The sequence below is a fragment of the Nicotiana tabacum genome, chromosome 16, assembly GCF_000715075.1.
Source record: "Nicotiana tabacum cultivar K326 chromosome 16, ASM71507v2, whole genome shotgun sequence".
NCBI lineage: Eukaryota > Viridiplantae > Streptophyta > Magnoliopsida > Solanales > Solanaceae > Nicotiana > Nicotiana tabacum.
The window spans coordinates 78,473,482-78,545,570 of NC_134095.1; the positions used below are offsets into that span (position 1 = coordinate 78,473,482).

The 72,089-nt window shown below is 39.7% G+C and overlaps 1 protein-coding gene across 6 annotated transcripts; it reads right to left on the minus strand.

Moving 5' to 3' along the window:
* Window positions 1-16,877: 16,877 nt before the first annotated feature.
* LOC107825051 (bidirectional sugar transporter SWEET1) lies at window positions 16,878-20,377 on the minus strand. 6 transcript variants are annotated; one of them, XM_075232972.1, is made up of 8 exons: window positions 20,321-20,377; window positions 20,026-20,219; window positions 19,460-19,496; window positions 19,189-19,284; window positions 18,843-18,896; window positions 18,004-18,283; window positions 17,385-17,504; window positions 16,878-17,267 (listed from the first exon to the last, which is right to left on the minus strand). In XM_075232972.1, coding segments are annotated over exons 3-8 (735 nt in total). In that variant the 5' UTR covers window positions 19,462-19,496; window positions 20,026-20,219; window positions 20,321-20,377; the 3' UTR covers window positions 16,878-17,084. The 6 variants fall into 6 exon arrangements, with proteins under 6 accessions (XP_075089073.1, XP_016507392.1, XP_075089074.1 ...); XM_016651906.2 differs by lacking the exon at window positions 20,321-20,377 and adding an exon at window positions 19,036-19,099 and having other exon boundaries at window positions 20,026-20,139; XM_075232973.1 differs by lacking the exon at window positions 20,321-20,377 and having other exon boundaries at window positions 20,069-20,180.
* Between the last annotated feature and the right edge of the window lie 51,712 nt (window positions 20,378-72,089).

Sequence of the window (72,089 nt, forward strand, 5' to 3'; positions counted from 1 at the left end):
AATTGGGTGTTATTGGGTAGAAGATTGGATTTTCAAATTTTGGGGATTTGGACCTCAATTTGAGGTCCGATTTCAAAACTAGGGTGATCGAGTTTTGGTTCGAACTTCGGGTTTTGACCAAGCAGACCCAAGATCGATTTTTGACTTTTTGGGGAAAATAATGGGAAACCTATTTTCATGCATTAGAATTGGTTTATTTAGCATATATTAATGTTATTAAGTACATTGTGACTAGATACAAGCGAATTGGAAGTGGAACCAAGGGGTAAAACAGTAGTTAAGACTTAATTTGTCCGTGGAATCGAGGTAAGTGTTTGGCCTAACCTTAGCTTGAGGGAATAGGAGTTGTGGTCTATTTGCTATGTGTTTGTATTGAGTACGACATATAGGTGTGGTGACGAATATCTATACGTTTGTGTCAAACATGCCCGTGAGTCTTATATCATGATCGTTGTGACTCTATTATGTATCGATCATGTTCAAGTTGATGATTATTAATGTCGAATAAAGCTTATGAAAGTTTCTTGGTAATTTATTATTATTGAGAATTGGCACAAGTTGAGTTTCATTTTTATAAACTAATTGTTGAAAACGAGATTGGTTATAGCTGAATCCCTTGCCGGGACGTTATTGTTGATATTGTTGATTCCCTTGCGGGGATGTTATCGTTGATATTGTTGATTCCCTTGTCGGGGCTTATTGTTTCTATTGTTTGGGTGAGGAAGAGTGTAAAGCATGAAGGGTGATGTCGTGCATGATATTGTGAGCGAGTGTAAAGTATGAAAGGTGATGTCGTGTCGATATTATGAGTGATAATGCACGAAAAGTGATGATGCGCCATGATTTGAGAGTTAATGCACGAATGTTGATGCCGTGCCGATATTGTGAGGAATAATGCATGAAGGGTGATGTCATTCCATGATTATGTGAGGTAATGCACGAAGGGTGATGCCGTGCCATTTATGATGTTTCATATGGTGAGGACGAGAGTAAAATCATGAAGGGTGATGCCGTGCACGTGTTACCGCTTCATTATTTTGTTGATTTAAATATTTTGTTCATTATGCTCCTTTATTGATGCTTCTTTATTGGCTTATTGTTAGAACCTGATATTCCCCGCAGCATGTCCCCCTCCCGCCTTATTCTGATGATATCTGTTATTATGATTCTGTACACACACACACACACACACACACACACACACACACACACACATATATATATATATATATATATATATATATATATATATATATATATATATATATATATATATATATATATATATATATATATATGATTGTCGTGTCCTAGCCTCATCACTACTTCGCCGAGGTTAGGCCCGACACTTACTCAGTACATGGGGTCGGTTGTACTGATACTATATTCTGCATTTTTTTGTGCAGATTTCGGTACTGGACCCGATGAGTAGCCGAGGCAGCTGCCTTCAGTCCAGGGAGACCAAGGTAGATCTGCTGGCGTCCCCAGAGCCTGAAGTCCCCCTTCCATGTTTTAGCTTTCTGTTATCTCTTTTCTTTCCGAGAACAATTGTACTTTCTTTTCAGACCAGTATTTGTAGTAACTCGTAGATGTTCGTGAAATTGTGACACCAGATTTGAGGGTAGACTTGTATTAGATCATTTGATCATGTTATAACTCTTCCACTTTTATAATCCGTTTAACTTTAGTTTTTGGCGTATATCTATTTGGGTTGAATGTTAATTATGTAGAACCCTAATAATTGGCTTACCTAGATTTCACGAGTAGGCACCATCACGACTCTCAAGGGTGGGTAATCTGGGGCGTGACAAGTTGGTATCAGAGCTCTAGTTTGCTTAGATCTCATAATTCACGAACAAGCTAGGTAAAGTTTGAGGGATCGGTACGGAGACGTATGTGCTTATCCCCTAGAGGCTACGGAGTTTAGGTATAACTTCACATCTATTCTTCTCTATCATTCAATTTGACTTCTCAATGCTAATTGAACTTCTAATCTGTTCTTTCGTAGATGGCGAGAACACATGCTTGTTCATCCACCGATCAGCTGCCCGAGTCCCTAGTGGCAACACCTATGAGGGATAGAGGCCAAGGCCGAGGCCGTGCTATAGGCTGACGTAGGGGCAGGGCTCAGCCCAGAGCAGCAGCACCGACAATAGAGCCTCAGGTAGAGTTTGAGGAGGAGGCTCCAGCCCATACCGTTCCAGTAGGGCCTGCCCAGGTCCCAGAGGGGTTAATCTCCACCCCGGTACTCCAGGATGTTCTGGTCCGTCTAGTGGGTCTTATGGAGAGTTTCGCCCAAGAAGGCTTCCTTCCTGTAGCACCGGCCATCTCTCAGGCTGGGGGAGGAGCACAGACTCCCGCTACTCGCATTCTGGAGCAGATAGCTCCCCAGTTTCAGACTCTAGCAGCTCAGCCAGTTGGGGTAGTTCAATCGGGTGTTGTGGCTCAGACCGGTGATGGAGCAGCTGTGTCTGCTATGCTTTGTGGAGGTTGGATAGATTCACCAAGCTCTTCACTACTACTTATGGTGGTACATCTTCAGAGGATCCCCAGGACTATTTGGACAACTGCCATGAGGTTCTTCGGAACATGGGGATAGTGGAGACCAATGGGGTTGACTTTGCTGCTTTTCGTCTGTCAGGTTCCGCCAAGACTTGTGGAGAGACTTTTGTTTGGCTAGACCAGCTAGGTCACTGGCTTTGACTTGGGATCAGTTCTCTCAGTTGTTTCTGGAGAAGTTTCTTCCTATCACTCATAGGGAGGACTATTGGAGGCAGTTTGAGCACCTCCAGTAGGGTTCTATGACCGTCACTCAGTACGAGACCACATTCATTGCCTTGGCCCGTCATACTCTTATCATACTTCCCACCAAGAGAGAGAGGGTGAGGATGTTCATTGAGGGACTCACTCAGCCGATTCGATTGCAGATGGATAAGGAGACAAGGAGCGAGATTTCTTTTCAGGATGCGGTCAATCTAGCCAGGAGAGTTGAGATGGTTCTATCATAGGGGAGTGATCAAGGGTCTGACAAGATGCCTCGTCATTTGGGCAGGTTCAGTGGTGCCTCATTTGGAGGCAGAGATTCTTTTGGTAGGGGCCATCCTCCCAGGCCATTTCATTTAGCACTTCAGGCTTCTCATGGTGCTCTAGGTGGTCGTGGTTCTCATATGTAGTATTCTGATTCAGCAGCCCTATAATGCACCACCAGCTCCTATCAGTGCACCGTCGCTCCAGAGATTTTAGGGTGGTTACTCAGGCCGCCAGATTCAGCAGTCTCATCATCTAAGGGCTTATTATACTTGTGGCGATACGAGGCATACTGCTAGATTTTTCTCTCGAGCATTGAGCAGTTCTCAGCATCAGGGTTCCCGTGCCATGGTTCAGGCACCAAGCGTTCCACCACCTGATCAACCAGCTAGAGGTAGGGGTCGAGGTGTTAAAGGTGGAGGTCAAGTAGTTAGAGGTGAAGGCCAGGCCGTTAGAGGCGGGGGTCAGGCAGCTATAGGTGGAGGCCAGCCAGCATGAGGCCGTCCTTGGGATGTAGTTCAGAGTGGTGGGGCCCAACCCCGATGTTATGTTATTCCAGCCAGACATGAGGCTAAGGCCACCGATACAGTTATCACAGGTACTATTTCAGTATGCAGCAGAGATGCTTCAGTTTTATTTGATCCAGGATCTACATATTCCTATGTATCATCTTATTTTGCCCCTTATCTAGTTGTGCCTCGTAATTCTTTGAATGCACCTATATATGTGTCTAAACCAGTGGGTGATTCTATTATTATAGGTCGAGTCTATCGCTCGTGTGTGGTTATTATTGGGGGTCTTGAGACCCGTGTAGATCTCTTACTTTTCGATATCGTAGATTTTGATGTCATTTTGGGGATGGATTGGTTATCCCCTTATCATGTTGTATTGGACTGTCACACCAAGACCGCGACCTTAGCCTTGCCGAGTTTTCCTCGATCGGAGTGGAGAGGGACTCCCAATCATTCTATTAGTAGGGTTTTTTCTTATATAAAGGCTCGGCGTGTGGTTGAAAATGGGTGTTTGGCTTAATTGGCGTATGTTCGTGATTCTAGTGTTGAGGTTCCTTCTATGGATTTGTGCCCGTTGTTCGTGAGTTTCCAAAGGTATTTCCTTCAGAACTGCCAAGGATGCCACCCGACAGGGATATTGACTTTTGCATTGATTTGGCTCCGGGCACTTAGCCCATTTCTGTCCCGCCATATCGTATGGCCCGCCAGAGTTGAAAGAACAGTTGCAAGACCTACTTGATAAAAGGCTTTATTAGACCTAGTGTCTCACCTTGGGGTGCGTCGGTGTTGTTTGTTAAGAAGAAGGACAGATCAATGCGGATGTTGTTCACAATCAAGAATAAGTATCCATTGCTGAGGATCGATGATTTGTTTGATTAGCTTTAGGGTGCCAAAGTGTTTTTGAAGATTGATTTGAGATCTAGCTACCATCAGTTGAGAATTAGGGCATCCGATGTCCCTAAAACAACTTTTCGCACTCGGTACAAGCATTATGATTTCTTAGTGATGTCATTTGGGTTGACAAATGCTCCAACAGCTTTCATGGATTTGATGAACCGAGTGTTCAAGCCTTATTTGGATTCCCTCATGATTTTCTTTATTGATGACATTTTGATCTATTCCCACAGCCGGGAGGAGCATGAGTAGCATCTTTGAGTAGTTCTCCAGACTCTAAGAGACGATTAGTTATATGCTAAGTTTTCGAAATGTGAGTTTTGGTTGAGTTCAGTTGCATTCCTGGTTCATGTTGTATCAACAGACGGTATTCAAGTGGATCCTAAGAAGATTGCGGCAGTCAAGGACTATCCTAGACCTACATCAGCTATAAAGATCCTAAATTTCATGGGTTTGGTGGGCTATTACCGTCGGTTTGTGGAGGGGTTTTCATCTATTACAGCCCCGATGACCAGGTTGACCCAGAAGGGTGCCTAGTTCAGGTGGTCGGACGAGTGTGAGGCGAGCTTTCAGAAGATCAAGACAGCTTTGACTACGGCGCCGGTGTTGGTATTGCCTACAGGTTATTGGCCATATACAGTATATTGTGATGCATCTTGTATTAGACTTGGTATGGTGTTGATACAGAATGGCAAGGTTATTGCATATGCTTCGTGGCAGTTGAAGATCCACGAGAAAAATTATCCAATTCATGATTTGGAGCTAGCAGCTATTGTTCACGTGCTAAAGATTTGGAGGCATTATTTATATGGCGTGTCGTGTGAGGTGTTCACGGATCACAAGAGTTTATAATAATTGTTCAAGCAGAAGGAGCTAAATTTGAGGCAGAGGAGGTGGTTGGAGCTATTGAAGGACTATGATATCACCATCTTGTATCATCCGGGGAAGGCCAATGTAGTGGCCGATGCTTTGAGTAGGAAGTCAGCCAGTATGGCAGTCTTGCGTATATTCCGATTAGTGAGAGACCGCTTGCTTTGGATGTTCAGGCTTTAGCCAATTAGTTCGTGAGGTTGGATGTTTCTGAGCCCAGTCGTGTGCTAGTTGCACAGTCGCTCGTTCTTAATTATTTGAGCGTATCCGAGATCGGCAGTATAATGATCCTTATTTGCTTGTCCTTAGAGACATGGTGCGGCACGGGGGTGCCAAGCAGGTTACATTTGGAGATGATGGAGTTTTGAGGATGCATGGTCGTATTTGTGTGCCTAATGTGGATGGACTTCGTGAGTTGATTCTAGAGGAGGCACATAGTTCCCGGTTTTACATTCATCCGGGCACCGCTAAGATGTATCAGGACTTGCGGTATCATTATTGGTGGATTAGGATGAAGAAGGACATTGTTGCATATGTGGCTCGGTGTTTGAATTGTCAGCAGGTAAAATACGAGCATCAGAGACCTGGTGGTTTGTTCCAAAAGATTGAGATTCTTGAGTGGAAGTGGGAGCGTATCACTATGGACTTCGTTGTTGGACTCCTACGGCTCAGAGAAAGTTTGATGTAGTGTGGGTTATTGTGGATAGGCTAACTAAGTCAACACATTTCATTCCTGTGGTAGTCTCTTATTCTTCTGAGTAGTTGACAGAGATTTATATCTGGGATATCTTTCGTATTCATGGTGTGCCCGTGTCTATCATTTCTGATCGAGGTACGCAGTTTACCTCGCATTTCTGGAGAGCAGTTCAGCGTGAGTTGGGCACACGGGTCGAGTTGAGCACAACATTTCATCCTCAGACGGACGGACAGTCCGAGCATACTATTCAGATTTTGGAGGATATGCTCCGAGCATGTGTTATTGACTTTGGAGGTTTGTGGGATCAGTTCTTTCCATTAGCATAGTTTTCCTACAACAACAGTTACCTATCGAGCATCCAGATGTCTCCCTATGGGGCTTTATATGGTAGGTAGTGTCGGTCGCCGGTTGGATGGTTTGAGCCGGGAGAGACTCGGTTGTTGGGTACAAATCTAGTACAGGATGTCTTGGATAAGGTTAAGATCATTCAGGATAGGCTTCGTACAGCTCAGTCAAGGCAAAAGAGTTATGCCGACCGTAAGGTTCGCGATGTGGTATTCATGGTCGGAGAGCGAGTGTTGCTTCGGATGTCGCCCATGAAGGGCGTGATGAGATTTATGAAGAAGGGCAATGTCACGACCCAAACTGAAGGGCCATGACTAGCACCCGACCACACTTGCCGAGCACCAACGTACATTTCATCTAACCTTCATTATTATCTTTTAAGGCTGACGAGATCAATATAAATGGTATACCTAGATCATGGACAACCAGCAATAAAATATGACGGTATGAACATACATAGCAGGGGATGACCAGACAATCAAGAAACTACGTATAAGGTATGAGCTACCACGCTACTATGAAAGACTATACAACAAAAACTAGCCGACAAGGCATACCAAACTATACATGAGCCGACACCTGTCTATGAGCCTCTAAAAGAACATAAGTGTTGCAACATAGCCGGAATATGGCCCCGACATACCCATAATGTCTATAACAAAAATTGCATACCAAGACCAAGGCAAGTCCGGAGAAGGGATCTCGCCAATCACCGCTGAACTAGACAGTCTACTGTGGTGGGGGAGCTGCACCTGCCTGTCTATCAGGACCTGCAGCACGACATGCAGCGTCCACAAATAAAAGGACGTCAGTACGAATAAAGTACTGAGTATGTAAGGCAAGGAACCATAAATACGATCAGTAATGTAAGCAAGGATAGAGAATATACAACCTGTAACATCTTAGTACCTCTGAGGGCTACTTACATGAAATGCATGATACATATGTATAAATACATAAACCTTTAAAGCATTCGCCTCTGTGGGCATCATCATCATCATATCGTACCCGGCCATAATAGGCTCGATAGAATCGTACCCGGCCACGTGGAGCTCGGTAAAACCCAACTGATCAGTGGTTGCATAATAGGTGCCGTACCCGGCCAACTATAGCGTGGCTCGGTAGAGTAAAATAGATACATATATATAATGCATGCTCGACTCATGGAATCACATTCTAAACCTTTCGGAGTGACGTAAGGTCGGTATCCTCTGTACACGTTATTAGGACTAAGTCTTCACTATGAACCTTATAAGATTCAGGAAGTATGAACAACATTGATAACATAAGAATAAGAGAAGCAACATTAACATCAATCGTTCCATAAGAGGGAAAACAATGTAAGTACTGCTAGCTTCTAAGAGTAGAGTATCTTTGGAAGCTCGTTCATTACATTATGTACAATCGGAGTCGTGCAAAAGAAGGAAAGGGATAGCCTCACATACCTTGTATATACTGCCCCAATCTCAAGCTATGCAATTGTCAAAACTCCTTAGTCTACAATAAGAGAAACGATACTATCGTTATCATTTAAGCGTCATAACTATTATGTATCGACCACAACCTATTTTACGATGAAACGGACAGCACCTCCCCTATATATATGACCTCACACCATTCAAAACAATCACCAAACAGCCCAAACATCATCAATAATAAACATATTGAGCCTCCCAAAATAGTCCACACACAGCCTAATCACTCCATACATACGACGACCACCGTAGTCGTGTCAAACAACCTGGAAATGTTACGAATAACTATCAGCCCATAAACCTACATATATATGGTGTTTCTCCACACCCTTCCTCCTCCAAAACTCCACAAGATAGTAGTAAAATACGCAGCCCAACAACAACGCAAAACAGTCCACAAAACAATAACACTACTACCAAACCTTTCGATATATATCTCACAAGTTCTAGCTTCAATGGCTTAGCCGCAACTTGGATAATCTTAAATACATATAGAGTAAGAGGTTCCTTACCTTTATACAGAAATAACAACTCCAATTTGACCTTAAATTTCCAAGAAATATCCCTCCAATGCTGCCACAACAACAAAAAAATGAAACTAGCGATCAATTAGTGTTTTTCGGCACTAGAATCACTTTAGAAGGCTTGAAATCACCTAGGATTGATATTAAGAACATTAGGGAGTATTTACAGAACATATACCCTTTAAAACAACCTCCCACACGAGCTGTAACGACACAAAAACGAGCAACAACAAGAAGAACAAGAGACTTACTAGCGCCACGGAATTCCCGACACTTGATTTGTGTTGTTTGCCCTTTTTTTGGGTCTTGAATCTTGAGAGAACCTTGAGAGGATGTTCCTAGGGTTTTAAGATCTGAAAATAGTGAAAAGAAATGACTAAAAACGGGTTGTAGTCATCCTATATAGGTCCAAATATCTTAAACCGACTTAGTGGGCCCCATAGAGAGGTGCTTGGCGCAGTCTCGCGAAAACGCGAATATCTCTCTACTCCGAGATCGTATCGATGAACGGTTTAATGCGTTGGAAACTAGACTCATAGATCTTTAATTTTGTGGGTAGATCACCCCGTAATTCCTTGTAAATTATGAGAAAAGATTAGAAACATTTGACCTAATGTTTAAGTAAAATTATGAACCTAAGTTGCGACAACTTTTGTCGACTTTTGTTTCATAACTCGTTTGACTTCAAGAATTATGATACGGATATTATATGATTAAAATACACCTTAATAAATGACCTCTTGAGTGTATTAAGCACCGCTAGATTACCTGAAAATACGAGTTACAACATCCTTGATTCGTTTAACTTCTAATATTGGTTAATCACCCTTATACACTCTTGTATCACTTAAGACCAATATGATTGACTTCTTATCATCTCAAAGATAATTCCTTCTTGGATTTATGTTAACTAATATATGGCATGAACTAACACATGTGAATATGGGTTGTAACAGGCAAGCTAAGCCCTAGATTCATTGGTCCTTTCGAGATTCTTGATTGAGTGGGAGAGGTGGCTTACAGACTTGCGTTGCCGCCGAGATTATCAGTTGTGCACCCAGTGTTTTCATGTATCCATGCTTTAGAAGTATCACGGTGATCCATCCCACGTGTTAGACTTCAGCACTGTCTAGTTGGACAAGGACTTGACCTATGAGGAGGAGCCGATAGTTATTCTAGACCGGTAGGTTCGTCAGTTGAGATCGAAGAATTTCCCTTCAGTTTGTGTGCAGTGGAGAGGTCAGCCTGTTGAGGCAGCGACCTGGGAGTCCGAGATTTATATGCGGAGCCGTTATCCTCATCTCTTCACCAACTCAAGTACTTTTCTATGTCCATTCGAGGACGAATGGTTGTTTTAGAGGTGGAGAATGTGATGACCCTAAAGGTCATCTCTTATTTTAGAAGTCAAAACTATGTCCCGAGGCCTTGAAAACCTCTTTTTGTCTCATCTCGATTTGTGTGTGCAGTCCAGGCGTGTTTCCGAAAAGCTTTTATGTGAAATTTTAGAATATGAATTTGGTCATAAAAATTGGTTAAAGTTGACTTTGGTCAACATTCCTTGTAAACGGACCCGGACCCGTGATCGGACGGTCCCATAGGGTCCGTAGTAAAATATGAGACTTGGGCGTATGCCCGGAATCAAATTCCGAGGTTCCAAGCCCGAGAAAAGAATTTTTAAAGAAAATTATTTAATAAAAATATAAAGGCTTTTAGAAGTGAAATGATGCCTTTTCTTGATGGTATCGGGCCCGTATCTTGGTTCTGGAGCATGGTACAAGTTTAAAATAATAATTAAGTTGGATCTGTGAAATTTGGTAAGAATCGGAATTGGTTTGGTATAAATCGGACCTATGGTTGAGAAAATAGAAATTTCAATGTTCTTGAGTGATTTCATGAATTTGAGGTTTAATTCGTAGTTGTTGATGTTATTTTGATGATTTGATCGCACGAGTAAGTCCATATAATATTTTAGACTTGCGTGCATGATTGGTTTGGAGCCCCGAGGGCTCGGGTGAGTTTTGAATAGGCTACGGAGTGAATTTGGACTTAGGAAAATTGCTGGTATGTTTCAGCTGTGTAACAGGCCTCTGCAAGATCAGGCTTCGCAAATACGAAGTTCTCAGGTTTGGGAAATGCGACCACAATGTCGCAAATGCGAACCAAGCCTGGGCAGGCCCTCTTCGCAAATGCAAACACTGGGTAAGAATTGCGATGCCTGCCCATTGCAAATGCGATGTTTTCCTTCGCAATTGCGAGGATGACAAGATTCCAAAGGGTTTGCAATTACAAACCCCTGGTCGCAATTGCGACATCTGAGGCCTGCTAAATGAGATTTCAGACGGGGTTTTCTTCATTTTTCCAACTCTCTTAAACCCTAAACCTCCTTAGGCGATTTTTCAAAGGCACAAACTTCTCCAAATCATTAGTAAGTAATTTCTAACTTATTTTCTTCAATCTATAACATCTTTTTACATGATTTCATTTCAAAATCAAGGATTTTTCATGGAAAATTATTTTTTTTGGGTAGAAGTTAGGATTTTCAAATTTTGGGGATTTGGACCTCAATTTGAGGTCCGATTTCAAAACTAATTACATATTTGAGTTCGTGAGTGAATGAGTGATCGGGTTTTGGTTCGAACTTCGGGTTTTGACCAAGCGGGCCCGGAGTCGATTTTTGATTTTTTGGGGAAAACAATGAGAAACCTATTTTCATGCATTAGAATTGGTTTATTTAGCATATATTAATGTTATTAAGAAGATTGTGACTAGATACAAGTGAATTGGAAGTGGAACCGAGGGGTAAAGCGGTAGTTGAAGCTTAATTTGTTCGTGGAATCGATGTAAGTGTTTGGCCTAACCTTAGCTTGAGGGAATAAGAGTTGTGGTCTATTTGCTATGTGTTTGTATCGAGTACGACGTTTAGGTGTGGTGAAAAGTATCTATACGTTGGTGTCAAACATGCCCGTGAGTCTTATATCATGATTGTTGTGACTCTATTATGTATCGATCATGCTCAAATTGATGATTATTAATGTTGAACAAAGCTTATGAAAGTTTCTTGGTAATTGATTATTGTTGAGAATTGACACAAGTTGAGTTTCATTTTGTAAAGTAATTGTTGAAAACGAGATTGGTTATAGATGAATCCCATGTCGGGACGTTATTGTTGATTTCCTTGCCGGGATGTTATTATTAATATTATTGATTCCCTTGCCGGGACTTATTGTTTCTATTGTTTGGGTGAGGAAGAGTGTAAAGAACGAAGGGTGATGCCGTGCATGATATTGTGAGTGAGTGTAAAGCACGAAGGGTGTCGCCGTGCATGATATTATGAGTGATAATGCACGAAGGGTGATGTCGTGCCATGATTTGAGGAGTTAATGCACGAAGGGTGATGCCGTGCCGATATTGTGAGGAATAATGCACGACGGGTGATGTTGTTCCATGATTATGTGAGGTAATGCACGAAGGGTGATGCCGTGCCGTTTATGATATTTCATATGATGAGGACGAGAGTAACATCACGAAGGGTGATGCCGTGCACGTGTTACCGTTTCATTATTGTGTGGATTTAAATATGATGCTCATTATGCTCCTTTATTGATGCTTCTTTATTGACTTATTGTTAGAACCTGTTATTACCCGCAGCATGTCCCCTTCCCACTTTATTCTATTGATTTCTGTTATTATATTTCTGTCAGTATACGATTTATCTGCACAGGTATATATGATTGTCGTGTCCTAACCTCGTCACTACTTCATCGAGGTTAGGCTCAACACTTACTCAGTACATGAGGTCGGTTGTACTGATACTACACTCTGCACTCTTTTGTGCAGATTTCGGTACCAGACCCGGTGAGTAGTTGAGGTAGTTGCCTTCAGTCCAGGGAGATCAAGGTAGATTTATTGGCGTCTGTAGAGCCTGAAGCCCCCCTTCCCTGTTTTAGCTTTCTGTTGTCTCCTTTTCTTTCCGAGAACAGTTGTACTTTCTTTTCAGATCAGTATTTGTAGTAACTCGTAGATGTTCGTGAAGTTGTGACACCAGATCTGATGGTAGACTTGTATTGGATTATTTGATCATGTTATAACTCTTCTGCTTTTATAATCTGTTTAACTTTAGTTTTTGGCTTATATCTGTTTGGGTTGAGTGTTAAATGTGTAGAACCCTAATAATTGGCTTGCCTAGCTTTCACGAATAGGTGCCATCACAACTTCAGAAGGTGGGTAATCCGGGTCGTGACAATTTTTGATCGCTTTTTTTGATCGACCAACGTTGGTCGGAAAATTTTAATCGATTTTTAGCGGATTTCTAGTAGCGGATTTCGTACATTTATCCCAATCCCACTACAATTTAAGGATTTATTTTCTCTCTCATTATAGGGAAAATGCTAACGATCACAAATTAATTATTGCAAACTAGTGTAACCTTCATAATTTACCTTGGGAATAAGGAAGCATAGTTTTGTTACGTTTGTGATTTGAAGATGCTACTAACTTTGTTCTTGAGTTGCATGATTGCTAGTTGTTATGATAATAATATTGTCGAGTTGCATTCTATAGCATAGCTAGGTGTCAGAAACAGGCTTAAAAACATGTCTAATTTGTCATGTTAGTTAAGCTTTTTAGTTGTGCACTTGCAATCCTCAATGATTCGAAACTTTTTTAGGTAAAGTTAGTGAATCAAAATGTGTTTTTGCGGAAATTAATCAATTCCAAAATAGTGCCCTACCTTTTATCTCTACGATGGTGATCTCTCTTTGTGTTTTTAGGGAAAGACGTGTATAAATCTAGACCTTTCATTCCTTGATGAGTATAAGCAACGAGATGACTACGTATGCCAAGAAATTCTTTTGTTTTTCTTTTTCTCAAGCCTAAATTATAGACTTTCCCGTTTCATTCTATAGACCGGTATAGAGTTAAACTAGGGGTACAAAGGAAACCGATAAACTGACCCAACCCAATAATTTGAGTTAAATCGAGAAAAAAAAATTCGACTATGATTTGGTTTGATTTAATTTAGTGTTGGAAAAAAGAACTCGATCATAATTGGTTTGGTTTGATTTTAACTAAAGAAAGTCAAACTGGAACCAAACCAACTCGACATTACATATATAAATTTTTTAGATATATTTAATATATAAATATAATTATTGTGATGTAATATATATATTAAACCTTTTCATTATTTTATCTTTTAAAATATTATTTCAACGTTGGACTGAGAACTATTGAATGTATATATATATATATTAAACCTTTTCATTATTTTATCTTTTAAAATATTATTTCAACGTTGGATTTAGAACTATTGAATGTTCTAATAAATTTTTAAACCATTAATATTAGAAACTTAATAGTGCTAACAAAAGTTCAAATCAAAATCAAATCAATACTAACGCTAACAAAAGACATTCAATTCAATACTAGGAACGACAATGCATTCATTATCTATTTTTTGTTTTGAAATGATTTAGATAAAAATGCATAATCTATTTTTATTTTTTCTTTAGCTTGAATATTTTAGGATAATGCCATGACACATCTCATATTTTTGCATTTTTTTCTTGGAAAATACCTTATACAGTTGTATCTTACTAGGATTAAAGAAATATTTTGAGCACAACTTATATGTTTTGTGCTACGAAGATTTTACCGGAAAAAAACCCCGAAAAAATTCGAATAACCCGAAAATTCGAGATAAACCGAGATTGAAAAATCCGAGTTTTATTGATTTAGTTTGGTCTTTAAATTTAATAACCCGACACAATTAATTCGGTTTCATAATTATAAAACTCGGACCAATCCGACCTATGTATACCCCTAAGTTAAACAAACAAAAAAAATCAGTAACACATAACACATCTAAGGTATTTTTAAAATCCTGGTGCAATCGATATGTCATATCATTTTTATAGTAGTACATTATTAAGGATAAATTTATAATTTTTAAATGAAAGAGTTTCTAAGTTTAAAACGTGTGACATCTTGCATTTTAAATGTACTACTACAAACTCAGATTCCAATGCTTCTGGTATGGCACAATATTTTGAATCAGTTCCAGTACGTCAGATAATCACGGCATTACTTGTTTCATTCTGGAGGTAGGAATCTGACAACGTTTCCTTCGTCACAAAATCATGTGATCTTTTTCACCATTTATAGGAAAATCGGAGAGAGCAATTGTTTTTTTTTTAAAGTTCCGAGAAAATATCAACTTGTACAAATTATTTGGCATCTTGTGCGTAACACAATCACGATACTTGGATATATACATCATTCAAACTTATTTTGATTTTAGTTTTTTTTTTTTTTTGGAAAGGAACAAAGGGAAAAATTAACACATATGTGGACTCGATTTAATTAACTAGAAGATCTTTTTAATTTGCTAGAGTTCATTATTTTGATGTTGTAAAATTATATCAGATATTTACCGATATATTTTGTACCTTGTAAAAAAATCGAACACTATATTTACCCATAACACATATCTAAACAAATTCAATTCCTACTCGATATGTTCTCAAAAAATTTGACTCGCATAGATTCGTTTTCCAACTAACGAAGAAATACTTTTAGAATTACCACAGATAAAGCACAACTTTACAAGGATATATATAACCCGCTTGTTTCTCAGTATCATTTAATTAACGGAAAAGGATCAAATATGTACTTGTACTATCAAAAATAATTTAAATATATCTTTCGTTATACTATTTGGTTATATAAGACCCTACCGTTATACTATAAAACAAATATGCCCTTATTTTTAAGGGTGTGCCACATGGCTGCAATAGATTAAATTGACCCATTCCTTTTGTTTTTTACCCGGTTCACTTATAAAAAATACTACCCGACCCAAAGTTCAGTGACAAAAACAAGAAATAAATGATTGTGCATAAATTATCGGAGGTTCGCTGGACCTGTAAAAAATGGATACAGAAGCATCAAAATAAAACATACAAAGTAAGTGAAGCAATAAAAAAATTGTGATGAGACCATGGCAATAACAAAAGATTTCAATTTCTCCGGCAATTTAATAAGTTTGGATATCAAGATGCTGGCAGATTTCCAAAAATCTAATCCCAAAACCAATTAGATTAATTTTGACACTACAGCCCAAACTTTTGGTTTTATAAAATGACGTAACCAACAAAGGCTGAGATGCTGCTACAAAGGCGTTAGAAATGGAGCACGGTCAGAGGGAACATGTGCACAAACGTCGCCGGAAAATTCTTCGGCAAGATTCTGATCAAACACCAAGGTCGGAGTTTCAGCTATCTATTTCATCTCCCTTCCGGATCCGTAAAATAAAAGGAAAATATGAAAAAGGAGAGCAAATGACTCGCCGGAAAAATGTATTTCCGGTCAGATCCAGTAAAATCTAGACCCAAAACTCAGATCTCTGGCCTCTTTTATGTATTTCTCCAGATCCGTATATAAATGTGTATATAGGTATAGAGAAAGGTAGAGAGACGGTGTGAGGTGACAAATCTGAAGGTTTCCCATGGTTTACGGCGAGTTCGCCGGTGGAGATTCCGGCCAATGTCATAACAGTAAGGTGAGGAGAAGAGATGAGGAAAAGAGGAGAGAGAGAAGCAATGGGGTTGGACTTTGGGTCGGGTAGTATTTTTGTAAGTGAACCGGGTTAAAAACAAAAGGAATGGGTCAATTTAATCTATTGCAGCCACGTCAATTTAATCTATTGCAGCCACGTGACACACCCTTAAAAATAAGGGTATATTTGTTTTATGGTATAATGGTAGGGTCTTATATAACAAAATAGTATAACGAAGAATATATTTAAACAATTTTAGATAGTACAGGGACATATTTGACTCTTTTTCCGTTTAATTAAATTATTGATACAGCAGCGATGTCACGAGTTGAATGTTCACTAGTAATTTTTGCTATTTTGGATAGATACGATTTTTTTTTCTATAAATGTACGTATATAATTATAGAACATATTTCATGCATATATATACGTCAGAAGTACATGTACAAAGACGATTCGTTTAATAAACGGTGACTGTTTGCTGTTACAATCCGGTCTGCAACTAGAAGGCAGTTGTAATTTTTTTTCTCTCGTCATTTTGTATTTTTAAAATTTAAAAGTTTCCATTTGAAAAGACCGCCGTTTTCAAACTTTTCCATAACGTTGTGGATAGAATATATTACTCGAGTGCAAATAGTGTTACAATTTCTGATCATTAAAGTTACTCCTAACAACTTATGATCATTAAAGTTTTCGTTTTCTTCAAAAATACAAAATCATCATTTTTCTTTTACATGGTTAAAGACTTAAAGTGGAAAGAACCAAAAAAAAATAAAAAAAATTAGAAGGCTATTCCCTTCAAGCTTAAATAATTGTGATACAAATGTGGCATCTTAACTACTCAACTATTTTGCGGGAACCACATAATTAAAATCCACAAGCTTATTATTCCCACTTTATTTAATGATGTTTGCGTTTCAACTTTACTAGTACTGTGATGGTTGTATTTTACTGTACTTGAATTTTTTTACATAAATCTAAAGTACAAAAGAAATATAGTAGTTGATAATACTCTTATATAACTTTGACGACAATAAGGGAAATAGTAGCTAGTTATGGCTAAAGTTACTACAAGTACACTTGATTCGCTGAGGATTACTCCTTCCAATTAGGAAAAATTAAAATGAGCATCATAAAGTTTGGAATTAATTATATTTTGTTTTTTGATTGAATTAATCCCAAATATCATGCTTTTGCATCTCCATTTAGGGTGTTAGGTAGTTGATCCTTATTCTCTTGGGGCTTCCCTAATTCCATTTCTGAAGTTTTATCTTCCTCACCTTTCTTGCCTTTTCCTTTGTTGTCTCTGTAGATGGCATACAATATCAGCTGTGCTGTTCCTAGCAAACCTCCTACCCCGTTTGGTACCTAAACAATTTATCGCAATGTTTACGACAAATCAAATAATTTAAACTTAATAATTGGAAATGGAGCCAATTAAATGATAGAAGAGGTTTTTAATTAGACTACTTATATAATACTTACAGCAATGAAAGGGTCTTTCCCAAGCAATCCATAGACGAACCATGATGTACCACAGAGAAAAACAAAGAGAGACAAGAAGAATGGCATGTACTCCACGCTTTTAGTCTTTATCACTAGCCTCTGCCAAAATAGGATAAAAATCAATTAGAACAAACTCCATGACAAGTTATTTAACCAACCAAAAAAGATAAGCACTCCCATGAAAGTAGTTTCGAATGATTAATTAGGACAACATGACTAGTCTATTCAATTAAAAAGCAAACCTATTCAAGATAAGTATACTAATTAATTCTATCGTATAGGAGTCCGAGAAAGGGCCGGACCAGAAGGGTCTATCATACGTAGCCTTATCCTGCATTCAAAGATAAGTACTAATTAATTCTATCATACAAGGGTCCGGAAAAGGGTCGGACCATAGTGATTTATCATGTGTAGCCTTACCCTGCATTCAAGATAAGTACCGATTTACCATATTCAAGGTTCGAACATAAATTCTCTCGTTAAGATTCCCACCACATTCTTTACGGTTTTCTATTTATATGATAATTTCTTAGACTTACGCGTTTGTATTTATTTAGTGACACACTATATGTTGAGGAGTAAGATAAAAATTACATACCATAATTGACAAGGGAGAACCATACATAATGATAGAGAAAATTGCAGCAGCAAAACCACAAAAGATCTTCCTTTTATTGGCATGGAGAGCTAACATGGAGACCAAAGCCACAGTTGAGAATATAGAAAGGACAACAAATAGAATTCCAGAGATTTTTGCCTTCTCCCTCTTGGGTGCAAATATGAGGAATGTTAACACATAGAATGCCTCAAGTCCTGCACCTGTGCCATTGATTATTGATACCAGTATGTTGTTTGGTGACACAAATGGCAGACCATACCTGTTTTATCATAATCCTCAAAATATTTGAATTAACAATGTTGTAAAGGAGAATATCCACAATCCAATATTGTCCACAATTATCAGAAATTTCAGAGCTCCGTATTGGTGTTAATCAATTTTCTCTTTTGTGGATACAAAATTTAGAGAGTAAAACCCACACAATGACTAAAATGTTACTTCATAAAATCTCAAGGACAATAACAAGCTGATTTCTAGGATAAATATATACTTTGACACTTTAGGTGAAACACAGTGGCATATCTAGGTCATAGGCTATGGGTTCACGTGAACACATGCTCCTCTCTCTAAACCACGTATAATAACATATATGTGTATGCACCCATGCTCAAGGACTTTTATAGTGCAATAATTACAACTAAAATTGACAGTTCAAATACCACTTCGGATGGTCTTGTTTTCGACACGGAGTATAAATATACATGTGAAAATTAGTAATTTCAAAAAGAATATAATTTTGAACCTATAATTTCAAAAGTGTAGTGGGTTCAAGGTAAGAGACTAAAGTTAAACCCGTCAAATGTAAATACCGGATCTACCTCTTCACAATAGTGCACCCATCCTCTTGAAATCCTGGATCCATATTTTTTTTCCTTTTAAAAAAAAAAGAGTTTTGCATTAATTAAGTCTTTTCTAAAGAATATGAAAGAAATTCACTAATGATATTTTACATTAAACCTTAGCCATTGACAAAATGAAGGCTATCCTAATTTACAAATTTAATACCCACACCTCTTCTAGAACTCTGCTTTTGACTATTCAACAGGGGAAGTTTGTTTCAACTAGGAAGTAAAGCCTACAAGGTCAAAAGTAAGTAAATTCCCAAAAAGAAAAAAATGAACAAAATAAACACATAATTGAGATAGCTTAATTCAAGAAAATTACCAAGTAGAGAGTAAGCAGTTGAGCAGAGTCATTACATATGGAATGCCTGAAAATTGTTCTGTTGATTTATTCATAATGACCCTCTTAAATGTAATCCTTCACCATCAAGAAAAGAAAAAGAGAGTTAAGTAAAATAATTTTTCACAACTTGAATGCATTTCGACTACGTTTTTGAGGTAACGTTTTCATTTAAAAATTAATAAAATGTTACCTAAAAAGTAAAATGATAAGAAGAAAAAATGACAAGAAAAATTTCAAGAAGGCTGCTTACATGGGGGCCAAAAAGAGAAACAAACCAGTAACATTGCCTGTTCCAAGAAACAAGTACAAGAAAAATAAGCAATTAATTACGTCATGAACCACAGTCAAAATCCAAGAAAAGTAAAGCGAAATTTAAAAGGAAAGACCAGAAGTGAATGGAAATGAAAACTCCTACCAAAAATCCCAAATAAAGTGTGGAGAATTTTGATGATTGCCATGGCAGAGGTTTTTAGTTTTCTTTAAGAAAGTTGGAAAGAGCTAAGCTAGAAAGGAAAGGAAAAAAGAAGAGGATATTTGTGAAGCAAAAGATTATGAAAACGGTGCTGTAGAATGGTGGTTTATGGGGAAAAGTGGCAACATAGAGATATGTATAAATAGCGCCAAAACAAACAGGTTGGCTAAAAGAAACAATTTTTTTGCTTTCTTGTTTTCCCAGCAGTATACGTGTTTGTATACTTGTTTTATGAGGTGAGGTCCTTATCCTTTCTAAAAAAAAGTGCGGTATACAAATTATTTTGCGTTTACATAGGATTTGAAGAAGAATTACGCTTTAAGATTGTAATACGGACAATTTACCCTAATATATTATATAAGTATTACTAATTTTACGGCTCGTAACCGTGAGCTATAGATCAGCCGAGACAACTTGAGCGATGTTTCCGCTCTCCGCAGCTCCTTATCCTTTCTACTCTTCTTTGGTAATCCGCAGCTGTCTTCTTCTCTCCTCACTCCGTTTCGATTTTCACTATACCCTTTATTCTTTTGCTTTGCTATAGAAAAAAAAAACAAAAACAAATGTCAGCGAAAAAATATATAAAAAAGTAGTATTGGGTTAAGAAAGAGTACTTGAAAGAATTAAAAAAAAAATTACCTAATTGAGGGAAACATTTTTCTTTTAAGAAAAAAGAAGAAGAAAGAAAGTTGCTTGAATATAAGAAAAAAAGAATAGTTTACCAGCTGGTTATAAAAAAGGACTTTTGCTAGGATTGAGTTTCGAACTCTCGCCCACTAACAAAACCAAACTCTCCATCATTCTACCTTAACTAAAGCACCAATAGTGTTTTTCTTTCCGGGTACTTTCTGATCTTTTATATCAGTTTTAATGAATTTTTTATAGACCTATCAGAGATGGATCCAGGATTTAAATTTTATGGGTTCAATTTTAATGTTTTTAACATTGAACCCATTATATTTTTAAAGTTATGGGTTCATATCTATTATTTTTGTAATTTTTACTTCGCGTCGAAAGTTATGGGTTCAATTGAACTCGTAGTCATTACACTACATCCGCCTCTGAGAACTATACCTATTCTAAGTTGAGGTTAATGGGGGATTGAGCACCCAAATTTTATATATAGATCCGCCCATCAAAAAAAAGGTTGACATGTCATATCTGAAACTCATGACTTAAACTATTTTCTTAACCTCTTTGTTCTTTGAGTTTAATCCCACCATTTTTTTTTTCATTATAGCTTCCCTGAACAAAACATTGTACTTTTATCTTTGTAGAATGCCGGATTCGACGTTACAACTTCAATGTAAGTACTACCACTACAGCAACTTCAATTCCCCCCCCCCCCTCCTTATCTTTAGGGTTCTTCATTTCAATTATTTCAATTTTATTTATTGTGCTGCTGGCATGGTGCTCCTTTCCCTGATCGATTCCAGAATTTATCCTCTACAGAAGGTGTGTGCCAAATAACAATAAGGCTCAACTATCTCATTATATTACCGCAGAAGTAAACATGAATAATTATAACTCGACCCGATATGTTAGGTGATTTTGGCAATATATACATTTTTTGCAAATAAACTGTCCAACAATAACTAGTTTAGATGTCACTTCACAATTATTGTGATGGAGAAAATGCAGTTCAAAGAGGAGCTGTACCGTGTACTCGATGGATTAGATCACATAACGAATTAGAAAACATGTTGATTGCAATCTGAACCAACCGCTTCAAAAATTATTAGAAACAAGATTTTTCTCATAGTAATTTTTTTCAGAAAACTTTTGAAAATATAAAATGTTTCAGCCTACTTAAAATGGGACCTATCGATGGTCCTATTCTACTTAAAGTAAAATATATCCATGAAAAGTACCTCTTAGTGCCACTGTTACTAAGAGATAGGTTTTATAAAGTAGTGGTTAGGCCTGTCATGTTGTATCAGATCGAGTGTGGCCGGTTAAGAACTCACACATCCGGAAGATGAAAGTAGCAGAGATGAGGATGTTGAGGTGGATATGCGGGCATACAAGGATGTATAAGATTAGGAATGAAGATATTCAAGAGAAGGTGGGCGTGACCCCCATGGAGGACAAGATGCGGGAAGCAAGACTCAGATGGTTCGGGCACATTCAGAGGAGGAGCACTGATGCACCTGTGAGGAGGTGTGAACGACTGGCTGTGGTGGGCACAAGGAGAGGTAGAAGGAGACCTAAGAAATATTGGGGAGAGGTGATTAGGTAGGACATGGTGCGACTTAGGATTACTGAGGACATGGCCCTTGATAAGAAATTGTGGAGGTCGAGCATTAAGGTTGTAGGTTAGGGGAAGTTGTGAATATTTCTGCAGCGCACTAGAGTGAGACTAGCCAGTTAGGAGTTAGTCTTAGAAAGCTACTGGTCAGCTACTGATGCAGAGCTTTATCGGCTGGATGTTATTATACCTTCCACCTTTCATCTTTTAGTATTTTTATATTTCCTACATTTCTTATATTTCTGTTATTTTGTAGTTTATGTTATTTTATTATGAGTCAATTGATCGTACTAATATATCGTCTCTTGTTATTTTCTTGAGCCGAGGGTCTCCTGGAAACAACCTCTCTGCCCCTCGGGGTAGGGGTAAGGTCTGCGTACATATTACCCTCCCCAGACCCCACCTGTGAGATTATACTGGGTCGTTGTTGTTGTTGTTGTTGTTGAAAAGTACGTCGTCCTACTCTTTTGTGTTTTCTTCTTCATATTCCATTCCAATTACCAATCAAATTACCCAATTGTAGTTAAAAAATTTCTATTCAATATTAGGTGTTTACCTTAAATTTCTTATCATATATGAATTTTTTTTGCAGGATGCTTATCATAATTGATTTTTCTTTTTCTTAAAAGGAAATAATAAAATTTTCATATTTGACTATTATTTTCTTAGTGGAAAATATTTTAGACTTATATAATTGAGGATACTTATGTCTCACTTAGTAGTCGTTAAGGGGTTTGAGACAAGTGTTATCTTGTCATTTGTGTGAACCTCTTTAACCCCTTCAAGAGCGAACTTTGTAAGGTTGTTTGATTTTTCGATATTTTGTACTCTCTTTAATATAGCAGATTGTTTATTTATATTTGTAGACGTAGGTCAATAGACCGAACCACGTTAATTTCTTTTGTCTCTTTTGATATTTCTTTATGTTGTCCAATTTATCGTCATTGAAGATATGCTTTACTAGCTTTCACGTGAATTATGATTATTTCGATCTAATAGTTCAATTGATATTTTATACTTCAATACCACACAACGGGAGGGGGGATGATTTGTGTGGTGTCCAATTTTTCGTGTGCACTGATTATAAAAGGACATGGTTCTTCTATGCGTTCCTTAATCTACTGTTACAGAATAAATAATGCAGCGAGTGAAGAACACAAGTATTTTTACTTGAAAAACACCCAACTCAACAGGTGAAAAAAATCCCGACCTACTTTCCAGTAGGATTTTTTTCCAAAACTTCACGAGAACTCTGAGCCAAAACAACAATATTTACAAACCTCTTGTAAACCTAAGGATTACCTCTAACCCTTGTAGCAACTAGCCACAGGCTGTTGCGATTGCTTCAAGTTAATTCTAACAAGTCAAACCTGTTCCTTCTTGTGGTGTAGCTTCAGGTTGGACTGTGGTTTCACTTGAGTTTCTTACTAGCCCAATTTCTTCATCATCTTGTTCCTGCCTCTTATAAAGAATGTTAGTTTCATGTACACTTTCTTCTACACACATATTTCTTTTTTTATAAATCTTATAAGCTTTACTATGTGAAAAATATCCCAAGAATACTCTAGTAATGACCCAAAAGGTCATCTTTTGTTTTAGAATTTGATTTCATATTCTGAAGCCTTAAAAACCTCCTTTTATCCCTCCTCGATTTACATGTGCAGTCCGGACGTGTATCTGAAAAGTCCTTATGTGAAAAATTTAAGAAATGATGATTTTTTGGCTTAAAAAGATAATTTATGTTGACTTCGGTCAACGTTTTGGATAAACAGATCCAGACCCATGTTCTGACGGTCCCGAAGGGTCTGTAGTAAAATATGGGACCTGAGCGTATGCCCAGAATCGAATTCCGAGGTCCCTAGCCCGAGAAATAAATTTTTGAAGAAATTGATAGAACTGAAAATGTAATAATTCAAAAGATTCGATCTTGCTAGTATCGGGCCCGTATTTTGGTTCTGGAGCCCGATGCAGGTCCGTTATGATATTTAAGCCTTATCTGTGAAATTTGGTGAAAAATGGAAGTGATTTGATGTGATTCAGACCTTTGGTTGAGAAAATAGGAAGTTTGAAACTATCTTGAAAATTTCATGTGTTTTGGTGTTGAATTCATAGTTCTAAGTGTTATTTTGGCGATTTGATCGCATGAGCAAGTTTGTATGATGTTCTAACACCCGTGTGAATGTTTGGGTTGGAGCCCCGAGGGCTCGGGTGAGTTTTGGATAGGCTACGGAATAATTTTGGACTTAAGGAAATTTTCTGGTATGTTGCAGGTTTGCTCTGGCTTGCTCGCGAAGGTATTTCGCATTTGCGATCAGAAGGCTGGGAAGGGGACCTTCGCAAATGCGAAGCTCATCGTCGCAATTGCGACTGGAACATGGGCCGCATTTGCGAACATTTGTTCGCATTTGCGATGCCAGCAAGCCAGGCCAAGCTTCGTATTTGCGAAGTAATGTCCGCATTTGTGAGTTCGCAATTGCGAACCTGTATTCGAAAATGCAATACCTGCAACTGTTCAAAACGAGTTTTGGACGGGATTTTTTGATTCATTTCTCAAATTTTTAAACCCTAAACTTCAAGAGGCGATTTTCCAAAGACCACTTCTTCTTCAAATCGTAGGTAAATGATTCCTAACTTATTTCTTTTAATCTATTTCATCTTCTTACAAGATTTTATCACAAAATCTAGGGTTTTTCATGGTGGAATTAGGTGTTTTTGGGTAGAACTTAGGACTTTCAAAATTTGGGGATTTAGACCTCAAATTGAGGCCGAATTCCAAAACCAATTGTATATCTGGATCGCGGGTGAATGGGTAATCAGGTTTTGATCTGAATTTCGAGTTTGGACCAAGCAGGCCCGGGGTCGGATTTTGACTTTTTGGAAAAAATATTAGAAAACCTATAATTATGCATTAGAATTGATTTCGTTAGCATTTATTGATGTTATTAAGTTAATTATGACTAGATATGAGTGAATTGGTGGTAGAATCGAGAGGTAAAGAGACGATTGGGCTTTGAAATACCCGTTGGCTTGAGGTAAGTGTTTGGTCTAACCTTGACTTGAGGGATTAGGGATTCCCGACTTTCTTGCTATGTGAAAACCATGTGTGTGGCATATATGTGTGGTGACGAGCACTTATGCATCGCCAAATTACTTGTTTAGCATGTTCCTTTGCCCCATTTCCCTATATATTGGTCTCCTAACTTACTTACTATTTGCTTATTGATGCTTCCATGTCTAATTGCTTGTTGTTAAATATTGCTCCCCAATGGTATTGTTAATTGTTCCATTGTTCCACACTGTTGGTTTATATTGGTTTATTGGTATTTCATGGTACACTTTGGTCGGATTTGCTGTGTAGTTTCAACTGATGAAGTTTCATAATTATAGTGATATTCCATTGTGTTGGATTGGGGTATAAGTGTTGTGGAGGATTTGAGTTAACTTGTAAAATACTTGTCTTTATTTTTGGGATTGGTGCTGATATATATATTGGTATTGGGTTGCACGCCACAACAGGAAGAATAAGGGTGAATGTGATTGTCTGGTGGGATCGGGTTGCACACCACAACAAGGAGTAATAAGGGTGGACAGGTGGGATCGAGTTGCATGCCGCAACAGGAGAAATAAGGGTGATATATTGAGGAGTAATAAGGGTGGACTGGTGGGATCGGGTTGCACGCCGCATAAAGGAGTAATAAGGGTGAATATTTATACCGTTATTGACTACATGGTGGGATCAGGATGCGCGCTGCATCAATTGTTGTTTGTGTATTCATTTATGTCTCATTATTGTAGTATTGAAACTTCCTTAAGGATTTGTTATAGCTAAGTATTGGTAGAAGACTGGGTTCCATTTGCAAGTTACTGTTATATTTCATTATGTATTTCCTTTCTATTTTAGTATCAATTGTTGTAGGTTATATATGTTGTTATGCCCCATTGTAGCCTTGTCGCTACCTCATCGAAGTTAGGCTCGGCACTTACCAGTATATGGTATCGGTTGTACTGATACTGCACTCTGCACTTCCTCTGCAGATTTCGAAGCTAGTGGTTGATTGAGAGGTTGGTTGTTGTTACTGCATTCAGGAGACCCAAGGTAGTCCTGCAGGCGTCCGCAGGCCCTGGCGTCCCCTCCTATCTTTACTTCATTTCTGTTTTACTTTCTCATAGACAGATGTATTTTCTTTTAGACCATTACTTGTAGTATTCGTAGATTATTTGTGAGTTGTGACACCAGTTTCTGGGTGGTATTTTCTTCTGTTTTAGTTAATAGTATAAGAGTAATTAGTGAAATCATGCACTTTCGCTTTTATTTCCGCTGATTTAGTTTATTAGACCTTAATTATAAATAAACAAAGGAAAAAGGTGTAAAAATTCTGTAATGTTGGCTTGCCTAACGAGTGCAATGTTAGACGCCATCACGGTCCTAACAGTGGGAAATTCGGGTCATGACAAGTTAGTATCAGAGTCCTAGGTTGCCTAGGTCTCACAATTCACGGACAAACTTGGTAGAGTCTGAGGGATCAGTACGGAGATGTCTGTGCTTATCCCCCAGAGGCTACATAGTTAGGAATAATTTCCCTTCTATTCATCTTTGTCGTGTGGTTTGATCTCTCAATGCTAATTAAACTCTCTACTCTGTTCTTTCGCAGATGGCGAGAACACATACCGCTTTATCAGCTGATCAGCAGCCCGAGCCACTAGTGGCAGCTCCTACAAGGGGCAGATGACTAGGCCGAGGCTGTGCTAGAGGTCGAGGCAGAGGTAGGGCACATCCCAAAGCTCGAGCAGCAGCACCGGCAGTGGAGCCTCAGGTAGAGTTTGATGATGAAGTTCCTGCCTTGACTGTTCCAGCGGGCCTAGCTTATGTTCCGGAGGGGTTCATAGCTACTCCGGTACTTCAGGATGCTTTGGTCTGTCTAGTGGGCCTTATGGAGAGTGTTACCCAGGTAGGTATACTTCCTGTAGCACCAGCTGTCTCTCGGGCTAGGGGAGGAACACAGACTCCCGCTACTCACACTTTGGAGCAGATGGTTCTCCAATTTCAAACTCCAGCAGCTCAGCCAGTTGGGGAGTTCCACGGGGTATTGTAACGCAGACCAGTGATGGATCAGCTATGTCTTCGGAGGCTTTGTGGAGGTTGGACAAGTTCACCAAGCTTTTCACTACTACCTATAGCGGTACATCTTCAAAGGATCCCCATGACTATTTGGACAGTTGCCATGAGGCTCTACGGAACATGGGGATAGTGGAGACGAATAGGGTCAACTTTGTTGCTTTTCGTCTGTCAGGTTCTGCCAAGCAATGGTGGAGAGATTATTGTTTGGACAGAATAGCTGGGTCACCAACTCTCACTTGGGACCAGTTCTCGTAGTTATTCTTGGAGAAGTATCTTCCTATCACTCAGAGGGATGACTATCGGAGGCAGTTTGAGCGCCTTCAGTAGGGTTTTATGACCGTCACTTAGTACGAGACCATATTTATTGATTTGGCCCGCCATGCTCTTCTTATGCTTCCCATCGATAGATAGAGAGAGAGTGAGGAGGTTTATTGATGGACTTGCTTAGCCTATCAGATTGGAGATGGCTAAGGAGACAGGGAGTGAGATTTCTTTCCAGGATGTAGCCAATGTGGCCAGGCGAGTTGAGATGGTTTTAGCTTAAGGGAGTGGTCAGGGGTCTGACAAGAGGCCTCGTCACTCTGGTGGATTTAGTGGGACCTCATCGAGAGGTCGAGGCTTTTGGTAGAGGCTATCAGCCCAGGCCGTTTCATTCAGCACTTCAAACATCCTTGGGAGCTTCAGGGGGCCGTGGTTCTTATGTACCTCCTTCAGGGCAGCCAGCTTATGGTGCACCGCCAGCTCCTATCAGACCACCTCCTCTTCAGAGTTATTATTGCGGTCAGCCGACCCATCAGGGTCAATCTCAGTTTCCTCAGCCGCACTATTCAGATGTATGTTTTGAGTGTGGTGAGTATGGGCATGTCCGGAGGACCTGTCCGAGATTAGTGGATGCTCAGTCACAACAACAGAGTTCTTGTGCCATGATTCAGGCACCGCTTGCCCAGCCATCCAGAGGTAGGGGTTAGGGAGCCAGAGGTAGGGGTTAGGCCGCTAGAGGTAGAGGTCAAACCGTTAGAGGTGGAGGCCAGACCGCTAGAGGTGGAGGCCAACCAACAGGAGGTCGTCCCAGAGATATAGTTCAGGGTGGTAGGGCCCAACCCCGATGTTATGCTTTCCTAGCCAAGCCTAAGGTTGAGTCCTCCGATGCAGTTATCACAGGTACTGTTTGGTTTGTAGTAGAGATGCTTCTGTTCTATTTGATCTAGGGTCTACATACTCCTATGTGTCTTCTTATTTGCTTCATATTAGTTGTGCCTCGTGATTCTTTGAGTGCTCCCGTATATGTGTCCATGCCGGTGGGGGATTCTATTATTGTAGATCGTGTCTATCGCTCGTGTGCGGTTGTTATTAAGGGTCTTGAGATTGGTATAGATCTCCTACTTCTCAATATGGTTGATTTCGATGTCATTTTGGGGATGTATTGGTTGTCACCTTATCATGCTATATTCGATTGTCACGCCAAGACCATGACCTTAGCTTTGCTGGGGTTGCCTCGATTGGAGTGGAGGGGGACTCCTGGTCATTCTACCAGCAGGGTTATCTCGTATATGAAGGCTTTGCATATGGTCGAGAAGGGGATTTTGGCTTATTTGGCTTATGTTCGTGATTCTAGTGCTGAGGTTCCTTCTATGGATTTTGTGCCAGTTGTTCGGGAGTTTCCAGAGGTGTTTCCTGCAAACCTGCCGGGGATGCCACCCGATAGGGATATTGACTTTTGCATTGTTTTGGCTCTGGGCACTCAGCCCATTTCTATCCTGCCATACTGCATGGCCCCGCCAGAGTTGAAGGAATTGAAGGAGCAGTTGCAAGGCTTGCTTGATAATGACTTTATTGCCTAGTGTCTTGCCTTGGGGCAAGTCAGTTCTTGTTTGTTAAGAAGAAGGATGGATCAATGAGGATTTGCATATATTATCGGTAGTTGAACAAAGTCACTATCAAGAACAAGTATTTATTGCCAAGGATTGATGATTTATTTGATTAGCTTCAGGGTGCCAAAGTGTTTTTGAAGATTGATTTGAGATCTAGCTACCGTCAGTTGAGGATTAGAGCATCCGAAGTCCATAAGATAGCTTTTCGGACTCGGTACAAGCATTGTGAGCTCTTAGTGATGTCATTTTGGTTGACAAATGCCCCAACAACATTTATGGATTTGATGAATCGGGTGTTCAAGCCCTATCTGGATTCCTTTGTGATTGTTTTCATTGATGATATCTTGATTTACTTTCATAGCAGAGGGGAGCATGTGCAGCATCTTCGTGTCATTCTTCAGACTCTGAGAGTTAGCTAGTTATATGCTAAGTTTCTGAAGTGTTAATTTTGGTTAAGTTCAGTTGCATTCTTGGGTCACGTTGTATCAGCAGAGGGTATTCCGGTGGATCCTAAGAAGATTGAGGTAGTCAAGGACTGGCCTAGACCCATATCAACTATAGAGATCCGGAGTTTCTTGGTTTTGGCGGGTTATTACCATCGGTTTGTGGAGGGTTTTCATCTATAGTAGCCCCGATGACCAGATTGACCCAGAAGGGTGCCCCGTTCAGGTGGTCGGACGAGTGTGAGGCGAGCTTTCAGAAGCTCAAGACAGCTTTAATTACGACACTAGTGTTGGTATTGCCTACAGGTTTTGGGCTATATACAGTATATTGTAACACATCTCGTATTGGACTTGGTGCGGTGTTGAAGCAGAATGGCAAGGTGATTGCATATGCTTCACGACAATTAAAGATTCACGAGAAGAATTATCCAGTTCATGATTTGGAGCTAGCAGCCATTGTTCACATGTTGAAGATTTGGAGGCATTATCTATATGGCGTGTCGTGTGAAGTGTTCACGGATCATAAGAGTTTGCAGTATTTCTTCAAGTAGAAGGAGCTCAATTTGAGGTATAGAAAGTGGTTGGAGCTATTGAAAGACTATGATATCACCATCTTGTATCATCATGGGAAGGCCAATGTGGTGGCCGATGTTTTGAATAGGAAGTCGACTAGTATGGGTAGCCTTTTCTTTATTCCATTCAGTGAGAGACCGCTTTCTTTGGATGTTCAGGCTTTGGCCAATCAGTTCGTGAGGTTGGATGTTTTTGAGCCCAACCGTGTTCTAGCTTGTACAGTCTCTCGGTCTTCATTATTTGAGAGTATTAGAGATCGACAGTATGATGACCCTCATTTGCTTGTCCTTAGGGACACAATGCGGCACGGAGATGCCAAGCAGGTTACAGTTGGAGATGATGTAGTTTTGAGGGTGCAGGGTTGTGTTTGTGTGCCTAATGTGGATGCGCTTTATGAGTTGATTCTAGAGGAGGCCCATAGTTCCCGGTATTATATTCATCCAGGCCCCGCCAAGATGTATCAGGACTTGCGGTAGCATTACTGGTGGAGGAGGATGAAGAAGGATATTGTTGCATATGTAGCTCAAGTGTTTGAATTGTCAGTAGGTAAAGTACGAGCATTAGTGACCTGGTGGTTCACTTCAGAAGATTGAGATTCCTAAGTAGAAGTGGGAGCGTATCACTATGGATTTTGTTGTTGGACTCCCACAGACTCAGAGGAAGTTCGATGTAGTATGGGTTATTGTGGATAGGTTGACTATGTCAGCGCATTTCATTCTTGTGGTAGTTTTCTATTCTTCAGAGCGGTTAGCTGAGATCTATATCTGGGAGATCGTTCATCTTCATGGTATGCCCGTGTCTCTCATTTTTGACTGTGGTACGTAGCTTACCTCGTATTTCTGGAGGGCAGTACAGTTGGGTACGCAGGTCGAGTTAAGCATATCATTTCATCCCCAGACGGACGGACAGTCCAAGCGTACTATTAAAATATTGGAAGATATGCTCCGCGCTTGTGTTATTAACTTTGGAGGTTCTTGGGATCAGTTCTTTCCATTAGCGGAGTTTGCCTACAACAACAGTTATCAGTCGAACATCCAGATGGCTCCCTATAAGGAATTATATGGTAGACGGTGTCGATCGCCGCTGGGTGGTTTGAGCTGGGGGAGGCTCGGTTTCTGGGTACAGATTTAGTATAGGATGCCTTGGATAAGATTAAGATCATTTAGGATAGACTTCGTACAGCTCACAACAAGAAAAAGAGTTATGGCGACCGTAAGGTTCGTGATGTGGCATTCATGGTCAGAGAGCGGGTGTTGCTTCAGGTGTCGCCCATGAAGGGCGTGATGAGATTTGGGAAGAAGGGCAAGCTAAGCCCTAGATTCATCGGGCCTTTTGAGATCCTTGATCGAGTGGGAGATGTGGCTTATAGACTTGCATTGCCGCCAGGTTTATCAGCCGTGCATCTAGTGTTTGATGTGTCCATGCTTCGGAAGTATCAAGGTGATCCATCTCACATGTTAGATTTCAGCACTGTCTAGTTGGACAAGGATTTGACCTACGAGAAGGAGCATGTAACTATTCTAGACCGGCAAGTTCGTTAGTTGAGATTGAATAGTTATCCTTTGATTCGTGTGCAGTTGAGAGGTCAGCCTATTGAGGCATCTACCTGGGAGTCCGAGTCCGATATGCGGGGCCGATATCCCTATCTTTTAACCGACTTAGGTATTTTTCTATGTTCGTTCGAGGACGAACGGTTGTTTTACAGGTGGAGAATGTGATGATCCAAAAGGTCATTTTTTGTTTTATAATCCGATTTCTTGTTCTGCGGCCTTGAAAACCTCCTTTTATCTATACTCAATTTGCGTGCATAGTCCGGGTGTGTATCTAGAAAGCTCTTATATGAAAAATTTATGAAATGATAATTTTTTGGCTTAAAAATATATTTATTGATTTTGGTCAATGTTTTGGGTAAACGGACCCATACCCCTATTGCGATGGTCCCGGAGAGTCCGTAGTAAAATATGGGACCTGAGTGTATGCCCGGAATCAAATTTCAAGGTTCCTAGCCCGAGAAATAAATTTTTAAAGAAAATTGATAAGAATGAAAATGTAATAATTACAAAGATATGATCTTGGTGGTATGGGGCCCATATTTTGGTTCCGGAGCCCATTACAGGTCCGTTATGATATTTAATCCTTATATGTGAAATTTGGTGAAAAACGAAAGTGATTTGACGTGATTCGGACCTTTGGGTGAGAAAATAGGAAGTTTGAAACTATATTGAAAATTTCATGTGTTTTGGTGTTGAATTCATAGTTCTAGGGGTTATTTTAGCGATTTGATCGCATGAGCAAGTTTGTATGATGTTCTAAAACCCGTGTGCATGTTTAGGTTGGAGCCCCGAAGGCTTGGGTGAGTTTTGGATAGGCTACAAAATAATTTTGGACTTAAGAAAATTTTTTGGTATGTTGCAGGTCTGCAAACTTCGCATTTGCAAAGTCTGGCTCGCAAATGCGAGCATCGCATTTGCTATCAGAAGGCTGGGAAAGGGACTTTCGCAATTGTGAAGCTCATCGCCGCAATTGCGACTAGAACATAGGCCGCATTTGCAAACATTTGTTCACATTTGCGTTGCCAGCAGGCTAGGCCAAGCTTCGCATTTGCGAGTTCGCAATTGCGAACCTGTGATCGCAAATGCGATACCTGCAACTGATCAAAACGAGTTTTGGATGGGATTTTTGATTCATTTCTCAAATTTTCAAACCCTAAACTTCAAGAGGCGATTTTTGAAAGATCACTTCTTCCCAAAATCATAGGTAATGATTCCTAACTTATTTCTTTCAATCTATTTCATCTTTTTACAAGATATCATCACAAAATCTAGGGTTTTTCATGGTGGAATTGGATGTTTTTGGGTAGAACTTAGGAATTTCGAAATTTGGGGATTTAGACCTCAAATTGAGGTCGGATTCCAAAACCAATTTTATATCCGGCTCGGTGATGAATGGGTAATCGGGTTTTGGTCTGAATTTTGAGTTTGGACCAAGCGGGCCCAGGGTCGGATTTTGACTTTTTGGAAAAATGTTAGAAAACTTATAATTATGCATTGGAATTGATTTCTTTAGCATTTATTGATGTTATTAAATTAATTGTGACTAGATACGAGTGAATTGGTGGTGGAATCTAGAGGTAAATCGGTGAATGGGTTTTGAAATACCCGTTGGCTTGAGGTAAATATTTTGTCTAACCTTGACTTGATGGATTAGGGATTCCCTACTTACTTGCAATGTGAAATACCATGTGTGTGGCATATAGGTGTGGTTACGAGCACCTATGCGTCGCCAAATTACTTGTTTAGCCTGTTCCCTTGCCCCGTTTCCCTATATATTGCTCTTCTGTCTTTCTTGCTACTTGCTTATTGATGCTTCCATGTCTAATTTCTTCTCATTAAATATTGCTTCTCTATTAGTGTTGTTAATTGTTCCATTATATCATACTGTTGGTTTATATTGATTTATTGGTGCTTCATGTACACTTTGTTCAGTTTCGCTGTGTAGTTTCAACTGGTGAAGTTTCATAATTGTTGTGATATTTCATTGTGCTGGATTGAGGTATAAGTGTTGTGGAGGATTTGAGTTAACTTGTGAAACACTTGTCTTTATTTTTACGATTGGTGTTGATATATATATTGGGATCGTCTTACACGCCGCAATAGGGGGAATAAGGGTGAATGAGATTGTCTGGTGGGATCGGGTTGCACGCCGCAACAAGGAGTAATAAGGGAGGACATGTGGGATCAGGTTGCATGCCGCAACATGAGGAATAAAGGTGATATATTGAGGAGTAATAAGGGTGGACTGGTGGGATCGGGTTGCACGCCGCAACTAGGAGTAATAATGGTAATTATTTTATACCGTTATTAACATATGGTGGGATCGGGATGCGTGCCGCATCAATTGTTGTTTCTGTATTCATTTCTGCTGAGGCTCATTATTGTAGTGTTGAAACTCCCATAAGGATTGGTTATAGCTAAGTATTGGCAGAAGACTGGGTTCCATTTTTATTTAATACAAGTTACTGTTATATTTCATTTTGTATTTCCTTTTTGTTTTAGTATCAACTATTGCAGGTTATATATGTTGTTATGTCCCGCCGTAGCCTCATCACTACCTCGTCAAGGTTAGGCTCTACACTTACCAGTACATTGGGTTGGTTGTACTAATATTGCACTCTACACTTCCTGTGCCGATTTCGGAGCTAGTGGCTGATCGAGAGGTTGGTTGTTGTTACTGCATTCAGGAGACCCAAGGTAGTCCTGAGGCATCTACAGGCCCTAGCGTCCCCTCCTATCTTTACTTCATTTCTGTTTTACTTTCTCCGAGATAGATGTATTTTCTTTCAGACCATTACTTGTAGTATTCGTAGACTGTTCGTAAGTTGTAACACCAGTTTCTGGGTGGTATTTACTTCTGTTTTCTTTAATAGTATAAGGGTAATTAGTGAAATCATGGACTTTCGCTTTTATTTCAGCTAATTTAGTTTATTAGACCTTAATTATAAATGAACAAAGGAAAAAATATGTTAAAATTCTGTAACGTTAGCTTGCCTAGCGAGTGCAATGTTAGGTTCCATCACGGTCCCGATGGTGGAAAATTCGGGTCGTGACAACTCCATCATCACTTCTGGGATCAAACTTACCTAGGGAGTCTTTTCCATTATTATGCACAAAGCACTTACATCCAAATACCCAATGTGTATATTTGGCTTTTCCACTTTAAGTAACTCATAGGGAGTCTTTTCAACAAGAGGTTTAGTCATGCACCTATTTATGATATATCATGTAGTGTTCACAGCTTCTGCGCAGAAGCTATGAGGCAGTTTACTAGCAAGTAGCATAGTCCTAGACATTTCTTCCAAAGTCGTATTCTTTTTTCAACTACTCTATTTTGATATGGTTTTCATGGTTTGCCTTCTTAGTTCATAGGCAGTGAGATTTCCAATAAGTTCATCTAACTTGAGAGTAGCAATGTTCTTTGATTCCTGAATAGCAGTGATTTTGCTTTCCCAAGTTACTGGTAAGACCCTTGTCAAGATTTTCTCAACCTTGTCTTCTTCAAGTATTATTATCCCAAGAGATTTAAGTTCATTTGTTAGTTTTGTGAACCTTGTGTACATCTCCTGGATAGTTTTTCCTTCCTTCATAGTGAAATTCTCATATTGAGAATATAGCAGTGTTCCTCTTGATCTCTTTACTTGAGGAGTTCCTTTTATGAGACACTTGTAAAGTGTCCCATATCTCCTTAGCAGTGGTACATCTTTGAATCATGCTGTACTCGTATGGACCCAGTCCACACACAAGCCATTTCTTGGCCTTGACATTCTTTTCTCATTTCTTCAAGTCTTAAACAGTGCAGTCAGCTCTTATCTTTGGCACGTCCACACCTTCAGCATTCTTCTTTGTAGTAGCCAGGGGACCATCAGTGACTATGTCACAGAGTTCATAATTTTCTCCTATGATGTGATCTCTCATCCTGTTCTTCCACCAAGAATAATACTGACCATTAAAGAGTGGGGGCCTAACAGTGGATTGCCCTTCCGAGTTTCCAGGTGGTGCACTCATCTTGATCTTTTTCTAAGGTGTTAACCTCTTCAATGATAACCCGCCCTGATACCAATTGATGTTTTATACGTCAATACCACACAAGAGGGGGGTGATTTGTGTGGTACCCAATTTTCGCTTAACTAAATTATAGAATGACCTGGTTCTTCTATGTGTTCCAACTACTACTATTTGTGGAATAATATGTAAAGAAAATAAAGAACACAAAGATTTTTACGTGGAAAACACCTGGCTCAAAAGGTGAAAAAACCACGACCTAATACTCAATAGGATTTTCCTAAACTTCCACTAAAATCACTGAGCCAAAAACTGCATTTACAAAAACTCTTTTGTAAACCTAGGATTAACTATAATCCCGTTGTGGCACACAACCTCGACTGTTGTGACAACTTCAAGTTAACTCTAACTTGAATACTCTAGGTACCTAATACAATTGCTTCTATAAAATCTAAAAGGTACAATGTAAAATCACCTACTACAATTGAACTAGAATAAAAGATAGACACTTGGAACTGGTTCTTCTATCTTGTTCAAGTAGCCTCAGGATTGCACGCTTGAATCACACATAAATTTCTTGCAAAATCGCCTTGCTCGTTTGCTCTCAATTTATGTTTAACTTCTGCTTATGTGCATTACCTGTAAAAGAGAATAACATTGATATTTAATGAGTTAGTAATTAGTGATTGACTGGGATACAGATGCTACTCTTCTATCGTAGAAGAGTTCTAGTTGATATCATACTCTAACACTATCCTCTTCCTAAACTGTGTTCTCTTCGTGTAAGAAGTCTTTCTCTCCTTATCCAATATGTAACATTTTCGATCAGATCAGGAGATATTACTTCTTATAAGTTAGATTTATCTTCTTCACGTGCATCTCACATGTTTGGGTTGATCATGACTGTGCTTCACAAGATGGACCTGGTCCATTTCTGAGTTCTTTTGTCAGTCTTCAAAAGTTCACCTGTACTTGGTGGTATCGGGCCCATATTTTGGTTCTGGAGCCCATTACAGGTCCGTTATGATATTTAATCCTTATATGTGAAATTTGGTGAAAAACGAAAGTGATTTGACGTGATTCAGACCTTTGGTTGAGAAAATAGGAAGTTTGAAACTATATTAAAAATTTCATGTGTTTTGGTGTTGAATTCATAGTTCCAGGGGTTATTTTAGCGATTTGATCGCATGACCAAGTTTGTATGATGTTCTAAAATCCGTGTGCATGTTTAGGTTGGAGCCCCGAAGGCTTGGGCGAGTTTTGGATAGGCTACAGAATAATTTTGGACTTAAGAAAATTTTCTGGTATGTTGCAGGTCTGCAAACTTCGCATTTGCAAAGTCTGGCTCGCAAATGCGAGCATCGCATTTGCTATCAGAAGGCTGGGAAAGGGACTTTCGCAATTGTGAAGCTCATCGCCGCAATTGCGACTAGAACATAGGCCACATTTGCAAACATTTGTTCACATTTACGATGCCAGCAGGCTAGGCCAAGCTTCGCATTTGCGAAGTAATGTCCGCATTTGCGAGTTCGCAATTGCGAACCTGTGATCGCAAATGCGATACCTGCAACTGATCAAAACGAGTTTTGGATGGGATTTTTGATTCATTTCTCAAATTTTCAAACCCTAAACTTCAAGAGGCGATTTTTGAAAGATCACTTCTTCCCAAAATCATAGGTAATGATTCCTAACTTATTTCTTTCAATCTATTTCATCTTTTTACAAGATTTCATCATAAAATCTAGGGTTTTTCATGGTGGAATTGGATGTTTTTGGGTAGAACTTAGGAATTTCGAAATTTGGGGATTTAGACCTCAAATTGAGGTCGGATTCATATCCGGCTCGGGGGTGAATGGGTAATCGGGTTTTGGTCTGAATTTTGAGTTTGGACCAAGCGGGCCCAGGGTCGGATTTTGACTTTTTGGAAAAATGTTAGAAAACTTATAATTATGCATTGGAATTGATTTCTTTAGCATTTATTGATGTTATTAAATTAATTATGACTAGATACGAGTGAATTGGTGGTGGAATCGAGAGGTAAATCGGTGAATGGGTTTTGAAATACCCATTGGCTTGAGGTAAATATTTTGTCTAACCTTGACTTGATGGATTAGGGATTCCCTACTTACTTGCAATGTGAAATACCATGTGTGTGGCATATAGGTGTGGTTACGAGCACCTATGCGTCGCCAAATTACTTGTTTAGCCTGTTCCCTTGCCCCGTTTCCCTATATATTGCTCTTCTGTCTTTCTTACTACTTGCTTATTGATGCTTCCATGTCTAATTTCTTCTCATTAAATATTGCTTCTCTATTAGTGTTGTTAATTGTTCCATTATATCATACTGTTGGTTTATATTGATTTATTGGTGCTTCATGTACACTTTGTTCAGTTTCGCTGTGTAGTTTCAACTGGTGAAGTTTCATAATTGTTGTGATATTTCATTGTGCTGGATTGAGGTATAAGTGTTGTGGAGGATTTGAGTTAACTTGTGAAACACTTGTCTTTATTTTTACGATTGGTGTTGATATATATATTGGGATCGGCATACACGCCGCAATAGAGGGAATAAAGGTGAATGAGATTGTCTGGTGGGATCGGGTTGCACGCCGCAACAAGCAGTAATAAGGGTGGACATGTGGGATCAGGTTGCATACCGCAACATGAGGAATAAAGGTGATATATTGAGGAGTAATAAGGGTGGACTGGTGGGATCGGGTTGCACGCCGCAACTAGGAGTAATAATGGTAATTATTTTATACCGTTATTAACATATGGTGGGATCGGGATGCGTGCCGCATCAATTGTTGTTTCTGTATTCATTTCTGCTGAGGCTCATTATTGTAGTGTTGAAACTCCCATAAGGATTGGTTATAGCTAAGTATTGGCAGAATACTGGGTTCCATTTTTATTTAATGCAAGTTACTGTTATATTTCATTTTGTATTTCCTTTTTGTTTTAGTATCAACTATTGCAGGTTATATATGTTGTTATGTCCCGCCGTAGCCTCTTCACTACCTCGTCAAGGTTAGGCTCTACACTTACCAGTACATTGGGTCGGTTGTACTAATATTGCACTCTGCACTTCCTGTGCCGATTTCGGAGCTAGTGGCTGATCGAGAGGTTGGTTGTTGTTACTGCATTCAGGAGACCCAAGGTAGTCCTGCAGGCATCTACAGGCCCTAGCTTCCCCTCCTATCTTTACTTCATTTCTGTTTTACTTTCTCCGAGATAGATGTATTTTCTTTCAGACCATTACTTGTAGTATTCGTAGACTGTTCGTAAGTTGTAACACCAGTTTCTGGGTGGTATTTACTTATGTTTTCTTTAATAGTATAAGGGTAATTAGTGAAATCATGGACTTTCGCTTTTATTTCAGCTAATTTAGTTTATTAGACCTTAATTATAAATGAACAAAGGAAAAAATATGTAAAAATTCTGTAACGTTAGCTTGCCTAGCGAGTGCAATGTTAGGCTCCATCACGGTCCCGATGGTGGATAATTCGGGTCGTGACAACTCCATCATCACTTCTGGGATCAAACTTACCTAGGGAGTCTTTTCCATTATTATGCACAAAGCACTTACATCCAAATACCCAAGGTGTATATTTGGCTTTTCCACTTTAAGTAACTCATAGGGAGTCTTTTCAACAAGAGGTTTAGTCATGCACCTATTTATGATATATCATGTAGTGTTCACAGCTTCTGCGCAGAAGCTATGAGGCAGTTTACTAGCAAGTAGCATAGTCCTAGACATTTCTTCCAAAGTTGTATTCTTTTTTCAACTACTCTATTTTGATATGGTTTTCATGGTTTGCCTTCTCAGTTCATAGGCAGTGAGATTTCCAATAAGTTCATCTAACTTGAGAGTAGCAATGTTCTTTGATTCCTGAATAGCAGTGATTTTGCTTTCCCAAGTTACTGGTAAGACCCTTGTCAAGATTTTCTCAACCTTGTCTTCTTCAAGTATAATTATCCGAAGAGATTTAAGTTCATTTGTTAGTGTTGTGAACCTTGTGTACATCTCCTGGATAGTTTTTCCTTCCGTGCTCCTCTTGATCTCTTTACTTGAGGAGTTCCTTTATGAGCCACTTGTAAAGTGTTCCATATCTCCTTAGCAGTGGTACATCTTTGAATCCTGCTGTACTCGTATGGACCCAGTCCACACACAAGCCATTTCTTGGCCTTGACATTCTTTTCTCATTTCTTCAAGTCTTAAACAGTGCAGACAGCTCTTATCTTTGGCACGTCCACACCTTCAGCATTCTTCTTTGTAGTAGCCAGGGGACCATCAGTGACTATGTCACAGAGTTCATAATTTTCTCCTATGATGTGATCTCTCATCCTGTTCTTCCACCAAGAATAATACTGACCATTAAAGAGTGGGGGCCTAACAGTGGATTGCCCTTCCAAGTTTCCAGGTGGTGCACTCATCTTGATCTTTTTCTAAGGTGTTAACCTCTTCAATGATAACCCGCCCTGATACCAATTGATGTTTTATACGTCAATACCACACAAGAGGGGGGGGGTGATTTGCGTGGTACCCAATTTTCGCTTAACTAAATTATAGAAGGACCTGGTTCTTCTATGTGTTCCAACTACTACTATTTGTGGAATAATAAGTAAAGAAAATAAAGAACACAAAGATTTTTACGTGGAAAACACCTGGCTCAAAAGGTGAAAAAACCACGACCTAATACTCAATAGGATTTTCCCAAACTTCCACTAAAATCACTGAGCCAAAAACTACATTTACAAAAACTCTTTTGTAAACCTAGGATTAACTATAATCCCGTTTTGGCACACAGCCTCGACTGTTGCGACAACTTCAAGTTAACTCTAACTTGAACACTCTAGGTACCTAATACAATTGCTTCTATAAAATCTAAAAGGTACAATGTAAAATCACCTACTACAATTGAACTAGAATAAAAGATAGACACTTGGAACTGGTTCTTCTATCTTGTTCAAGTAGCCTCAGGATTGCACGCTTGAATCACACATAAATTTCTTGCAAAATCACCTTGCTCGTTTGCTCTCAATTTACGTTTAACTTCTGCTTATGTGTATTACCTGTAAAAGAGAACAACATTGATATTTAATGAGTTAGTAATTAGTGATTGACTGGGATACAGATGCTACTTTTCTATCGTAGAAGAGTTCTAGTTGATATCATACTCTAACACTATCCTCTTCCTAAACTGTGTTCTCTTCGTATAAGAAGTCTTTCTCTCCATATCCAATATGTAACATTTTCGATCAGATCAGGAGATATTACTTCTTATAAGTTAGATTTATCTTCTTCACGTGCATCTCACATGTTTGGGTTGATCATGACTGTGCTTCACAAGATGGACCTGGTCCATTTCTGAGTTCTTTTGTCAGTCTTCAAAAGTTCACCTGTACTTGGGCCAACACAGACCATGAAAATGAATGTGCCTAAGAAGGAAAGAAGTTTGTCACTCAGAATTACTGAAGGTTCTAATTTGGAAGATGGTGAAATGGAAATGATCACTAAAGACTTCAACAATTACCTAAGGAGAGGAAAGGGTTCTTCATGAAGTGGTATCTACAGCAAAGAAAGAGCTCTAGAGAAGCAGGAAAATGATGGATGCTATAAATGTAGAAAGCATGATCACGTGATCAAGAACTGTCCCTTGTGGGATAGTGAATAGAAAAAAAGAAATAGCTGAATGAAGGAACAGAAAGAAGGAATAGGTTCATCTCAAGAAAGACAACAACAAATGATCTACCAACACAATGGTTGGTGCTCGGGGAGATAGCCCAGATGAAAGCTCGGATGATGATGGTGCAGATAATGATGATAATGATGAAGATAAAGATGATGAGAATCATTCAGCTATTTTTTTTTTCTATTCACTATCCCACAAGGGACATTTCTTGATCACGTGATCATGCTTTCTACATTTATAACATCCATCATTTTCCTGCTTCTCTAGTGCTCTTGTTTGCTATAGATACCACTTCATGAAGAACACTTTCCTCTCCTTAGGTAATTGTTGAAGTCTTTGGTGATCATTTCCATTTCATCATCTTCCAAATTATAACCTTCAGTAATTCTGAGTGACAGACTTCTTTCCTTCTTAGGCACATTCATTTTCATGGTTTGTGTTGGCCCAAGTACAGGTGAAGTTTTGAAGATTGACAAAAGAACTCATACATGGACCAGGTCCATCTTGTGAAGCACAGTCATGATCAACCCAAACATGTGAGATGCATGTGAAGAAAATAAATCTAACTTATAAGAAGTAATATCTCCTGATCTGATAGAAAATGTTGCATATTGGATAAGGAGAGAAAGACTTCTTACACAAAGAGAACACATTTTAGGAAGAGGATAGTGTTAGAGTATGATATCAACTAGAACTCTTCTACGATAGAAGAGTAGCATATATATCCCAGTCAATAACTAATTACTAACTCATTAAATATCAATGTTGTTCTCTTTTACAGGTAATACACATAAGCAGAAGTTAAACGTAAATTGAGAGCAAACGAGCAAGGCAATTTTGCAAGATATTTATGTGTGATTCAAGCGTGAAATCTTGAGGCTACTGAACAAGATAGAAGAACCAGTTCCAATTGTCTATCTTTTATTCTAGTTCAATTATAGTAGGTGATTTTACATTGTACCTTTTAGCTTTTATAGAAGCAATTGTATTAGGTACCTAGAGTGTTCAAGTTAGAGTTAACTTGAAGTTGTCACAACAGTCGAGGTTGTGTGCCACAACGGAATTATAGTTAATCCTAGGTTTACAAAAGAGTTTTTGTAAATGCAGTTTTTGGCTCAGTGATTTTAGTGGAAGTTTGGGAAAATCCTACTGAGTAGTAGGTCGTGGTTTTTCACCTTTTGAGCCAGGTGTTTTCCACGTAAAATCTCTGTGTTCTTTATTTTCTTTACTTATTATTTCGCAAACAGTAGTAGTTGGAACACATAGAAGAACCAGGTCCTTCTATAATTTAGTTAAGCAAAAATTGGGTACTACACAAATCAGCCCCCCTCTCTAGTGTGGTATTGACATATAAAACATCAATTGGTATTAGGGCGGGTTATACATGAAGAGGTAAACACCTTAGGAAAATATCAAGATGAGCGCACCACCTGGAAACTCGGAAGGGCAATTCACTGCTAGGCCCCCACTCTTTAATGGTCAGTACTATTCTTGTTAGAAGAACAGGATGAGAGATCACATCATAAGAGAAAATTATGAACTCTGAGACATAGTCACTGATGGTCCCATGGATACTACAAAGAAGAATGATGAAGGTGTGGACGTACCAAAGATAAGAGTTGACTGCACTGCTGAAGACTTGAAGAAATGGGAAAAGAATAACAAGGCCAAGAAATGGCTTGTGTGTGGATTGGATCCAGACGAGTACAGTAGGATTTAAAGCTGTACCACTGCTAAGGAGATATGGGACACTTTACAAGTGGCTCATGAAGGAACTCCTCAAGTAAAGAGATCAAGAGGAACACTGCTATATTCTCAATATGAGAATTTCACTATGAAGGAATGAGAAACTATCCAGGAGATGTACACAAGGTTCACAATACTAACAAATGAACTTAAATCTCTTGGGACAATTATCCTTGAAGAAGACAAGGTTGAGAAAATTTTGACAAGGGTCTTACCAGTAACTTGGGAATGCAAAATCACTGCTACTCAGGAATCAAAGAACATTGCTACTCTCAAGTTGGATGAACTGATTGGAAATCTCACTGCCTATGAACTGAGAAGGCAAACCATGAAAATGGATGCACCCAAGAAGGAAAGGAGTCCGACTCTCAGAATAGCTGAAGGTGCAGATCTAGAGGATGATGAAATGGCCATGATCACAAGGAATTTCAAAAAGTACCTAATGAGAGGAAAGGGTTCTTCAAGAGGTACAACCTTTAACAAACCAAGGGCTCTTGAGAAACAGACCGACAAGGGTTGTTACAAATGTGGCAAGACTGATCACATGATCAAGAACTGTCCTCAGTGGGAAATTGAATGGAAGAAGGAAAGGGCTGAAAGAAGGAATAGGAAGAAGGAATAGGTTCAACCCAAAAGGAACAAAGGATCAACAAAGGCTATGGTTGCTGCTCTGGGAGAAATATCAGACGAGGATTCAGAAGATGAAGCTGAAGATGAACAAGCACTTATGGCCATCAGAGAATCGGATGATTAACAAGAGATAAGTGTGATTCATCTCAAAGACAAGATTAAATTTCTGTCTAAAGAAAGGTTATCTGAACTATTGCTAGACTTCATCAATGAGTCTGAGGTAATTAACAATGATAAGGAACATCTATCTACGGAGTGTGCGATCTTAAAAGCCAAGTGAAAAAATTTAGAATCTAGGGCTAATGAGAGTGACAGTAAAAATGATGAGTTGAAGAACCAGGTTCTTGAACTTGACACCAGGATCTTAGAACTTAGGTCTGAAAATTTAAAACTGAAATTAGGAACAGGTAAAAAGAAAGCTGATCAGACATATCTCACCTTAGAAGAAAATTTAGGAAAAATGAAGGATGAGTTGTACAAGAAAGATGATCAGATAAGAGTCTTAAAAGAATACCTAAGGAAGGTAAAGCATGAACTAGACAAAACTTGCAAATGGAATAAAGCTTCTGATACACTATCCTGGCTACAAGAACACCATAGTAGCAACAAGAGAGGACTTGGTACAGGACCCAAGCACCTAAGTGGGACCCCAAAAGCAAGTACATCCCTCTTACTAAAAACAAAATCTACACACGTTGTGGCAAGACTGGTCATTACAAAAATGAATGTAATGCAAAATAAAAGGCCAGTCAAAAGAACAAAACCTTTGTTCAAGACAAAAATAAGCTACCTGGGTGGGCCAAAAGGAATTTAATCTATCCCTTTGCCTATAGAAAGGGACCCAAACTAGTTTGGGTTCCTAAGACGAACCCCTGATTTTTTTGCAGCTCCAAGTGAAGGAAAACAGCCAAATATGGTACATGGATAGTGGCTTCTCAAACATATGGCTGGAAGCAAGAACCAGTTCCTTTCACTTGAGGACTTAAAAGGAGGTAATGTCTCCTTTGGAAATGGGAAGAAAGGTGAGATTATTGGGGTTGGAAAGGTAGGTAAGACAGACTCACATTCCATTGAGAATGTCTACTTGATAGATGACTTGAAATATAGCCTAATCAGTGTAATACAACTGTGTGACAGAGGTAATCTTGTAGCATTTACCTCTACCAAATGTTTTGTGATTAATCTTACCACTGATAAGATTGTTTTGCAGGGAAAAAGAGTTAACAATATTTACATTGTAGATTTGTCCACACTTTTAGAAAATGAACTCACTTGCTTGAGTGTGTTGGACAATGATCCCCTTCTGTGGCACAAAGACTTGGTCATGCAAGTCTGAATCAACTCAACAAATTAGTCTCTAAGGACCTGGTGATAGGGTTACCTAACATCAAGTTCAAGGAAGACAAAGTTTGTGAGGCCTCTGCAAAGGGGAAGCAGGTAAGATCATCCTTTAAAAACAAGAAAATGGTAAGCACAACTAGGACGATGGAACTGGTTCATATGGATCTATGTGGTCCAATGAGAACATTGAGCAGAGGTGGTAAGAATATGTGATGGTACTTGTTGATGATTATTCTAGGTTTACCTGGGTACTATTTTTAACATCTAAGGATGAAGCATTTGACATATTTACTGCCTTTATTAGAAAAACTCAGAAACAACTAGGTAATCAACTTGCATCAATCAGGTCTGATCATGGAACTAAATTTGAAAATGCTAAGTTTGCTGAATTTTGTGATGAGCTTGGTATAGATCATAATTTTTCTAACCCTAGGACTCCTTAACAAAATAGAGTAGTTGAAAGAAAGAATAGGACTCTTGAAGATATGGCTAGGACTATGCTTCTTTCTAGTAAACTGCCCCAAAGCTTCTGGGTAGAGGTTGTAAATACTGCATGTTACATCATTAATAGATGCATGACTAGACCTCTTGTAGAGAATACTCCCTATGAGTTACTTAAAGGGAGAAAACCAAATATATCCCATCTTAGGGCATTTGGATGCAAGTGCTTTGTGCACAATAATGGAAAGGACTCCCTAGGTAAGTTTAATCCCAAAAGTGATGAGGCAGTATTCTTGGGATATTTTTCACATAGCAAAACTTATAAAGTGTTCAATGAAAGAACTTTGTGTGTTGAAGAAAGTGTACATGTAGTTTTTGATGAAACTAACATTCTTTCTGAGAGACAGGAACATGAAGATGAAGCTATTGGGCTGGTAAAAGATTTGAGTGAAGTCTCAGCTCAAGCTAAAGTTGCACCAAAATAAGGAACAGGTGATGGAACAGGTTCTTTCATCTAGGGAAACCTAAAAGGGGGAACTAAATAAAGAGGAACTGAAACCAATCCCCTAAAAGAACTTGTTCATGACCCTATTCCTCAGCAACAGAACATGGGAGAAACATCAAGCAGAAATTAGTTGGTTGTGAAACCTCACAAGTATCAAAGTTCTCATACCATTGAGAATATAATCACTGATCCAACCTCTGGAGTTAAAACTACATCACAATTAAATAATCCGTGTACTTTTCATGCTTTCCTATCTTTTATTAAACCTAAAAATGTTGCTGAGGCTTTGCAGTATGCAGATTGGGTAAATGCAATGCAAGACGAACTCAATCAGTTTGAGAGATGTCAAGTTTGGCATCTCGTTCCAAGACCCAAGGACATATCAGTAATTGACACTAAATGTGTCTTCAGAAACAAGCTTGATGAAGATGGAACAGTTACAAGGAACAAGGCAAGATTGGTGGTCCAAGGTTATAGCCAAGAGGAGGGTATAGATTATGATGAGACCTTTGCTCCAGTTGCAAGACTGGAGGCAATAAGACTCCTCATAGCCTTTGCAACACACATGGAGTTCACTCTTTATCAGATGGATGTCAAAAGTGCCTTCCTGAATGGCTACCTAAAAGAAGAAGTGTTTGTCAAACAACCTCCAGTGTTTGAGAGCAAGGAGTATTTGGAACATGTGTACAAATTAGACAAGGCTCTCTATAGACTCAAGCAGGAGCTAGAGAATGGTATGAACAACTGTCCAAATTCCTGCTTGAACATGGCTACAAAAGAGGTAAAATTGACAGTACTCTATTCCTGAGGGAAAAAGGTAAGGATCTTCTTGTGGTACAAATATATGTTGATGACATAATTTTTTGGGCAACCACTGACAAACTAATTAAGCATTTTACCAAATTAATGGGGAGTGAGTTTGAAATGAGTATGATGAGTGAACTTAACTTTTTATTAGGCTTACAGATCAAACAAAACCTAAATGGAACCATGATCCATCAGTAGAAATATGCAAAAGAGTTGATTAAAAAGTTTAAAATGGATGAATCAAAGGAAGTAGACACACCCATTGCAACAACTACTAAATTAGACATAGATGAACCTGGTTCATCTGTTGATCAGAAGTTGTATAGGGGTATGATTGGTTTACTTTTGTATCTTACTACTAGCAGACCTGACATAGTTTTCAGTATAGGGCTTTCTGTTCGTTTTCAGGCAAATCCTAAGGAATCTCACTTGACTGCTGTCAAGAGGATACTGAGATATTTGAAAGGCACTACTGATCTGTGTCTTTGGTACCCTAAAAGTAGTAATTTCGGCCTGGTAAGGTATGTTGATGCTGACTATACATGTTTCCTTTTGGATAGGAAGAGCACCTCAGGTACGACTCATTTTCTTGGTTCATGTCTTGTATCATGGGCCACTAAAAAGCAGAATTCAGTGGCTTTATCCACTGCTGAGGCTGAATATGTTGTTGATGCCTCTTGTTGTGCTCAATTGTTGTGGATCAAACAGTAGCTGATAGATTTTGGCATTGAAGTTGGTTGCATTCCTATCTTCTGTGATAACACTAGTGCTATAAGTATGACAAAAAACCCTGTTCATCATAAGAGGACTAAGCACATAGATGTTAGACATCACTTCTTAAGATATAACTATGAGAAAGGATTGATTACCATAGAATTCTGTGCTACTGATAAACAAATTGCTGATATCTTTACTAAAGCACTGAGTAGAGAAAACTTTGAAAAGAATAGGTTGGAATTAGGGATGATTAAGATCACTTAATAGGACCATCTCAAAATGCACAATGAAAAAAAAATTGTCTAGGAAATCTGAACTTGTGTAAATATCTAGATTAATTTTTACTCAGCTTCATACTATAAATAGTATACTCCTGTGACATGTGTTAATATGACTCACTGATCTTTTACAAAATTTTCTCTATTGTGGTAAATTGAGGCTGTGATTTCTACATGTTTTATACTCATTCTTACCTGAGATTTTTGCATTAATTGCCATATATTAGTCCCAAAATGCTTACAAATTACACTTGATTGCAGGTTTGAGCGACAAGATGATAAATATCAAATATCGGCTCAAAAAGGAGTGAAATCTGCCAAGTGTCAAAAGATAACTAAAGTGGGGAACAAGATGACCTGCGCAGACCGCACTGATTTGGTGCGCGGCCGCGCAGGACAGTTCAGAGACCTTGCAAGTTTGAAGTCAAGCCACGCGGTCCGCAATCAATTCCACGCGGTCCACACTGATGGAAGTTCAGATACTCAGAAAATCAAGGCAAAAGCCCACGCGGTCGCATATCAAATCAGTGCGGTTCACGTGGGTAAAAGTTCAGAGAGTTGAGTTTTGGGCAAAATCTACTACTTGGCCGCATCCCATTTCTATGTGGTCCGCGCATCTTAGCCTATGCGGCCGCATGACATATCTGTGCGGTCCGCATCCCTCAGTTCCAGAAGCAAGACTTGAAGACTTATTGCCCTCCGCAGCCGCGTGACATTTGTACGCGGTCCGCGCCAAACCCTCAGGGGTATTTTTGTCTAGTTTTTCCTGTGTAGTATAAATAGAACATTTTAGTTTTTAGCAATTTTCAGATCTGTTTTAGAGAGCATAGAGCAGCTGAACTTGGGATTTCATGAATTTAGCCTATTTTGGGCAATCTCTTCTAGTATTAACGTGGATTTGACTAGATTAACATTGTAGTTAATTGTTATGTCAATTTCATCTATTATTTCTTCAATTTCTGTTCCTATTATGGCTAGCTGAACCCATTAGCTAGGGTTGTGGCTCAACCCTAGTGTGGGTAATTAATGACTGTGATTGTTTAGTGTATGAGTGATGTTGTGTATTTGTTATTTGAATTAATCTTATGTTTTCATTAAGATTTGGTGGTTGCAAACACTAAGTCTAGCTTAGTGAGTCTTGACTCTTCTTGAGAAAGAGAGTCTATGACCCCAAGATTAATTCTAACAAGGAATTGGGATGGACCCATGAGAATGGTAGTCCCAATTAATGGGTTAAACCTCGAGAGAGTAATTACCCAACTTGAACCATAAGTTGCTTGGGCAAATTGGCCTACCTAATTGGTCGAGAGAGAGTCAATTGGGCAAAATCACTCTCTCTACCGAGAGGTGTGAGAGTGAGTGCAAAAGTGCAATGGTTATAGCATAAGTCCCATAGTCATCATTCTTGCATTAGGAATCTCTACCCGTTAGTTGACCACCTAGGTACATGCCACGGCCCTATTGCCTTTCTCTATATTGCATACAACTTAGAATCATAATTTTGGCATAACTTAGCTTTACAATTGTAGTTGATAAATTGTAGCTATTAATCAAAAGAAAACCAAAAATGTTAGAATATCAATTAGGAGCTAAAACATAGTCCTAGACTATACAAACACACAACTCCAAATTGAAGTTCCCTGTGGAAAACTGACCCCGATACCGCTATTGGGTAAAAGTATTAGCGCCCACTCTTCCTCAGGTCGAGTCCGCTGCGATCACTTTTTGGCACCGTTACCGGGGAACTTTACGGTGTTGACTATTTGTGCAGCTAGTATTGTGTTTTGCTTCTCTTTCCTTCTTATTTACTAACTTGGTGTGTGCCGATCAATCAGGTACAATGGCTCTTAATGCAAATGACCCTCTCGGCAATGTGATAGCGGGGGAGGAGGTAGAAGATCTAGAACAAGATGAGGTCTTACCTCAACTTCCACGGAGAGGCCGACATGTCAATATAAATGCAAATGAGAACATCAACATTCCAAACCCTCCTCCGCAACCGCCGAGAGTGGCTCCCAGAGTTCTACCAAATCAAGGATACGCCAGTGCTATTGTTCCTCCCCGAATCCGGGCGGGGAACTTTCAAATCACAAATGTTATGCTGACCTTGCTCGAGCAAAGAGGTTATTTCACGGGTGCCTCCGATCAAAACACCTACAAGCACTTGAAGTGGTTCGTGGATACATGTTGGGGTAGCAAGCAAACAAACGTGTCCAAGGATGCATTGAGATTGAGGCTTTTCCTGTTTTCTCTTCGGGGTAAAGCACTGGATTGGTTATAAAGGCTCCCCAATCATTCTATTACAACATGGGATGAATTGGCGGACAAATTTATTGCCAAGTTCTTCTCTCCAAGTCATATGGCAGCTCTTCGGGATGAAATTCTAGCTTTCAAGCAAGAGCCAACGGAACCTTTGCATGAGATATGGGAAAGATATAGAACAATGGTGAAAGAGTGCCCTAATAATGACATGACCGAGGCTATGATGCAACAAACCTTTTATCGGGGCATCAACACCACAAATCAATGCATTGTGAACCAATTGGCCGGAGGGAATTTTATGAAACTTTCTAACCAAGAGGCATGTGATGTACTGGATGAAATGGCCGACACCTCTTCAGCATGGCAAAGCTGAGCAAACGTGCCCCAAGGTGACCCCACAGTCATCCATTTGCACAAGGAATTGCACGATCATGATCAAGCTATAGCCGAGCTTACAACAACTATGAATTAATTGGCAAAGGCACAATTGCAACAAGTCCAAAACCCGCGCCAAGTTAACGCAATGGAAGGGGTTGCTATGTTGAAAAGGAGGCAAAGAGGACAACAACCTCAAAGTAATTGTGAACAATATGACAACAACAATGATGGTGGTGTATATTCGAACGAAGGTTTTGATGACCAAAGTGAGGAAGTCCAATATGTCAACAACTACCAAGGGAATAGAGGTAATCAAGGGAATCAACAAAGGAAATTGGGGCAATCAACAAGGTGGCAATTGGAATTACAACAACAATCAAGGAGGCAATTGGGGGAACAATAATTCGGGGAATCAAGGTAATTAGAACGGTAACAACAATTGGAACAACAATAGTGGACAAGGTAATAGGGGCAAGGCTTTCAAAGGCCCCCAATGTATCAACAACCCAATAACCCGTCTCCGTTTCAATCTCAAGGGTCGAGTTCGTCGGGCAATGACATGGGTCGAATAGAGAGCATGTTCGAGCAAATGACGAAAAAGAGTCAAGATTCCGAGGCCCAATTAGCTTCGCATAACACATCTATCCGGAACTTGGAAGTGCAATTAGGCCAAATCTCTCAATCGTTAAATACTCGCCCAAAGGGTGCTCTACCAAGTGATACGGTAGTAAACCCCAAGGGTGGACACAATAATCATGTGATGGCAGTGACAACGCGAAGTGGAAGAGGCGGTAATGTGCATGCCTCAAGAGGAAACCAAGTTACGGTGGATGAAGATGAGTTGCAAAATGATGAGATCCCGTTGGTAGTTGAGGATGTTGTTGAACCAAGTGGAAATGATGATGTGAGAATTGAAATTGATGAAGGTGAGGAGGAGACTCAAGAGGCTGTGAACCCGTCTAGGGAACACGTCATTGATATACCCAAAGCCAAGGCACCCTTACCTAGACCTCCTCCTCCCTATCCTCAACAGTTGGCCAAGCAAAAGGGTGACAATCAATTTAAGAAATTCATTGAAATGATGAAGAGTTTGACTATCAACGTGCCTTTGGTGGAGGCACTCGAGCAAATGCCGGGATACGCAAAGTTCATGAAAGATTTGGTTACAAAAAAGAGATCAATGGAGTGTGAGACAATCAAGATGACCCATCAAGTGAGCGCAATTGTGCATTCTATGGCTCCAAAACTTGAGGATCCCGGCGCATTCACTATCCCATGTACCATTGGAAGTGCCGACTTTGCAAAAGCCCTCTGTGACTTGGGGGCAAGTATCAATTTAATTCCATATTCGGTCTTCAAGACCTTGGGAATCAGACAACCTCGTCCAACTTCTATGAGGCTTCAAATGGTGGACTGGTCAATGAAGCGGCCTTTGGGAATTATTGATGATGTCCTTGTTCATGTTGATAAGTTCATATTGCCGGCTGATTTTGTAATTTTGGATTACGAAGTGGATTTCGAGGTGCCTATTATTCTTGGGAGGCCCTTCCTAGCTACGGGGAAGGCCTTGGTTGATGTGGAAGCAGGAGAATTGACCTTCTGTGTTGGTGATGAAAAGGTGGTGTTCCACGTATGCAAATCAATGAGGAAACCAAATAGCACCGAGGTGTGCTCGTTTGTTGACATTGTCACGGCGGTGATAGTGGATGACACAAGCGCAATGGCAAATGTTGAGGACCCACTTGAGGCCGTGCTATTGAACATTGATGTTGATGATAATGCTAGAAGGGTGGAGTGTGTGAACGCATTACATGGCATGGGCTCGTATTCTTATGAACCGAGGAAGTTATCTCTTGATCTTGAAAATCGCAAAACTCCTCCCACCAAGCCATCTATTGAGGAGCCACCGGTGTTGGAGTTGAAACCACTTCCTCCTCACCTCAGGTATGAATTTCTTGGTCCTAATTTCACTTTACCAGTTATTCTTTCTTCTTGCTTGACTAACGTGCAGGTTGCTGCCACTTTGGCGGTTCTTCAAAAGCGCAAGCGGGCGATTGGATGGACCTTGGAGGATATTCGGGGTATTAGCCCCGCATTTTGCATGCACAAGATAATATTGGAGGAGGATGCTCGGTCGTATCTTGAACATCAAAGGAGACTCAATGAGTCCATGCAAGAGGTGGTTAAAAAGGAAGTCATCAAGTGGCTTGACGCCGGTGTGGTGTATCCAATTTCTGACAGTTCATGGACTTCTCCGGTACAATGTGTGCCAAAGAAGGGAGGAATGACGGTGGTGACCAATGACAACAATGAACTTATTCTGACTCGTACGGTGACGGGTTGGAGGGTATGCTTGGACTACCGAAAGTTGAACAAGGTGACTAGAAAGGATCATTTCCCATTGTCGTTCTTGGATCAAATGCTTGATCGTCTTGCGGGCCGGGCTTTCTATTGTTTTCTGGATGGGTATTCAGGCTATAACCAAATTCTCATTGCCCCGGAAGACCAAGAAAAGACAACCTTCACATGTCCTTATGGCACATTCGCCTTCTCTCGAATGCCATTTGGATTATGCAATGCACCGGCGACCTTCCAACGATGTATGATGGCAATCTTCACCGACATGGTGGAGGACATTTTGGAGGTCTTCATGGATGATTTTAGTGTGGTTGGGGACTCATTTGGTGATTGCTTTCAAAACTTGGATTGTGTGTTGGCCCGATGCGAAGACACAAACTTGGTTCTCAATTGGGAGAAATGCCATTTTATGGTAGAAGAAGGAATTGTGTTCGGTCACAAAATTTCAGAAAAAGGGATTGAGGTTGATAAGGCGAAAATTGAGGTTATCTCAAGGCTCCCTCCCCCTACTTCTGTCAAAGGGGTGAGGAGCTTTCTTGGTCACGCGGGTTTCTACCGAAGATTTATCAAAGACTTCTCTAAGGTAGTTAACCCGTTGTGTAAATTGCTAGAGAAAGATGCTAAATTTGTGTTTGATGAGAAATGTATGGAGGCTTTCGAGCTTCTAAAGCAAAAGTTAACGACTACCCATATCATTACTGTACCAAATTGGAGCTTGCCCTTTGAGCTCATGTGCGATGCTAGTGATGTTGTGGTGGGGGCAGTCTTGGGCCAAAGAATCAACAAAATGTTCCATCCGGTGTACTATGCAAGTAAGACAATGAATGAAGCTCAAAGGAACTACACGGTCACCGAGAAGGAATTGCTTGCCATTGTTTTTGCCATGGAAAAGTTTTGCCCACACCTTATGGGGGCCAAAGTGATTATTCATACCGATCACACAGCCCTTAGGTATTTGATGACGAAGAAAGATTCTAAAGCAAGGTTAATGAGATGGGTGCTTCTTCTTCAAGAATTTGATTTGGAGATTGTTGATAGAAAGGGTATTGAAAATCAAGTGGCGGACCACTTGTCTCGATTGGAGGAAGAAGGGAGGCCTTTGGACGGCCTTGAGATAAATGATGCTTTTCCGGATGAATAACTCCTCTCGATTTCAATGCTAGACATGCCATGGTTTGCCGACATTGCCAATTATCTTGTTACTGGTGTGGTTCTGTATGAGCTCTCTTCTAACCAAAGGAAGAAGCTCAAGCGGGATTGCTTGGACTACTATTGGGATGAGCCGTATCTTTTCAAATTTGCACCGATGGTGTAATTCGTCGGTGTGTTTCCAAAAAAGAGCAATTGAGTATTGTGGAAGCTTGTCACTCTTCGCCCTATGGTGGCCATCATGGCGGGGCGAGGACGGCGTCTAAAGTGTTGAGCTATGGTTTCTATTGGCCTTCGTTGTTCAAGGATGCCGATGACTTTGTGAAAAGATGTGATGAATGCCAACGTGCCGGAGGGATTTCGAAGAGAGATGAGATGCCCCTTAACACGATTCTAGAGGTTGACATTTTTGATATTTGAGGGATAGACTTTATGGGACCATTCGTAAGTTCTTGTGGCAACACTTACATATTGGTAGCGGTTGATTATGTGTCGAAATGGGTTGAGGACATAGCTTTGCCAAATAATGAAGCTCGAAGTGTGGTGGCATTCTTGAATAAGAGTATCTTCATGAGGTTTGGCACTCCACGTGCTATCATCAGTGATGGGGGTTCTCATTTTTGCAACCGGGCTTTTGACTCTTTGCTAGCCAAGTATGGGGTAAATCACAAGGTGACCACTCCTTATCATCCTCAAGCAAGTGGCCAAGTCGAAGTGTCCAACCGTGAGATCAAGAGTATTTTGTCCAAGACTGTCAATGCAAATAGGACCGACTGGTCGAAGAAATTGGATGATGCTCTTTGGGCTTATCGTACAGCTTTCAAAACTCCGATTGGTATGTCGCCGTATCGTTTGGTGTTTGGGAAGGCTCGTCATCTTTCGGTAGAATTGGAACATAAGGCTATGTGGGCTTTGAAAAAGTTGAACTTAGAATGGGATGTAGATGCAAATCTCCGGGTGGAGCAATTGAATGAACTTGATGAGTTTAGGTTTCATGCTTACTCTAGCTCGTCCTTGTATAAGGACAAAATGAAGTACCTTCATGACAAGTATGCCCGAGGGAAGGAATTCAAAGTTGGTGACATGGTTCTTCTTTTCAATTCCCGGTTGAGGTTATTTCCGGGCAAGCTGAAGTCTAAGTGGAGCGGCCCTTTTGAAGTGGTTGGTGTAACTCCCTTTGGTGCCATTGATCTCAAAAATAAAAATGGTGATGTTTTTCGAGTCAATGGGCATCGTGTCAAGCACTATTTGGGAAAGATTGATGACAACCACGTGGTGGCATGCATTCATTTGAAATGATTGTGATGGTAACATGCGTCGTGCCACAACGTTAAATCAGGCGCTTCTTGGGAGGCAACCCATGTCTTTTCCTTTTCTTTGTTTTTCTGTTGTAGAATAAGATTTTTTATTGAGCTAATAATTTGTGAAGTGTTGCAGGAAATAATGTTGCACCAGTGCAGGGCAAAAGTGCAAAAAAATGGTCAGTCCCTGAAAATGGCCTACGCGGCCACGCACCAAAGCAGTGCGGTCCGCATGGGCTTGAGCAGCTGAAAGTTCATTCTAAGAAGATTCAACGCAGTCCGCGTCCCTTGTTGTGCGGTCCGCGTGTGGAAACTTAAAATGGCATGCTCTCTGATAAAATTCATACGCGACCGCGGTCCAAAGCAGTGCGGTCCGCGTGGGTAAAGCTGGAATCACCACATCTCTGATAACTTCCACGTGGCCGCGCACCAAAACAGTGCGGTCCACGTGGGCTGAGCAGTCAAATGTGAAGGAATGAAAACCAGCGCGGACCGCGGCCATTTTCGCGCGGCCGCGCTGGTAGGTAAGTTGTGAGTTCTTAGGGTTTTTCTATAAATAGAAGCCTTGGGCCTCATTTGAACCTTTTCGCAAATTTTCATCTGGAGCTTTACTTTTCACTATACATCTGCATCTCCTGCTCAGTTAGTTGATTTCTCATTACTCCCTGGTAACAACTCTTGTTTATTTCATTCATAGCCTAATTTTTGTTTCTTTTAATCACTCCCTACTAGTATAACTTCTTATTTTCGTCCTTTTTCTTCTTAGTTAACTGTTAGTTTAGATTTTTATTGTTTTGGTTAAATCATGGGGCATAAATGCATGTTAATTAATTGAGTAGGGACACTTAGGACTCAAATTGTGAACAAAAATGGGACGTAATGGAAGAATATCCCGGCTTAGTTTTATTTGCCCTACGCGGCCGCGCAACATTCTTGCGCGGTCCGCGTGGCCCCTTGTATGCAAGGACGAACCTTCTTAGCGCAATCCACGTGCCAGTTCTATGCGGTCCGCGCTAAAGCCACGTGGCCGCGGTCCAAAACAGTGCGGACCGCATCGGCTTATTCAGAGAAACATGTGTGGGTATCAGTATACTACGCGGACCGCGTGCCTTTTATTGCGGTCCGCGCCCTTCTGTCTGTGTAACTGTGTCTGCAACTGTGCATTCAACTGAAATGTTTATTTCATATTATGTGTTTTTACTAACAATGTTAGACACGTATTCCTTGCAGACAATGGTTTAAAAGCAAGTGGCTAAAAAACGAGCGGGCAAACAAATACCACCAGAGAAAGGTGGTTTCTCCCGTGGGGGAAAAGGAAAAAGAATTGTAAAGTTGAATCCTCAAACCCGGGAAGCTGATAGAGCTGCAACTCACTCCACGGGGAGTGAGTATGCACCTTCGAGGAGTGTCACTTCAGAGTCTGCCCCCACACACATGTCCACATCTTTTCAGCTACGGGATTCTCTATCTCCTGGTCGTGCTGATGTAGCAACTTCCAAAAGGCCGGTAAATGTCATCTCGGACTCGTCTGATGAGTCTGGAGCAGAAAAATCAAATGAGAACACCTACTCCACCTCTCCCACAGCTTCACTATCAAGGGAAAGTGGAGGATATGCCGAAGGAGGTGCACCACAGGTTGGAGGCATAGAGAGGACCAGACGACCGGGGGCATGGGAAGATAGATTTGTCAGTGAGGTTGCTTTCCACAAATTCAGGGAATAGTGGCCCAAGAGAAAGTTGATTCTGGAAAGGCGGTTCATAGATGCCGATCTTGTCCCACTCAACCCTCATGTGCAAGCACAATTCCGCACTAGAGAGGGGTGGAGATTCTTCAAAAAGCAAGTTGAAATTGCAAACGAGCACATGGTGAAGGAGTTTTATTGCAATGTCTACCACACAGTTCGGGACTCCAAAGCAACAAAAGTGAGGGAAAAGATCGTGATATTTAATGGGAAGTCGCTGAATGACTTCTTGGGGTTTGAAGAAGAGGATGGGTCTCAGTATCTTGAGAAGCTGGCAATGAAAGAGGAGGTTCGTCCGTGGTTGGCCGAGCATTTAGCAGCTCCAGGTACAGTCCCTGTGTGGTTGAAGGCACATTAAAAGATTTTTCGGAACACCCTCAACTTTGAAGCAAAAGGGTGGTTGACCTTCGTGTGTAGTCGACTTGACCCGTCTACACACGATCACTTTGTTCCCCTTCCTCGGGCTGTCTTGGTAGCATCTATCATGGCGGGTTTCCCTCTGAATGTAGGTAATATAATATCGAGAGTGATTTCTACTGTCGGTAATGAGACAAAAACAAACTACCCTTTTTCCGAACACACTCTCCCTTTACTTCAGAGAGTTGAAAGTGAAGAAGAAAAGATATGATGCTACGGTACCTCCAGTGCCCCCCTACTCGTGGTATGATCAGTTGGGTCCGGACAACCCAAAGAGAGGCAAAAAGACTCAAGCTTCCACCCCCTCCGCACCTGGTCAGTCTGAAGAGCCAGTTGCTACTGAGCAGACTAAACCCACTACTGATAAGGCACTGCCCCCAGGCCCTTCCTCCATAGCTGATCCATCTGTCGCAGCTGATCCGGTGATTCCTTCATTAAAGACTCACCAGTTCACTGCCAACCAGCTCACTCACTCCCTTGCCAGTTTGAACAACTGGATGTCAGTTGCGACATCCAAGTTGTCTACTTTGACCACTGTTGTGCAGGCACATGGAGCACCAGCTACTGTTGATATTCCCTCCTCCATTGAGGATGCATTGAAAAAGATCCTGGCCAACCAGGAAAAGATGATGGTGACGCAGGATGCCTTGACTAAGGCGGTTGGGGCACATGGAAAGGCATTGGAAAAGTTGGCTCGGGAGTACAAGAAGCTAAGGAAGAAGAAAGCTTCCAAGGAGTTAGTTGCACAGTTGAGAGTGGATGTGGACAAGCTGCTAGCGGATCAGATGCCACTTGACTTACTATTTGGAGATCCAGCTGGAGAGCCAACAGCAATGCAGCCACAGGCATAGGAGGATAGGCCAAGGAAGAAGAGGAAGCTCCCTAGCACAGAGGGAATAGTGATCGAGGTGGCTCCAACTCGGGTGGGCCCGTCTAGTAATGCAGATGTTGAGCCCTCTTCAGTTCCACCAGTTGATGAGCCGGATCAGGAGCAGACACCTATCCCAGCAGCACAGCAGCAGCAGGCTGGGGACCAGTTTGATGAGGCTTGAGGGGCCGCTCTATATCCTTTGCTGATTTTTGTTGTTTTATCTGGTAGTTAGCATTGGGGACAATGCTAGCTTTTATTCGTGGGGGTGTGGCCCTACTATTTTGATTAACTGTTGGATTACTGTACATATTATCTTTACATTTAGCTTGTTGACATTAGTAATTGGTAGATGGTTTGTATATAACTGTTCATTCCAGATGCTCTTTAGATTCGATGTATATATTAATTCCCCTGGTTGTATATTCTACTCCGCTTTTGTACATATTCATTTGGTTTTCATTTTATTTTTCTATTTCTCGTTAAAATTCTTCGTCTTAGTTGCAAAGTTAGGCTCGGAGCCTTTTTGTCTTGTTTTGGCGTTTGCAATAAGCCCTTGGTTTTCTTAATGCCACGGTTCTTTCCAAGGGTAGAGGTTGTGCGAACCGGGTGGCTCTTCCCAATGATAGATGGCGTGACAACCTTCTTAAGGGTTTGAGTCCGTTTTTGATTTTTCTTTTTGATTTTCAAGTTTTTGTAGTTAAGGGTACCTCAGGCAAAGCTTCACTTGGGCCTAGCACATTTGCCTTTGATCCTATGGTCAAAGACATTATGTTGTGTGTAGGATGGTGAAAGTTGTGGCCTTGAGACTCTTGTGTTGACCAAACAATCATCATGTGGTCATTTTGGGCCATTGTGCGCTTGAATCATATCTAAGGTCGTTGTGGGCCCTCGACTCCGTCTTAGGCAATCCTTGAGTGTGTGTAGTGAGAATTCGAATCGTGAGCCTAAGTACTGAGCCAATGGTCTAGAATTTGCCCTGAATGTTTGTTGAGGCGAAATCATAGGTGGAACTTGCCTTGAGACGTGATTATAGGCTCTCCTTGATCCAAAATACAAAATTTGAACAATTTCCATGACCTACCAATGAAATAATCCCTAGTTCAACCCTTTTGAGCCTTAAACCTTTTTCGTTGATGAACCAAGCTACAAGCCTATACCCGTTCTTAACGAAACCCTCTCTTGGCACCCAAATCTTCCCTTGAGTAAATGGCAAATGTCTAAGTTTGGGGGGAGAGACAAGAAAGGAATCAAAATGTTAAAAAGGCGCAAAAGCAAAAAGAAAAGGAAGGCAATGAAAAAAAAAAGAGAAAAAGATAAAAAGAAAGACAAAAATGAATAAGAACCAAAAAGGGAATCCAAGGACAACAAAAAAGTGAAAAAGGTGTGGAAAAGTGATAAAAAGGAGAAAGGGTTTGAATTGCAAAAGAAAGAGTGACAATGTGTCTCTCTAACCCCTTGAAGGAAGTGAATTACTCAATTGAGTCAAGAAAGTGTGCCAAAATAAATCAAAAAAAGTGTTTGAGGGAAGATTGAGCCCATTTGAACAAAAACACGTCTTAACTTTACCCAAAACCTTCACAATAACTCTTCAAAAGCCCTATATGATCTTGAGTTGAGGGAAGCCTACATTAGTGGATACTTACATAAGGGGCAAGCATATGGTACTTAGAGCCGGACTTAGGGCCTTTTCTTTGTGAGAGATGAGAGAGAAGTCCATTCACTTCGATTTGTGTGCAAATACTCTAAAAGGTGAGGTTCACTCAGGGAAAGTCAAGGATGTGTGAGTTTGGGTTCCACAATGACCAAAGAAATTGAGAAAGGTTCCTTGATGAAATGTGTCAACTCTTGATGCTCTTGTGTCGCACTTGATCCACAAGTTTTCAAAGTTTGAATGTGTTAATGATGCATTCGCAGTGAGGGCAATTGTTAGTCCCAATTGATACTTGTTGAGGTTACTTTAGGATAAACAGGAATTACTTGGGTGTTTTCCATTGAGGGATAGTTCTCATTTTATTTTCTTGAGGACAAGCAAAAGTTTAAGTTTGGGGGAGTTGATAACTGTGATTTCTACATGTTTTATACTCATTCTTACCTGCGCTTTTTGCATTAATTGCCATATATTAGTCCCAAAATGCTTACAAATTACACTTGATTGCAGGTTTGAGCGACAAGATGATAAATATCAAAGATCGGCTAAAAAAGGAGTGAAATCTGCCAAGTGTCAAAAGACAACTGAAGTGGGGAACAAGATGACCTGCGCGGACCGCACTGATTTGGTGCGCAGCCGCGCAGGAGAGTTCCAAGACCTTGCAAGTTTGAAGTCAAGCCACGCGGTCCGCAATCAATTCCACGCGGTCCGCACTGATGGAAGTTCAAAGACCCAGAAAATCAAGGCAAAAGCCCACGCGACCGCACATCAAATTAGTGCGGTCCGTGTGGGTAAAAGTTCAGAGAGTTGAGTTTTGGGCAAAATCTACTACGTGGACGCATCCTATTTCTATGCGGTCCACGCATCTTAGCCTATGTGGCCGCGTGACATATCTGTGCGGTCCGCATCCCTCAGTTCCTGAAGCAAGACTTGAAGACTTATTGCCCTCCGCGGCCGCGTGACATTTGTACGCGGTCCGTGCCAGACCCTCAGGGGTATTTTTGTCCAGTTTTTCCTGTGTAGTATAAATAGAACATTTTACTTTTTAGCAGTTTTCAGATCTGTTTTAGAGAGTATAGAGCAGCTGAACTTGGGATTTCATGAATTTAGCCTATTTTGGGCAATCTCTTCTAGTATTAACGTGGATTTGAGTAGATTAACATTGTAGTTAATTGTTATGTCAATTTCATCTATTATTTCTTCAATTTCTGTTCCTCTTATGGCTAGCTGAACCCATTAGCTAGGGTTGTGGCTCAACCCTAGTGTGGGTAATTAATGGGTGTGATTGTTTAGTGCATGAATGATGTTGGGTATTTGTTATTTGAATTAATCTTATGTTTTCATTAAGATTTGGTGGTTGCAAACACTAAGTCTAGCTTAGTGAGTCTTGACTCTTCTTGAGAAAGAGAGTCTATGACCCCAAGATTAATTCTAACAAGGAATTGGGATGGACCCATGAGAATGATAGTCCCAATTAACGGGTTAAACCTCGAAAGAGTAATTACCCAACTTGAACCATAAGTTGCTTGGGCAAATTAGCCTACCCAATTGGTCTCGAAAGAGTCAATTGGGCAAAATCATTCTCTCTACCGAGAGGTGTGAGAGTGAGTGCAAAAGTGCAATGGTTATAGCATAAGTCTCATAGTCATCATTCTTGCATTAGGAATCTCTACCCGTTGGTTGACCACCTAGGTACATGCCACGGCCCTAGTGCCTTTCTCTATATTGCATACAACTTAGAATCATAATCTTAGCATAACTTAGCTTTACAATTATATCTATTAATCAAAAGAAAACCAAAAATGTTAGAAGATCAATTAGGAGCTAAAACATAGTCCTAGACTATACAAACAGGCAACTCCAAATTGAAGTTCCCTGTGGAAAATTGACCCCGATACCGCTATTGGGTAAAAGTATTAGCGCCCACTCTTCCTCAGGTCGAGTCCACTGCGATCAGCATGGTCAAGAGAATTCTAAATGAAGAACCTGGTTCATCAATATTGTTTCATCTGAATGCCAAGGTATGTTTTCTATACTCTGCACAATTAGAAATATAAATATTTAAATCATGAGCAGAGTCCTACAATTGTTAAACTTCCTAGAAAATCCTATCCGTTTTTTAACAAGTTCCATCCTCATTAGAATTCTAACCACAAAAATTGCCTAAAATCCAAAGAAGCCTAACCATTCATTCAACCTGCAATTTTAGGTTGATTAGACCTCTAATTGACTGCTAAAGCTACCGTTATCCATTAAATGAGTCTTTCCCTTTAAATACTCATCATTACTTTCTGCCACCCTCATAATTCAAAACTGTCAAAAACCTTCTTCACTCTCAATCGCTTTCTTCTCCAAAGTTTTAACTCACCAATTTTCTCAAGAAATCAGCTATAATGACAAACCCACAAGACAACCTTGGAACTCCTTCACAGCCCACTCCGTCTGATTCATCTTCCCCTCCTCCACCTAGCACAACTCCCAAACCAAGGCTAAAAAAAGTAAAAATTCTTGTTCGTAAAACGGTGGAATCTGGTGCTCTCTCAAAGAAATTGAATGAGCAATTAAAGGCAAGTCAGGCTCAAGATTTTGATTCTGAGTCATACAAATCTGCTAGTGATGGGGAAGGACCTAGGTCTTTTGACTCTGAGAAGGCTCAAGAGTCCCCTTCTAAGGTAAGTTCTTCTTTGACTGAGAATTTAAAAAATAGGTTTGTTTTGGTTGGGCCTATCAGGGATATGGAATTACCTGAGTTAAGAAGGAGTGGAGGTAAAAAGAAATTTGAAAAAGAAAAGGAGAGAGAGGGTGAATGTGGTGATGTGAGGGGAAAAGGGAAAGGAGTGGTTGATTACTCACCCACTGTTATACCTGCTATTTGTGGGGTTGCATAGGAAACTATTGAAGAAAGTGGCAAGAAGTTAGGGGAGTGGTTCTGGTGAAGCTGCTGAAGGGTTAGTTAATCTAAGTTCACAGGGAGATGAACCTAGTTCATCAGTTGAAGAGACTAGCAGAACTTTTGAAAAAGGTAGGTGCAAGTTACGATCCAAAGAAAAGGAGAACTCCCATACCAAAAGCCCCAGTGCTCCTAAACCTTCCAAGAAACGAAAGGCTTCCTCCCCAACACCTACTGAAACTTCCTTGACAAAGGGAAAAGCCACTAGAAGCAGGGTGAAATAGAGTGAGAGTGATCTACAAAAGGCTTTAGCTGAAAGTAAGAAGAAAAGGATGGATAAAGGAAAAGGTAAGGTTGCAGAGTTCTCAAAAGCTGTTGATGTTGAGGAGATGGAACAGGTCCATTAGGAAAAAGTTACAACAGTGGAAGTTCAGACCCCCAAGCCCAAAAAACCAAAGACTTCTTCCAAGAAGTCTTTTTCTATGTTTGAGGCTCCTGAACCTTCATTGGCCAAGGGAACCAGGTCTGCAGTAAAAAGCAAACAAGTTAGAGTTTCTGAAGATGAGGAATGGAGTGGTGATGAAGAAAGTGAGTCTGATGGTGAACAAGACAAGCTGGCCATGTTTGGTAAAAGAAAATTTTTGAAGGGAAGATTGCTGAAAGATTTGGTGGAACCAGGGATGGTTCGTTTGGTTGACACACTAGCTGTTCAGGGCTGGAAGGACATGGTCCTTCAGATGGATGGGAGATTGGCCAAAACTGAAATCATTGAATTCATGGCAAATGTTGAAGTCAAAGATGGCAGAGTTACAAGTAAAATCAAAGGAGTTCAAGTGACATTCGATAAAGAGAAACTGGGAGAGATTCTATACATCCCTGCTTAGGGATATGATGATTACACTAGACAGTGATGGCCAAGTCTGGATTCCCTTCCATCTTCCCTTACAATCACTAGGAGATTTTGTGATGTTGAAGAGGTGAATGAGGCTATGTTTGTGCACAAGAGTGAAATGAAGCCACATCACAAAGTCACTTTTGAGTTTGTCAACAAGTGCCTACTGGCCAGGCAGGAGAGAAGGCATATTGCAAATTATATGGACTTAGTTCTGATGGAGTGCCTTGAAAGTGGACGGCAAATTAATTGGCTTGCATTCATCATCAAGCTACTGGACAGGGTTATCAATGGCTCTAAGGTTCATGCTACCCCTATGGCTTTATTCTGACTATAGTTCTGGATAGGTGCAATGTGCCTCTGAAGAAATGGGAAATGGCTACAAGCAAGGATTACTTCGGTATTAATACTCTGCTTCCTTGTGACTATTTAGTCAATGCCATCCTAAATGAACCTAGTTCATCCAAGAAGACACCTATCAACAGTAAAGTCAGGGCTCTAGTTCAGGAAAGTGATGCCAAGGATGCTGAGATAGCTAGGATAAAGGCTCATTTGACAGAGGTTGAATCTGAGAGGGATGATCTCAGAACTGAGCTTACCAAGGAAATGGAGAAGAATGATGGGATTCTTCACAATATGCTGAATCTTCTCTAATCCCAAAACCAACCCTCTAGCTCCTCCAAGCCTTAGGAATTCTAGACTTTATCTCCTGAACCTGTCTAGTACCTTCAGTGACCCGGATTAGGGATATTTCTTTCTTTTTGCTCATGTTTTAAATATTTTTGCTTTCTGGTTGTGGATTGTGGTAGCAACATATCTTCTATCAATGATATCTACTGCTTTTGCTCTTGTTAAATGTTAATATTTCCTTGATAGTTTAAATATATTTGTTTGATTACTAATGATTAATCCATGATTGCATTTGCAGTTTCCCCAGTGGCAATGAGTACTTATTAAAATTTGGGACTCACACTTTGTATGTAACTTTTCGATGATGCCAAAAGGGGGAAGAGATATTGTGCTTTACATATTCTGACTAAGTGATATTTATAACCTAATTAACCTGGTCCTTGATGATAAGTGAATTTTCTAAACTTTGTATTGATGGTTAAGCTGAGTTCTTACAGGATCCAAGAAAGTAAAAAGCACAGAGTTTGTCATTATCAAAAAGGGGGAATTTATTGGCCCAAGTACATGTGAAGTTTTGAAGACTGACAAAAGAACTCAGACATGGACCAGGTCTATCTTGTGAAGCACAGTCATGATCAATCCAAACATGTGAGATGCACGTGAAGGAGATAAATATAACTTATCAGAAGTAATATCTCCTGATCTGATCGAAAAGGTTACATATTTGATAAGGAGAGAAAGACTCCTTACACGAAGAGAACACAGTTTAGGAAGAGGATAGTGTTAGAGTATGAGATCAACTAGAACTCTTCTACCATAGAAGAGTAGCATCTGAATGCCAGTCAATCTCTAATTACTAACCCATTAAATATCAGTGTTGTTCTCTTTTACAGGTAATGCACATAAGCAGAAGTTAAACTTAAATTGAGAGCAAAAGAGCAAGGCGATTTTGCAAGCAATTTATGTGTGATTCAAGCGTGCAATCCTGAAGCTACTTGAACAAGATAGAAGAACCAGTTCCAAGTGTCTATCTTTTATTCTAGTTCAATTATAGTAGGTGATTTTACATTGTACCTTTTAGCTTTGATAGAAGCAATTGTATTAGGTACCTAGAGTTTCAAGTTAGAGTTAACTTGAAGTTGTCGCAACAGTTGAGGTTGTGTGCCACAACGGGATTAGAGTTAATCCTAGGTTTACAAAAGAGTTTTTGTAAATGCAATTTTTGGCTCAGTGATTTTAGTGGAAGGTTGGGAAAATCCTACTGAGTAGTAGGTCATGGTTTTTTCACCTTTTGAGCCAGGTGTTTTCCACGTAAAAATTGTGTTCTTTATTTTCTTTACTTATTATTCCGCAAATAATAGTAGTTGGAACACATAGAAGAACCAGGTCCTTCTATAATCTAGTTAAGCGAAAATTGGGTACCACACAAATCACTCCCCCTCCCTCTTATGTGGTATTGACATATAAAACATCAGTTTGCCTTCTAATTCCATAAGCCTTGAGATTTCCAATCATCTCATCCAAAGGAAGTGTAGCAATGCTCTTTGATTCCTGAATGGCAGTGATCTTGCTTTCCCATGTGATTGGTAAAATCTTGATTAGTATCTTCTCAACCTCTTATCTTCCGGAATAATCCCTCCAAGAGACTTTAGTTCATTTTTCAATGTAATAAACCTTGTGTACATTTCCTGAATGGTTTCTCCATCTCTCATGGCAAAGTTTTCATACTGAGAAAACAATAAGGTTCCTCTTGTTCTTTTTACTTGAGTTGTTCCTTCATGCGCCACCTGCAGTGTGTCCCATATTTTCTTGACAGTGGAGAAACCTTAGATTCTACTATATTCATTTGGACTAAGTCCACAAACAAGCCATTTCTTGGCTTTAGCATTTTTCCCCCACTTCTTCAAGTCCTCAGCATTATAGTCAGCTTTTGTCTTTGGGACATCCACACCTTTAGCATTTTCCTTCATTCTTGGAAGTGGATCATCAGTGATAATATCCCATAGCTTGTATCCTTTTGCCTGCATGTGATCTCTTATCCTTGTTTTCCACCAAGAGTGGTGGCCTAGCAACGGATTGCCCTTCCCAATTTTCAGGTGGTGTACTCATCTTGATTTTTTCCTAAGATGTTAGCCTCTTCAAGGATAACTTGCTCTGATACTAATTGATGTTTTATACTTCAATACCATACAAAAGGATGGTAATTTGTGTGGTGCTCAATTTTTCACATGCATTGATTATAGAAAGACCTGGTTCTTCTATGCGTTCCTTAATATTGTGTTGCGAAATAAATAATGCAGAAAGTAAATAACACAAGTATTTTTACGTGAAAAATACCCGGCTTAGGCTATTGCGACTGCTTCAAGTTAATTCTAACTTGAACAATATTGCAGAAGTGCCTAATACAATTTGCTTCTAAGAAAGCTAAAAGGTACAACTCAAAAGTCCTACTACAAATGAACTAGAATAAAAGACAGACACATGGAAATGGTTCTTTTATCTGGTTCATGTAGCTCATGTTCGCACACTTGAAACACATAGGAATAGCTTGCAAAATGCCTTGTTATTTTGCTCTCAATTCTTGCTCAACTTCAGCGTTTATGTGTCACCTGTAAAACAGAACACAACTGAAATATATAGAGTTAGTAGGATTAGGATTAACAAGAGTTCTAATGCTTTACTCTTCCTTGGTGGAAGAGTTCTAGTTAACTTCAATCTCTAACTTTTTCTTTATCTATGATAGAATTCTCTTCAAGTAAGGTGTCATGTTCCTTATCAATTATACAACCTATTCAGGGAATATCAGATGTAACCACTTATACTTATCCTTGCAAGTGCATGCCTTGTGCTCGAAAATGACCGTAACCTGTGTCACACACCTTTTATACCCCGAAAGATAAGATATGTGCATAGATTGTGGGTTAAAGAGTTTTTTCAATTAAAGTAACAATTTTGAAATAGAGATTATTTTGTTTACAGAGTCGCCACTTGGAATTAATTTTTGGGTGTTCCAAGTCACCTTTTATTTGAATCCCTATTCAAAGGAAGATTTGACTCTTTATATCGGCCCGCAAAAACAAAGTTCGTGTAAGGAATTCTGTTGACCGGAGAGAAGGTGTAAGGCATTCCCCGAGTCCCGTGGTTCTAGCACGGTCGCTTTATCGACTTAAAACTTGGCTTGAATTATTTTGTACAAACCGTGATTTATATAATTTTCATATTTTACCTATCCTCTTCTATTTCTTGATTATTTTGAATTATTACAAAAAAATAATCTGGATAAATTATGTTGTCATAACCACGCTACACAAGTGAATCTGTGATCGAATAATAACATTGATTAACTATCATAATTGCGCCTCGCAAGCGAATACAAAATTATGGGAATCAAATTATTTGTAGTACTTTTGAGAAATTTGAAAAAAAAATAATTCTTGAAAATTATTAATCAACTCTCATGCTACGCATGCGATTCTGTGAATGAAAAAGTTAAAGCTCGCCTAACATTTGCCTACCAATGATTATTTTATTAGACTATTGAATTAAGCAAGCATTGCTGGTGAGAAAAGAAAACGCTGATTTTAATTATTGCAAAAAAAAACATGGCAAGCACTTGAAATTACTTGGCAGTTGACCGTCTTGAAAGGATATGGGCCAACTTAGTCAAATTATTAAGCCTCACAAGGTTTCAGGTTGTTGGCCCAGAAATTAATTGTTCTTGAATTAATCCCCGTGGCCCAAATATGTTTGGATGGATTAATTACTGGCCCATGTCCTTTATTCATTTTCTTTAAAAATTACTTGGCTCCTAATTAGTTCACAGATTTAGGCCTACATATCACAATGACTGAAAAGTACAATAATAGCATCAACACTTAATCATAAAAATAAAAAATAAAAGGAACTACACATGACTCCATCTTTCTTTGTAATATTATTACATTATTGCATCTTAAACTACTTTAGCGTGGAGTACCCCATTTTAATTATATAACCTAGCAACATAAGTGAATCTTCCATGTTCCAGTTGTTTATGGTCTCAACTATTAAAAAAAGAGTTAAAAGTGGCTAGACTTTTAAAGAGAATCCACCATAACAGAAAACATATTTATTAAAATGGTAGAGTAGTAAGAAATAGACTTTTAAGAGCAACTATTTTCTTGCTAACTTCAGATCTTAAGTCTTGGAAACAAAGATGGATTCTTTTCAAAATTCTACATCTACAACCTACATGTTAAACACAAAGACCAATAAGAGTTTGCTAATAAACAATTTTGCACTTAAAAATCCATCATTAGAGTATGATAAAGCTCATTGGAATGAAATAACATTCCCCTACTGTATTCCTCCATTTTTACTTTTGAGATACAATAGAAATAAAGTTTTCCAGGAACAATTGCAACGCTTCTATACCTTCATTATTTACGCCTATAAGAAGGCAAGTTCATACAAATGGATTTCAGCATTTAAACATACAGTTTATCGGTCACTTAAGGCATGTTTCAAACAGTCCAACAAGATTTAGAAAGCTAAAACAAACGCATGTTTCATAAATTCATTCAAGATTTATACTCTTAAAGGTAAAGGGGAATACCTAATGCGGAAAAATGAGAAGAAACAGCGAGAAAACTTTGATACCAAAGCTACTTGAAACCAACAAATAGAACCAACAACAACAACAACAACAGAAACAACAGCAAAGCAGTGCTAAAACCCAGAGGAACAACAGATTTTTGAAAGAGAAGGGACCCAACAAAGCTCTAAGTGTTCTCCTATTTCTGAAAACGATTTTACACTCAAGATACTACTCCCAAATCTCACAATTTTAGCTTACTATATGGATGTTCAGCTATTAATTTTGCTCTCAAGATTTGGTTCTTTTTATAGTGTGTAAAAGACGTATCTTTTTTTTAGAGTCCAGCCCCGAGATGAGGAAATAACTCCTCTTTATATAGGAGGAGAAAGGGCTTTGAGATAGATTTTTGTTTTACCAAAAAAATGATAACTTTTTTTTACAGAAAATCTGTCCAAAACCAAAAATCTGTCCAAGAAACAGTTTTCTCTTACCAACTAGGGACAGATTTTTGGAGTATTATACTTCAAATAGACCCCGAACAGTAAAGGCCACCAAACAAAGGCCCTACACTCAAGTACTTTCTACTACCCTCACAAACCAATATCCAACTAAACTATTGCTTAAAACTAGAGAGTGCAAAATCAGATAACTAGACTTGAACCATTAAACTTACAAAAGAACCTAATGAATACAAACAAACAAAACATGTAGTTAAGGCCTTAAACTAATTAGCTTAAACATAAACAAAACTAGAAATAATAAATATGAAATTAGAACTTCACAACTTAAGGCAACACAGAATACGAATGATAGTGAAACAACTATCGAGTCGACTGAAACACGAAATCAAAAACGAGACTAAACATGAACTAACGATCACTAACAGAATTTGAACTAAGGCAAAACACTAAAATCAATCGTGAAACCAGAAGATCAATGAGCTTCACCAATTACAAATAGTTAATCGTATTTTTCAAGTGATTATCAAAATCGATTGACTAAACAAAAACATAATGACAGATTAAACGACTAACTAATATGTGATTCGAAAGTATTAAGCAACGACCAACATTGAAGAAAGTTAATGAAAGTAAACACGAACTATCACATATTAACAATCAATTCAAAACAGAAAATTAAACTAAAACCTAAACATAAATAAGAAAACCTGAAATTATGAAAAGGGGGAGGAAAAGATTAGGGTGCGAGCTTATACCAAACTCTAGTTCATTCGACGTCGAATAGAGAAATAAGACGATGCTGAGGATGCCAAGTGGTGGTTGTCCGACCCCGAGGCACATGTTTCTTTTTGGCAGGCGCTAAATTAATAGATTTCGGCATCTTGCCAAAAGAAAACAAGTGCCTTTGGTCGAAAAAGAAAACAAAAAAAATGGAGAAACAGCAGTGGCGGGCAGTGGGGGTCGCCGGAATTCCGGTCGCTGGAGTTTCGGCTTAAGACTAATGCCAAATGATAGCCCCCGCCGAGCTCTATCTATGTATGTAAAAATTAGGTGGAAAGGGTGGCTCAATCTCCAAGAATTTGTCAAAAAGTGGCGGTTAGGGTTTTGATTTAGGCTAGATTCGTGGAATTTGGTTGGGATTCGGAGGATATGAGGCTTGGATTCATGGAGAGGAGGAGGAGACAAAGAGGGGGTGAAATTTTGGTGGTGTTTGGAGTACCACCGGCGGCGGCGCACGGTGGTGGCAGTGGAGGAGGGCGACGGCGGTTTGAGAAGAGAGAGGGGTCTCTAGGGTTTGGGTTCTTAGAGAAATGGCAAAAAAAAATCAGATTTTAGAAGGATTTTATATCTCAAAGGGTCACAATGGAGGGTCATTGGATCAAAGATCATGGAAGGCTGAGATTTGATCTTGAATACTTAATCAAAACGACATAGTTTCAAGACAAAACTACATCGTGTTGTAGCTCTTTCTTGGCCAACCACTTCATGGACCGGGTATGGCCGAAATGGGCTCAAATTTTTGGGCCAATTTTGGCTCAATTTTAATTAAAATACACTTAGTCCAATCCTCACTCCATTTATCAAACCATTAATCAACTCTTAAAACCTATACATATACAAATAAGAGAAAACACACACACACACACACACACACACACACACACACACACACACATATATATATATATTCAAAAATTAGGCATTTACAGCTGCCCCTCTTTGCTCGAGAACATGAAGAGTTTTCGTGTAAAGACAAATAAATGTCATGGATAATTTTTGGTCACATCACTCTAATGGAAGCATTTTGAAAAGGGTGGTGACGAAACCTTGCTTCTGAGATTGCCTACATATCCTTGGCTATAAAGGAATCAGGTCAGTATAGTTCTGGGAAAATTTGGTAGCTGGGACTACCGGACACTAGAGTTAAGACTGTTGTTGTTGCTGTCGTTGTTGTTGTTGTTGTTACTCGCTTCTTACATCAAAAGTAAAAGAGAAAAGCACTATATAGTCTGCAAACTAATAGTACAAAATTCATATCTATGCATCTTCTGGAGTCAAATCTTGATTCTTGACCTGCTCGCTTGCGTTGACCTTAGATTGGATCTTGATTCTTTTGAAGAAAAGATTATGACTCAATCTCGATTGTTTGCTTTCTGGATCAGAATTTGAGAAGATGAATCTTGAGAAGCTGGGTTGCTGACACATTATTAAAGTTAAACTCCGACTATCTTGTGATCGAAGGACTTCTTTCTTCTGATGAGAAACTGAAACAGCAAGCTTTAATAGTCACTTGTGCTATACGGTAGAGCCTACAAAGCCATCAAAGACAAACAAAAATGAACAAAAATTTTCTGCCCCAGTCTGGCACTAGGAAAATTTTGTGAATTATTAGAGAAATCTGTAAATTATCTAATTTATTGAAAAAGGCAGACATAAACAGTAGTATAAACTAGTTAAAAGAGATAAAATTTGGTAATGAATGATTGTGTAACAGGGGATCGATACCCTGTACTACTGAAAGGAAATGTAACTAGGGGCTGGTACCTTATCTTACTGGAAGGAAATAGAATCAGGTGTTAGCACCATGCATTATTGATAAAGTGTGGAATCCCTCTAGGTGAAAAGGGTCCTACCTGAGTTAAACTGTATTAAACAACTTGAGCGAAGATTACTTCTACTCGGAATATAAGCTGGATCCCTCTAGGCGAAACGATTCTACCTGAGTTAAAATGCATAAAACAACCTGAGTGAGAAGTACTTCTACCCGGAACTATGAGCTGGATCCCCCTAGGCGAAAGGATTCTACTTGAGTTAAGCTGCATAAAACGCCCTGAGCGAAGAGTACTTCTACTCAGAAATATGA

Coding starts and splice junctions, on each gene's coding strand:
- LOC107825051 (XM_016651885.2), bottom strand. CDS start 19,667: ATGGCAATCATCAAAATTCTCCACACTTTATTTGGGATTTTTG. Junction 19,285..19,459: donor TTTCTCTTTTTGGCCCCCAT/GTAAGCAGCCTT, acceptor TTGATGGTGAAG/GATTACATTTAAGAGGGTCA. Junction 17,268..17,384: donor GGAAAGACCCTTTCATTGCT/GTAAGTATTATA, acceptor TAAATTGTTTAG/GTACCAAACGGGGTAGGAGG.